This window comes from Nymphaea colorata, chromosome 3 (genome assembly GCF_008831285.2).
Source record: "Nymphaea colorata isolate Beijing-Zhang1983 chromosome 3, ASM883128v2, whole genome shotgun sequence".
Taxonomy (NCBI): Eukaryota; Viridiplantae; Streptophyta; class Magnoliopsida; order Nymphaeales; family Nymphaeaceae; genus Nymphaea; species Nymphaea colorata.
This window is the reverse complement of record NC_045140.1, coordinates 25061762-25116942: the sequence shown is the minus strand read 5'-3', so window position 1 is coordinate 25116942 and position 55181 is coordinate 25061762. Positions and strand designations below refer to the sequence as shown.

At 38.5% G+C, this 55181-nt stretch overlaps 4 protein-coding genes and 1 pseudogene across 5 annotated transcripts in view; 3 read left to right on the top strand and 2 right to left on the bottom strand.

Moving 5' to 3' along the window:
* Positions 1–6429: 6429 nt before the first annotated feature.
* On the top strand, positions 6430–17018 carry LOC116250292 (calmodulin-binding protein 60 D-like). Its single transcript, XM_031623917.2, has 8 exons — positions 6430–6989; positions 8023–8098; positions 10573–10631; positions 13222–13715; positions 13868–14028; positions 14109–14312; positions 15162–15396; positions 16143–17018. Exons 1-8 carry the CDS (start codon positions 6841–6843, stop codon positions 16724–16726), a joined length of 1962 nt encoding a protein of 653 aa, XP_031479777.1. The 5' UTR covers positions 6430–6840; the 3' UTR covers positions 16727–17018.
* A 1537-nt stretch (positions 17019–18555) lies between these two features.
* LOC116250294 (uncharacterized) lies at positions 18556–25497 on the top strand. Its single transcript, XM_031623918.2, has 2 exons — positions 18556–18739; positions 25020–25497. Exon 2 carries the CDS (start codon positions 25022–25024, stop codon positions 25256–25258), a length of 237 nt encoding a protein of 78 aa, XP_031479778.1. The 5' UTR covers positions 18556–18739; positions 25020–25021; the 3' UTR covers positions 25259–25497.
* Positions 25498–27283: 1786 nt separating this feature from the next.
* LOC116250413 (nicotianamine synthase-like) lies at positions 27284–28162 on the bottom strand. The gene has a single exon (XM_031624037.1). It carries the CDS (start codon positions 28160–28162, stop codon positions 27284–27286), a length of 879 nt encoding a protein of 292 aa, XP_031479897.1.
* Positions 28163–31975: 3813 nt separating this feature from the next.
* LOC116250293 (uncharacterized) lies at positions 31976–36041 on the top strand (annotated as a pseudogene).
* An 18244-nt stretch (positions 36042–54285) lies between these two features.
* The window catches only part of LOC116250411 (SNF2 domain-containing protein CLASSY 1-like), a 7549-nt gene continuing 6653 nt past the window's right edge, over positions 54286–55181 (bottom strand). The window contains exons 6-7 of one of the 2 annotated variants that reach the window (XM_050076592.1): positions 55135–55181; positions 54753–54998 (exon numbers count right to left, since the gene is read on the bottom strand). The exon at positions 55135–55181 is cut by the window's right edge and continues 1220 nt beyond it. In XM_050076592.1, the coding sequence (XP_049932549.1) occupies positions 54883–54998; positions 55135–55181 (163 nt within the window). In that variant the 3' untranslated portion in view covers positions 54753–54882. The other variant, XM_031624036.2, reaches the window with a different exon arrangement.

The following is a 55181-nucleotide window of genomic DNA, read 5'->3' as shown; positions in this document are numbered from 1 at the left end:
CCCAGTTTATTTGTGGGACTCGGTCAAGTCTTCAGTCTTTTCCTCGAATTGATGATCCTTACACAAGTCCGATGAACATTAAAAAAACAGGCCACGATGAGCTTGACCTAGACCCAGTTAAAGTCACCTCACGCTGATCTTCCTTATTGAAATCAATAGAAATTGGTGAGAGAGAACTTCGACTTTCTTCACCAGTTCATGACACGATGAAATCTTCTTTAGAGTTGTCATAAACCCGCTTAGGTGAAAGGAAGGGAGGAAGAAGATAACATCTTTTCCAGTAAAACTTTTTTACGTATTGAGTTTGACGGCACCCATGGCCTTAATTTGGAAAATCACGTCCTTGAAATAGCAAAGTTTTGAATTTGAAAGGACAAATCTTCTTAAAATTCATGGTCTTTGAATTTGTTGTTCTTGTTTCAACAAAACATGCATTATGTGATTATGGATCATATTTTCCAAATCCAGCAAATTGGAAGTAACATGCAACGGTACCATCTTTATCGAAACAAGAGCTTATTGCTCTCAAAATATGCATCCTAAGTACATGTACCTTGAATTTGGTAGTGTTTCCGCGACACCATGTGGACTGGACTGCATCTGCCGTAAGTAATAGTTATACAATACTGACGGTTTTTCACTTCTACTGATGTTACCTTCCTGTCAGTAATACTAATATTGTTTTAGTAAATATAGAAAAAAAGTTTTCAAAAGGTGAGCCAATATTAATTTTTATTTAATTCTCAACGTTAATTTTAAAAAAATGAAAATAGTTTTGTATTATTTCCAGGTGGAAGTTGATGACTGATTAGATACGAAAACTTATACGAGTGATGTCATGCTGTGGCCATGTGGGTGACGTCACTTCCGCCTCGCATATATCTTCTGCTTGCACCTGCCAATTCTGTCGAATTAATTAATTAATTGAACTGGAGTTCTTCCTCTACCACATGGCGTTCAAGTTAGTTGTTACCCCTTGTAATATGGAAAAAATGTTGCACTTTTTATTTCTTACTTTTCGTGTAACTTGGCATGTTATTTCTCATATACATATGTATGGTATATTCATTTTTTATGCACTGATATTTACGTGAGAGTTTTTTTTTTTTTTTCTTTTAAAGACCCTATTTCTGAAGATGATTAACAGGTTTTTTGAACCTTTTGGATGTCTAAGCGAGTCTTAACGTAAATATTGGTTTGGGGATCAAAAAGACAAAACTGGTGCTTCAGTGAGTTGGCCAATTCAATCGAATCCGTTGTGAATCAGTAAAAAAATATATATAGCTAAAAAGACAACGAAAAATATATAATCAATTAAAAACAGGAAATTCTTACAATATTTTTAAAAATAATTAAAAACGACACATAACGCTCTTGAAATGAATTGGTTTGCTACTGGTTAACTTTCAATTCTTATACATAGTTAAGATGAACCAAGGCAGGGTTTTTATGGCGTACAACAAAAATTGTTTTGCTATTGGAAAAAATTTATGTCTTTGGATACAAAATTGCTGCACACATTTCCCCGAACGGAACAATAATGTTGTCACATTATAATAATATAAAGAAGTGCCTTTATTGGCTGGTCCACCTTGCTCTTTGTCATTGTTGGAAAAGCATGTTTCTTTCTAAGCCAGGATTATGCAAATGGTTGCGTCTGCGGCCAAATGCATTGAAGGTCGGTCGGAATCACACAAAAAACAAGAACCACATCTTGATTTGAGGCCTCCTTTACAACCTATCCAAAAGCTGTATATGCTGGAAAGTTTAAATTATAATAATGAAATTGTGGAGTTTTGGAATGCATTTATCATTCATAAGTTTTACCACAACATTACAGTTTTGTTTGCTAATGCGGCTCGCATTCAAGAGGTCTGAGGTTTGAATTACATCACCTTCAAGTATCTTACTCATCTCGGCTACAAACAGTGGAAAACATGACAGTTAAGTTGAAGAATGTACCATAAGTTCACCCTAACCTCGAAGGAAGCAAGAAACTTAGAGGCACAATGGTTGCTTTAGGAGTTCTACATCGAAGGTAGTTTCTCCTAAGTAAACATTAAAAAAAAAAAAACTATAAGAATTCAAAACTTTTCCGCCAAATTGGAGAATTGACATGATAGAATGCTCTCTCTTGTCAATGTGGCAGTTCTGCTAATTGCATGGACGGGCTTCTAAAGACGCATTTGATGGTTTGAAATTTTGATTGAATAATAAAAATTCTATGATCATAATTCCTCTTTAAATTGGAATGAAATCAAAATTCCAAGTTTCAGTTTACTAATTCCGTAAACAAAATACCTCGTTTGTTTAATAATCCCAATTTCTTACAAATTGGGCATTGTGATTCTAAAATTTCATGATTTTAGGTATATCAAACACCCCCTAGCTGTGATCACGTCATTAACTCAAAAAACTTGAATGATGGCACCATTGATTTGCTCTTCAAACCGATCGACGAACGTTACTGAAAAATATAATCCAACCAAAGTAGACTGTTCATGATGGTTCCATCACCCGACTAGCCGGGTCAGCTTTAAAACTTACAGGAAGGAAATTTGGAGTTCAATACTGCGAACCTCAAGCTGGCACGAATTGAATTTTAGACCTTTCTTAAAGGAAATGATAATAATAATAATACTTTCAACGATTATTTTGACATAGCATCAGACGAAAATTAATGGCTTTTGCTATTAATGTTTATGTACTTCAGAAACTTTCTATGTAAGAATTTTCAAAAATTTTCCTGGGAGAACCATACAAAAATATGAAATACCTGGTGGCCTTAATTCCACTTGCTACCATCCAATATTTATTTTCCCAGACATGAGAATCGGAGTATTGATGATATCATGATTCTGTCTCTATTCATGAAAACTAGTTGTCGACCAAATTGGATCCAGTATGTGAGATCTGATGGACCTTTCCTGGATCTGGATCGGGCTTTAATCTGGACATGCCAAAGAACATTATATTTTTCTCTCAAATCTCCTGTGCACATGTCTAATTGGTACAAAAAGATAAGTCTCCAACCTAACCACCATGACCAAAAAATATTGGTCCCCTTTGTGAAGTCGCTCCCTTTTTAAGGAAAATCACGAAAGGGCCCATGGTATTTGGTAAGTAATACTAAGGGAGGATTTTGTTGCTGGTGAAGCTTATTTAAGATAACTTCCCCTAGACATGTTATCTCTGTTTTCAGGAGACAGGTTCATTCATAAAAGATTTATCCGAATATGAGCTCTTCAAAAGTTGGGTGAAATTTTATCTGGATAAAAGTTTTTTTCTTTCCCTAGTCACAATTAAGCCTGGGCAATGGGTACGGTTACCCAATGGGTACGGCCCCATCACGCTTGACCCGGAAAAAGCCCACCCGATAATACATCGGGCTGGTCTGGGTCGCCTCGACGAAGCCCGATTCAACCTGGTTAGTTTTTTTTTAAAAAAAAATTTATTATTATTATTATTTAATAATAATGTATTTTATTATTAAAAATGTAATTTATATTTAAAATTTTATTTTGCATTAAAAAATATTTTTTATTTTAATTGGGCAGGGCCAGACCAAACCCTAGCTCAAGTATTAGGTATCGGGGTCAGGTTTCGGGCATAACGATTAGAACAGGCCAATTTTCAACATAATAACAAACAAGGGTGAAATTTTCCAAGATTGTTTTCCAGAACAAGAAGGGGAAAAAAAATGTTGATGCGATAAGCCGTAAGTCATGTCTTTTGTTGGTGTAGATTGGATTTATAGTCATTCCCTCTTAGAGTTTTTCACCAAACAAGAGAAGGCATCCAGAGCTGCAGCAGAAAGAATAAGGAGGAAAAGGAGATGTACAGAATGAACGGGAAATAGAGATAGAAAGAGAAATGTGAGTGGGTTCAGAATTGTTTACGGGTTTGCTTAAAGATCCAGATCTGAGTTCTCTGTTTGTCAATAGTCTATAGGTATTTAATCCAAAAAAATAGAAAATCCATTCTAAGGTGGTCAAAAGATAAAAAAGCATCCAATTTCCCAGCCAATTTATTATAGACCATATAGTGAGGGGCGGAGCCATGATTTTTTTTAGGGGCCGGCCAAAAGGAGCGACGGTTGGGCCAAACCAAAAAAATTGTTTTTTTCAATATAAAAAAATTGTTTTTTCAATATAAAAAAACTTTTTTTCCTGCGCTCACCTGGGCCATGTCCCAGGCGCATTTGGTAATTGCCATGGATATGAAGTATGAATTTGGATCTGAATCTAAATCTGTATCTCTAGGATCCGGTAAAGTTAAGTTAGTGAGAGTGAACTGATAAGTGGACATTTATTACACCACCAACCGAATGGACTTACCTTTCTCCCGAACTAAAGAGACGTGGATATGATGAATTGCTTTTTCGGACAACCAGAAATTTGCATTTAATGTTTCATTCACCCAACCACGGGAAAAACAGCACATCATGCACATGAATATTTATGGTTACTCATCTCACTACAGTTATAAGCGTTATTACCAGTTATTTTTGACACTCCTATTAAATATGCTAGGACTATAACCCATGGTGGTAAATACATCGATGACATAACATACCTTGTAAAAATAACATACAAAACATTACCAATGCAATTGTATATTTTTTCTGGAAAACGTTCTAATGTTAATAAGAAAATTAACGTTGCATGATAATTTTCAATACTAATAAAAAAATAAGTTATTTAGATATATTAATCATGTATCAATACTATTGCATTTAATTGAGAAAGTTAATACAAACTAATAAGTTGTCTTTATTAAAAGATATTTTGAACTTTTTAGCTTATGAGCCCAAGAAAAACATAGGGTCGATAAGCTTATCAGTGTCTTGTTTGATTTTGTAAAGCTTGGCTGTCTTTTTTTGACAATATCAAAAGGTGGCGTGCACTTTTTATCATTACTATTCCTTCAAGTCCATTTTCAAAAAAGTTTCCAATTGATTGAACAGTTAAGCTGGGAATCCGTCCTGCCCCCATCAGATTACACCTATCAAAAAGATCTTTGCATTATTAAAATCTTGACTTCCTTGGGCTAAAAGATTGAAGGTTAAATGCAAGTTGATAGCTAATGGGCATAACTCTTGTAGATAAGCTGGCGATATTTGATTAACCCCCAACTTAAAAAATGCGAGCACCGTTTGGTAATTTGACAAAAAGGTTGATTGAAGAACTGCTTTATGTAACACTGGTTTTTATTTGAATAAATTTTTTCTCCTTGAGTTTGACTGAGTCGAGAAAAAGTATTTCAACCCATCGTCTCAAAAAAAAAAAAAAGCCGAAGCTCCACTTGCTCGATCAGCTACTTTATGCCCTCGCGGTGCTTTAGATTAAAAAAAAAAGAAGAAGCTTACACTATGCTCTTCTTAATTCATGCAACAATAAAGAAACAAACCAGAAGATAAACAAAAGGGAAAATAAGTAAAATAAAACAAACAACCAATTATCCTAATATCACGTGTATTCTAACTTATGTGCCTATTCTTACAGCCTAAGACACCCTTAATACCATAACGCTTTCACTTTAATCATAAAATATAAAAATATAATGAACATACACAGCCAATCGTGTTTGGAGATGTTAGGGAAAACGAGAGGCAACGTATTTCCCCCACCCCCAACTCTCCTCCTCTCTTTTAACGCCGCATGGCCCGATAACGTGGGCCAATAGGGTGCATGGCGTGTTTTTTTTTTTTTTTTTGAGAGTCGGGAAGATGCTGTCTGTTTTTGCTAGCGTTGTTCATGAGTCGAGTTTGAGTTGAGCTGCTTAAGTCATAACAGCCTAAGTTCAAGCTCAAAATTATCATGCTTCAATACCCCATAATTCAAGTCAGTTGAGAGCTAATAATACTGGAAAGACTAAACAAGTAACTGTTGAGCTTGAAATATATATTTTTTTTCAGCACTAAGGATCATGTTGCACACATATCTCAGTCAAACTTAATTGGATTAAGTTTGGCTCATTTATAAGTACATGTGGTGATGGAATTAGGTGGAGCCGAGCTTGATACGAACCGAGTGACACAGGTTTGACTCGAGAACGAGTTCAAACAAAAGCGGCGGCCGCACAAAGTGGCGCGGGATGTCAAATAGCAGCGCGCTTGTTGATTTAATAATTAATCTGCTTTATTCGTAAATGACGAAAGTAGTCTCAAGCTGCGGTTCGCATAGCGTATGATTTCTTTGGTATTTCCGAAACATTTAGGGGGTGAAATAGTCAATTACGTTGGGGGATGTGTAACTCTTTTGTGAGGCGATGACGTAGCCACGTTTTGGATGAGGGAGAATTGTGAGGACAATTTAGTTATATGCGGACGGGAACAGTCTATTTCGGTCTTTTAGTTGACTCGTCGTCCTCCCAGGAGCGGATGGCCAGGATGGTTCGAAGGGGGGAGGAGAGAGAGCGCGATGGACGGTGGATGAGAGGGGAGAGGAAGCGGTAGCCGCCACCCTGCCGGCTGCAGCTGGGCAGAAAACGCCCTTCTTCCTTTCTTATCTCATAGCTTCTCTCTCTCTGTCTGACTGTTCTTTCTCGCTTTCCGAAATAATTTCCGGTTATTCCGGGAGCAGAATCTGATTACATCTTCTTTCCTCACCGAAGTTCGAACCTGGAGTTCTGGTTGAGGTTTTTTCTCCTGCTCTGGGAGAAAGTTCACCGTTTGGATCTTACTCGGCCGGCTGTAGACTTGAAGTTTCTGGGATCCCGATTTTCCCCTTTTCCGGTTTTGGGGGGATTCCTTTTGAGTCTGCTGAGGTTGGGATCTGGATCTCAGGGGTTGGGGATTGGCTGTCTGTTGATTGACTGAGGAAAAGGTGGGGGAGGAAAATGCAGAGACAGCTGCCAACACGTGTGATGGAGAGATCGAGCTCAATGAGGAGGGAAAAGAGGGCGTTGGAGCCCGCGGCGGGGACGGTGGCGGAGGGCGAGGCGCGGCCGCCAGAGGAGAAGCGGCAAAAAGTCCCCGCTCTCGCCAGGTCTGCTCTAATCGCTTGTCATCATTTTAGTCCGGATCATGGTCATCATCGTTGTTGTCGTCGTCTTCTTTTTCGCTTCCTTTTTGTTCTTGCTTCTGGAATTTCTTTGTGTTGAAGATGATTTCTCTCTATTGTGGTTAGGGTTCTTCCCCTCCTGTTTGGAGTTGTTTTGTTAAAGAGTCTTTAGTGAATTGAGAGCTTAGAGTGACTTGAGAGCTTGTTCGGTCGACGAGAATTTGGGTGGCAAATACTCTTTGAGCTACGTTTTCTGGATATGGGAAAGATGCTTTGGGGTTCTAGTTGTGTTTCGACCTTATGGTGTTTTTCTCCTTCTTTTTATTGAAGTGAGGAATAGGTGGTTTCTATTGATGGAGCGGTTTTTTTTTTTTTTTTGTAAATTATTTATTGTTTCTGCGTATGTGGTCGATATGCTGAGCTGGAAATCAGGAAGATGGTTAAGAAAATAATCCATTATATCTTAATGTTCCATCTTTAATCTTTGTTCCCATTTACAAATTTTGGTTCCTTGTGTTGCTAGTTTTGATGCTTCTCCTTCTAGCATTTATTTATTATTTTGTCAAGAAATGAGATCTTATGGTGCATATTTTTCGTTTGTATTGTGTTCTTCTCTTCCACATATAGGACCTCTTTCTCTAAGTCTTGTTTGATTTCATTTTCTCAGTTCTTTTGATTATGCATCCATTGTTTCCTTTGTTGTTTGCATAATCTTTCTACTGCATTCTGTTGTAAGTGTCTTTTTTTTTTTTGGAATCCTTAATTTGTCGCTATTTTCGTCCAGTTTTAATTCATACTTCATAACAAAGGTGACCAGTTTGGAGAACAAGTATCACATCACACATTCCTTGTTTGGTGAACCTGTTTGGAAACCAGTATCACATCTCTCATTCCTTGTTTGGCTATGTAATGCTTTGCATCACAAGGATTTCTTGCCCATTTAAGTGTAGTGGGAATTTCCTTTTCTTAGGCCGCTCTCTTCAGCAGTTGCTTATTGTTCATACATTGCTATTTGCAGCGTTATAGTGGAAGCTCTGAAGGTGGACAGCTTACAGAAACTTTGCTCATCTTTGGAGCCTATTCTTCGTAGAGTTGTAAGTTAAACTTTGTGTTTTAATTTGATCATCCATGCCAAGATAGGAAGCATGTACCTGTTTGAACTTTGATATATTGCTAAATTTGATGGACAGGTCTTCAACTATTTCTTGTGTTAATTGTGAGTGTGGCATGAGGAGATTTTACCATATGTAATCTAATCCCTACACAGTTACCGGCTGTAGCAGATAAGCAATTTTTAGCTTCTTCTGCAAATCCTAGCATACAAAATTCAATCTTGTTATGTCACAGTAGCTGCATCACAATATTTGTTTTTGCTGACTGAATGGTTCTACCTGGCTATAAAATGAGGACTGTTTATTCTGTGAATACGTCTTTGTCAAAAGCCTAGTTCTTTGCATTTTTCCATTGTTTTGAAGGTGTATCGGTGCAAAGATTTTGTAGTCTTTGTCTATTTGATATGTTTGGTGTCACATTGTTTATGATAACGTAGTTTCCCCCCTACCCCACTAACCCAACCTAAAATGTGGTTGTGGATGACATGTGAATAATTTATATATCTATAACAAACATAGGACTACACTGAAATGTAGATAATGCCATTAAAGAGAAGCATTTCAGTATTTCTTGCCATTTGCCTGGCAGAAAGTTAATGCTTTATGGCCTTTTGCTTCATAGCTTGATTACTATCTATTTCTAAATTTTTTTGATTGCACATTTTGTCATATTTGGGCTGGTTTGGATGATACGAGGCTGAAACCTTGCTTTGTTGCCAACTTTTGCACAGAAACAAGGTTTTTGGTAAAGGAGGTATGCCAAAAATCTGGCTGAGAAATGTGGTGCTGCTCTGGTAGGTAGTTTTGAAAACTGCAGGAATGCATAAACCAAAAAAGGAAAAGTAGAAGGTCCAATGAGCCCACTCGTGGCTGCTGTGCAGCAGAGAAGTTGAATGGAGCACAAAACCTTAAGAACTGTTTTTTTTTTTTTTCCATAAAAGGCCAATTTCGTGGATGCTGGTCGGTATGGGAGTGGGGGGTTGGGCTTGGTCGAGCCGCCTAGGGTACCCTGGACTGCTCATTTCTTTGCAGGTAAATGGCTTGAAAGGGATGGCAAATTGTAAAGGGAACACTTTTTTGCATATTTCCTCAAAGCCGTTTCTGGTCAGCAGTTTGCAAGAAAATGGCAGGATTGGCTGTCTGTCCTAGTCTGTGCCAGTCTAACCATGCTACAGCCAATTGTGTGGAATCCCCATTGTGTCCCCACCAATGGTGGCAGGTAATGGGGGCTTCAAAGAGAGGTATCTGAACCCATCTTGATTTGGTTACCAAGTTAGAAGGAAAATCTGGTTAGACACAGGGACATTTTTCTCTTAAACATGGTGTCACACTAAAGTGAGTTCTATACCTGGTTTTTTGTGCGTGTCATCCAAAGAGGAGATAAAGCTGGAATACATTGTTTACATTTTGCTATAAAAGGTTCAATAACCCATTCTGGTTATTCAGCTTTGGAAGGGTACACAGTATGCTTGTTGCTCACTTATTGTACTGGGACAAGCTATTAAGGTTCATTAGGAAAATGAGGATGGCTTATAATGAATTACTCAATTCTTTTGTCTGCTTATTAAATGTTGCAACTTGCAGTAGCTGTCAGATTTTGTCAGTTAAATGTCTGCAGGATTATGGTGTATGAGTTTGCCATGATGCCATTATAGCCAGAAGATATGATGAAGAAAAGTTGTAAAGCTGGATTTTAAACTGATAGTTGTCTTGCTTGTGGGACATATGAAAAAATTGCAGAAAAATAGCTTTACAGTAACAACTTTAAAATAAAAGAAGAATAATATAAACTGGCAGATGGTGGCTTTTGGTCAAAAAGTTAACTGGAGTGGCTGAAAACAACAAGAATATCTATTGTGGATATATTTTTAAAAATAATCTTTGTGGAAACTGTGTAATGAAATGAATGACCACAGTTTAAAAATGTTTTGAGTCACATACTATCTTCTTGAGCAGATTTAGAGCCTCTGGTTTTCTTCTCCTGGTCTTTTTCTCAGGGCCTGAACTTGCACTTGTAAGAACTAATGGTTCTGTAACCAATGGAAGTCCTAGCAGCTTCCCTTGAAAGTCTTTGCTAGGTTAGGTTGACTCGTCGCTTCTGCATTGCTAATTCGTTGTAAAAGCAACGGGATGCAACATTCATCATTTTTAGATATCAACTCCTTGCATTGAGTTGTCTGACAGCTCTAATCAAGGCCCTTTGGTGGGGTTGAATTTTTTATCACATATATTTTCTGACAAACCCTTTTTCTTGTGCAATCTTAATTCTTGAAAGTGATTGATGATGTTTTATTGTGTGCATTTTTCTTCTTTTAGTTTTTACCTTTTTTTTCCTGTCAAACACTCTTTTATTGGTCAAATGACTTGGTCTTAATAGATGACAGTATAGACTATCCTTTAGCATCTGATCGACATGATCATGTTTGTGTGATTATTTTCTCTCTCTGTGGAAGCAGGTTAGTGAAGAAGTGGAACGTGCTTTAGCAAAACTGGGCCCTGCCAGGATCGGTGGAAGGTATACGCCTGTTTTGTTTAGTAAACATCAAGTTAAAAAAATGTGCACCTTTTTCTTATTTCGTGTCATTGATCTTGTGCAGCTTGTATGTTCTTCACTTCTTCTGTTTTGTTGAAGTGTCTGTTTCTTATAAAATAGAAATAATCAGTGTTGCAAAGTCAGTCTGAAGACTCTGAACCACACTGATCAGCCAATCTGAGTCGAATTGGTGGCAAATCAATTTGATTCATTGCCCAATGCAAGGGTGTCACTTGTCATATATTATTCATTTTTTATTATGAAAAAATATTTTTAAAGTCCTTTCTTTTTTAATGATTATATATTTATGTTTTCTTTTGTTTTTATAGTATATAATAATAAAATTTCCATTTATTTTATATTTACAATATCTAATAATAAAATTTCCAGTTTTATAACTGATTGAAGGCTTCAACCAATGCTGTAGAAAGTGGCATCGGCCTTGTATTGGTTTGGTCACTGATATGGCATGTCTGCCAATACATATCACTATGTATTGGTCTGTATCAGCCTATTTTTATTTTATAGTTTTTAAAAATAATTAAAAATAATTTAAATTGAATGAGAAAATGAAAAAATAAAAAAATAAAACCTGTTTCAGCAGGGGGCTGACACTATATATGTCATCTGATACACTCCAATTGACAGCATTATTGATAATGCTGGATTAAATTGAATTACTGTATTGGCCAATTCATTCAATCGGCAGCCTAGCTGACTTGACTCGATTTCTGATTTTCCAGCATCAGGGATAACTACCATTTGGCTATGTCACATGGATGAAAAGGCAGCAGCATTAAGGTAGTAAATTACCCGTATACGGCTTGTTTTGGGATCAACGTGCTATGGCCTGACCCAAGCTTGCTTTGTAACACCAAAAAACAGAATTCACTTATCGATGCAAGAACCAACCTGGACTAATCGGTTGCAGATTCATTCTTTGAGATACATTCTTTGACTTCAGCCTGGGTTTCCCGATTAAGCCTGATTAGTATAAAATTTTTATTAAAAAAATAATGTAATGATAATACGATGTTAACAAATAACAATTATCAACTGGGCCAAGCTGGGCTGAGTCAGGAAACTGACATACTCCTGACCGAGTTGCTGTCAGCCCACTTAGTTTTAGGACTGGGTCGAGCTTGGATCGGGTTCAGTCTGGCAGTCTCAGGGTTGGTAGGTTCTGACAGGCCGGACCAGCCTGAACCCAGCCTGTATGCAGCCCTAAGACTAAGCAAAAGAGGAAGAGGAGGAGGAGGAGAAGAAAGGGGGAGTAAACGATCAAAGGAGGAGGTGAAGAGTAGGAAAGAGAAGGAACTTACATGGCTGCTGCAGGAGGAGAGGCAGTGGCTGGTCATGGGTGGAAGGAGGAAAAAGAAGAAAAGATGCTAGGCTTTTATGTATTGGGGACTTAAAGTTTTTTGTTTTAAACTTTTCTTTTATTATGATTTGAAGGAGAGACTTATTTACAGTTTATGAAAAGTTGCCTTCCAACTTTTTGCATTCTTTTAACATGACAATTTACATAAGAGACTTATTTTACAATTTGCACAAATATATATGTTTTTAGTTTTAACTTTCTCTCTCTCACTCTCACAAAATGCATGCATTACTCACAGATATATATATATATATATATATATATATATATATATATGCACACATATGCATGCACACGTCTGCTTGTTGCACCTGCAAACAAGTTTTTTGGAAAAATGTCGCATACTGCATCCATGTGAGATTGCCATTTGCATTGTGTTGTTCTAATTCTGGTAGTTCAGAACATGATTTGTTCTTTGGACTCTTCGAAGTCTACCAGAGGAAATGATCTAACATGGATGGATCATGACCATTTTGTAAACTGAAGATGGATTGTATGTGCTTGTACAGATGCTTCTTCAAGTCAATGTTTTTTCTGTTCTGATATATTTGAATAGAATGCTATTGGGGTCTTAGACAAGTTATTAGTGTGATACATATTCGTATATGGGAAAGTATATACTGTATGGGCGTGTTTGACAGCCTTGAATTTTGATTCTAGAATTAAAATTCTATAAATAAAATTCCACCTCAAATTGGAATTGGAATGAAAAATTCCGGTTCTAGTTTCTCTTTGTGTTTGATAGTTTGGAATTTTGATTCCAGAACTGAATTTGACATGTTTGATAAAACAATAATTAAAATTCTGAAATAATTGATGATATGTGTCCTAAAGAGATGAAAAAATTCTAAAATGCTGAAATCATAATTTCACCTCTTAGGGTAAAATTACAATTCCGGAATTTTGATTCAAGAATAAACCTATAATCCTTGGATCAATATTCCAAACTATGGCCTGAATTGGCTGTTGTACTCAGCTTAGGCGGGGGTATTATGTTATTATAGCAAAAACCAGTATCTGTTATGCATGTTTCATGCTTTTACCGTTGCACTCTTCTTTCTATCTATTGAAAAAGGCAGGGAAAAAATGATGACACTCAATATTAGGAAAAAAATAATTCCTTTTCTTTATACTGCTCTCTGGGTATGTGTATCACACACCACACTTATGAATAATACTGGGAAAATGCAGGCCCACACCAAAGCAGATAGAAGGACCAAGTGGACAAAACCTGCAGTTACACTTTCGCTCAACGCTATCTCTACCGCTTTTCACTGGGGGAAAGGTCGAAGGGGAGCAAGGCTCAGCAGTCCATGTGGTGTTAATGGATGCAGTAACAGGTCAAGTTGTAACATCAGGCCCAGAATCATCTATCAAGCTAGATATTGTTGTGCTTGAAGGGGACTTCAACAATGAAAATGATGATGACTGGACCGAAGAAGAGTTTGAAAGCCATGTTGTAAAGGAACGTGAAGGTAAGAGGCCACTTCTGACTGGAGATTTGCAGGTGACTTTGAAAGAAGGAGTTGGCACGCTTGGAGAGCTTACATTTACAGATAACTCAAGCTGGATACGTAGTAGGAAATTCAGGCTTGGTCTCAAGGTTGCTTCTGGCTACTGTGAGGGAATTCGTATCCGTGAAGCCAAAACAGAGGCATTTACGGTTAAGGACCATAGAGGGGAATGTATGTATTAGACTTTTAATTTTAGATTATATATATTTGTTTCATTATCTGGATGTGGCTCAGGCAATTTGATTGGTTTGTCCTGTTGCCTAGGTAGAAGATTTAATAATTTCCTTAGTGTTATACTAAAGTTGCACTTTTATTTGTGACAGTGTACAAGAAGCATTATCCACCAGCATTTAACGATGAGGTTTGGAGACTGGAGAAAATAGGAAAGGATGGTTCATTTCATAAGAAATTGACTAAAGCGGGAATTTTTACAGTTGAGGACTTCCTGCGGCTTGTTGCAAGGGATCCACAAAGACTGCGGAATGTATGGTGTGAAGGTTATTTGATCTTACATGAGAATATAATTTTCTTATGCTGATCCATTTTCTTCTTTTGCCCTTATAGATCCTTGGAAGTGGTATGTCCAATAAGATGTGGGAAATTACAGTGGAGCATGCAAAAACTTGTCTGCTTAGTGGAAAGCTTTATGTGTACTATACTGATGATTCACAGAGCATTGGAGTGGTTTTCAACAACATTTATGAATTGTATGGTCTTATTTCTGGTGAACAATACTATTCAGCAGAGTCCCTCTCTGATGAACAGAAGGTCAGCACCTGAAATGTAACTGTTAGATGTCATGAAGCAATTCGTCAGAATTTTTAGATTGCTCAACAGCAAAAAGGAACACATGCTTTTTGTCACGATATCATGCTAAATACCCATGCACCAAAAAAAGAAAAAAAGAAAACCAAAGATATGTTGTCAAAGCTTAATGCATTTTTTCCAGATGAGTCCCTTTTTGAGGTAAAATAGTTATAGATATTTGAAATGCCAAAAAGGCTCCCACTCTCAATCTCCATCATTTTCTGAATTTGTTTGCTAATGAACCAAAACGGCTGAGCAAATCTGTCAACAAATCTTAATTCAATGTCTTAGGTCAATTTTTTGTTCCGCACCCTCCACCTGCACTTGAGGTCATAAACAATGTACATATTTTGCATGGAGCAAGACAAATATGTAGATGCTCTCAAAGCTTATGTTGTGTGATATGAAAAAGATTTATGCTCATGAAGAGAAATCTAAGGGAGGGTTTGGATGTCACCCTCATTTAAACTCGTTTTGTTTTGTGAAAATTTGGTTTTATGAAAGTTTCTTAATGAGTTCTAAAAACTTGGTTTATTTATTTGTGTGACACACCCAAAACTTGGATTTTGGTGAGTAACCTCAAGAGGGTTGGGTCAGGTTTTTCATTCCCTTTTACAAAGCCAAGTTTTGTCAAAACTGAGTCAACCTAATTTTGATGGCACCCAAGACACTCCAAAAAGTTGGTTCTGGAGACGAAACCTGGTTTTGCTGTCAAAACCTTGTTTGGAGTGTTATGCAAATAAGCCCTAAATGTATTAATTGGCTTGAACTTTTAATCATATACTGAGTAGTTTGATTCCTGGATGGCAGGTATATGTGGATACATTGGTGACAAAAGCGTATGATAATTGGACACGTGTAATAGAATATGATGGGAAAGCACTGCTGAACTTTAGACAGAACAAAAAGATGATTACTACTCGGTCAGATAGTCGAACTGCTAATTCTGAATACCTGGTGCTTGATCAGCAAACGTCTATGCAGCAAATGCCCATTACAGCTAATTCTGGACAGAATGTCATGCATCCTGGAACCTGTGTTAGAGGTCTCTCTCTCTCTCTCTCTCTCTCTCTCTCTCTCTCTCGCCCCAAAAGCACATGCAAACTTGGATTTTTTTTATTTGACGTTGTTAGTGAACTTTGGAGTATTAGTTGGACATGCTGTTACTTGATTTTCCTTTCATAAAATGCTCAATGACCTTTGATTTTTGAAGGGAAATCCTTTTTGGAGGTTCCTTGTTCTTTAACTGGCCTCTGCATACAATGCTTCAGAACAGCTTAACTTGCTGATCGTGTTGCTCATCCTGGTAGTTGCTGAAGGATGAATTTTAGATTAAAATCCGTTGTGCATGTGCTCAATGTAAAGTGTGTTGTTTCATTGAGTCATGCGTTTTTCTTTAACTTCATTTGGTGGTTCCTTGTCAAATGGTCGTGATCTTTTGACATGTGAAAGTCATTGAGGAACTGATTCTTTCATTTTTCATGCATTGGCTTTGCATTTAACGCCTTTAGAGTGGCTTCAAGTGTTTGCTCACTTTAGAGATGGCTTTTAGATTTAAATTCATTTTTATACCATTGCGTAGTAGTGTTTGACTGACTCCGGTGCATCTCTCTTCTATTTTGTGATTCAGTTGGATGCTTTGCATATACATATGACCAAACATCCCTACCCTTCTCTCTCTTGCATGCTGCCTTTTGCTCTCAGAAAAAGAAAGACTCACTGTACTTTTCTAGGGGATGATTTCCATGTCAAAAATTTTGATGATTATCGAATTCACTTGTCTTTTTGTAGGAGATGCAAGTACATCTGGGTACAGTGGCAATCCATCAGCTCACTACTCAACCATGTCCCAGCCGCTAATTGCTAATAACTTCCAGATTGACACTGCTGCATATTCTGCTGCAAACCAACTTATGAGTTCTTCCCACCAGGCTGAAGGCGTCCAAACTGGTTCCTTAGTTGGATTGGCCTTGGGACCTCCGCAGTCTGCTATGGGTTTTGAATCTATCGGGACACCCTTACAAGCAGGAACTATGAGCTCACTTGATGAGTGGCCTCGCCAAAGGGACCAGGATTTCTTTCCTGAAGAGGAGATCCGAGTGAGAAGCTCAGAAATGCTTGAGAGTGAAGACATGCAACAACTGCTCCGGCTCTTCAGCATGGGAGGAGGTGGCATGAATATGTCGGATGACCCTTATTCTACATACATTCAAACACCAGCACAGAACTATGGCTTCAGTCAGAACCACACCCGGTCATCAGGCAAAGCTGTAGTAGGGTGGCTGAAGCTCAGAGCAGCTTTGCGTTGGGGTATCTTTATTAGAAAGATTGCAGCCGAGAAGCGAGCAAAAATTGTTGAATTGGATGATTCCTGATGAATCGCGAGGCTTCTCCAGCATGTGGCATTCAGTATCAACTGCAATTCAGTAACGACTGCAATTGCCGTAACATGGAAGTGACTTGGGGCGGTAGCCATGGTTTGGTTGCTTCTGCAAGTTCAGGCGAGCTAGTGTTGACTACTTTCTGGTTGCCTATGCAATCCTATATGTAAATGCATCTGTAAATTTAAGTATTTGTTACTATTTTTTTGCCTAATTTAGACTGGATTTCACTAAAATGCCATGTATCAATCAGCGATTGATCCACTTCCTGATCTTCTCTCTCTTATATGTGGGATATGTGTCTGTGAGCGTGTGCATGCATCTGTGTTCTTTGCACCCCTTTAGCATTTTGCCTAATTTTTTTGCACGTCCTTTCATTGTCTTTTCCTGTTCTGATGTTCGTCTTGGTTTGCCTGCCAATTCTCATAGAATTTTAGAAGATTCTAATAATTTGCTTCATGAGGTTGGGGAGATTTTTGAGTGCTGTCAGGGGGTCACCCTTGCCGGTCGGTGTGGATTTTGACAAGTGTTGGTGAGCATTCTGACATTTCCTGGTAAGCTCCAGCAACAGATCTACGACAGATAATTTACAATTTACTTATTTTGACATATGTTTGTTTAGCTGACGAGGAGACCTTCAAGAAGGACAACCTTGTCAGTGATCCTTGATTTCCAACCTTTCCAGGGACAAGAAGAAGCTCAGGCAGCAGAAGGATAGAGTTAAGACTTGCGCTATTTGCAGTTTTCTCTTACAATCTGTGAAAGACTTTTGAAAAATACTTGTGAACGGGGTCTTGCACCCAGGGACAGAATTAGAGAATTTAGATGGGGGGCTTGGTTATATGTAGCGATTGAATGCTCAGCTTTAGCTGCACTTGACGGTGCTCTTCTTGCTATGCCGATTTTGTCGGCTGTCAGTCCTTGTTCTGTTCTTCCTGTACAGGTTCCTCGACTTTGTTAATAATATTAGGTGCAGTTCCCCAGCAGAGTTGCATCGGAATGCTATTTTCGCCTGCCTGGTGGCTCGCCTAGCCAGCCATCAAACTGGCAGCCTCAGAGAGAGAGAGAGTCCACCTGAGGGCTGACCGGGCTCCTGTTGACGCCTCCAGGCGGTCTGTGTGTGGTTCCGCTTCACCTCGTCAAAAGCGGACGTGGTTATTCATGATGTCAGGGGAACCCCAATTAGTGAAAGCAAAAACAAGCACTAATTACACTTGAATGGTTAAAATTATTTGGGAAAATAATTTGCTTTGAATTCCAGAGTCTTCCTTTTCCATTTTGGTGGAGAGGCTCTTTTCTCCACCTTTGCATTGTCAGTGGTTCATATTTTCGTCATTCGTGGAGTTTAGGGCAGTGACACGACGAGACCATCACTTATTTGAGTCTACCTCACTCCAGTTAGAGCAAAAATCCTTGAGGATGGAGCGGTTATGTAAACCTTAGAGACATAAATTATATGACCTTGAGGATGGTCTTTTTTAAAGTAAACATTATAGAAAAAATAAGCACGATGTTTAGACTCTAATGATCAAGACTTGGTCCAAGCAAATGAATCCAATATGGTACGCGCTGAAGAAACAGGAGTCTGATTTATTTTGGATCCAGTTGAAAGTCTATCACTCCATTATACCCCTCAGTGTTTTGTTATTGCATTTAACTGCCCCAAATTTTTTACATATTTAGGAGGAGCACCACCCGCGACGACGTGATGGTGATGCGGGTGCGGGCGGGCTCCAGATGCGCGCACCCAAGTTAGTCAAACAAGGTGACTCATATTGTCCAATTTTTAGGTTTTTTTTTTTTTTTAATAATTTTAACAGAAACAAAGTCGATCCCGCGTCTCCTCTCCCCTTTGCCCGTTTGCTGCAGCCTGCTGCTTTACCCCTTTCCCTTTGCCGCTGTTTTTCTCGCCTGCGATTTTCTCTTCCACCGGCAGCTTCGGGCTTCCTCTCCAGTCTCCATCCAGCGAACGGCGTCCGTGGCTTCATCTCCGGCCGGCGGCATCAGGTTTCCTTCTTTCCCTGTGTTTTCCTACCGTCCGGCGATGGTCGTTGTCTCGAATGCTTCTCTTCTGTTTTCCTTCATTCTTCATAAAACCCTACCTCGACTCAACTGCTTCTCTTCTGTTTTCCTGCATTATTCATAAAACCCCCTTTCCCTGCATGCTCTGCCGTTGTTCCTGCCGTTTTTCTTATTTGGGTTAATTGATTCGATTTCTTGTGTTAGCATTAACGGGTAACGACATTTTGATGAATGATTCTGGTGTATCATCTGAATTTCAAATCTTAGTGGATACCTCTTTAGGCATCAAGCTCAGTTGTCCCATTTGCTGATGGCCTAGGAACACTGCAAATATGCGCTATTTAGATTTTTTTTCTTCTCATGTAGCCGAACTTGAAGACAGCTCAAGTATGTTCTGTTAACCTAACAGATGATCTCTAATGGCTCCATCGTATGCATGTTTGTGTAGGATAGACTAGTAATCTAGTAATTTCTGTGTGTTTTAGATTATCTATGGGAGATTATAGGACCTCGGTTTTGCTATTTTGCATGTTCAAGTTCATTGAAATGGTAAAATGAAAGCTAAGCAGGCAAAGTAAAATGGCTGCAAAAAGGGCACTCTGTCTCATCTACAAAATCTCACTGCTTACTTGTGTTGAGCAGTGCTGAAGAAGCCTTCATTTATAGATAGCTGTGAACAGCCTTTCACATGAAAGTCTTGGAAATGGGTTGTTAGAAGACTTGACCTTTTATATAATGAAGTTCTTGAAACAATTATCAAATTAAAAATCCTGTAGGCTTTAAAAACGGTGCTATTGTGGTGCAAGGTGACTGGAATACCCCTGATTTGTAAAAATGGTGCAACCGGGCCGCTCTAAATAATACCTATTTTGCCTATCAAGTGTGGTTGTGGTATGTGACGACAACTTTGAGAAGTTTATGGATGGAGACTAAGAACTAAAAGATTTGCCATAAGCACTTGTCCAAGTTCAATTATAGGGTTCTTGGGTGGTTTGAATGGTTATGGTGTGTTTCTCTTATAATGCAAAAAGCAAAGAGAATACTTGCATTTCTTTTTCCTACTTGTAGAAGTAGGGGCATCTCTATGGAGCTAGATCTCGGAGTTCAATGGATGATTAATTGAATTGAAATATTAGGGTAGACCATATCATCCTCTTCAAAAACTGTCATAGCAGCAAGTACAATCCTCAAAATAGGCATCTAGCCAAGGGTCCAGAGATGGGTCTAATAGTGGTAGAAGGCTTCCATCTGTGTTAAGTGTTTCTGTGATATTTGTGCTTCATTATGTCGATGCATCACTATTATTTGTGTTTATTGGGGATAATCTTGTTGAAAGGGATCTAAGGGGGGATGTTTTGTGCAAATAAGTGGGCTGGCACTAATTCGGAATTTATGTTTGAAAGATCATGTGATCATATATTAATTTTATATCTCTCCCCATTTCTTGGATTGAACTTGATACATTTATTTATGGACGTTCATTGCTAGATGTGAACTTCCATTTCACGTCTGAAATCTGACTGAAAGTGATTCAGTGAACTATGCAGATTGCATACTATCTATTCTTAAATTTATTATATTTGAACTTTTTTATTTTGTACTTTGAAGGTAAAACCATAAAAGATGGCAAACAGAATGAAAGGAAAAGAAGTTGTTTCAGCTTCTCATGCAATAGGTTCTTCATCTAGTGTGAATGTAGATGCAATAGGTTCTTCATCTAGTGTGAATGTAGATGAAGGTGATATTTTAAAGTCTTTTACACTACCTGGTGAAGCATTTGCATCTGAAGAACTGATGATTGATAATGATATCATGACTAGCAAATTGTAATTTTGATCTTGTTATTTAATAATTTTGTGGTTTATAGACAATTTTTTGTCATATATACTATATACATATTATTATTATTATTATGAAATAATAATAATAATAATAATAATAATAATACAATATTCTCGCCGCACCGCTGCACCTAAATTTTTTGAGATGTGCCGCGCTGGCATCTGCACCCCGCACTCAGGTGACATAGGGAGCACACTTCGGTCTGAGGTGCCCCATGCCCGGACGTGAAACATACATTTTTTAAAATTTATTTTTGCTTTCCAAGAAAACTAAACTGGAGCCGGTGGGCTAAGCGGTAGACTCTTCTCTCTCTCTCTCGGAATCTCTCGCTCATCGACACCAGAAAGCTTGCCGTCGGGAGGTCTTCACCGATGCCGGCACCCCGAAGGTTAGGTTCTCTCTCTCTGTCTCCCCTCCCCCCTTTTCTATGCTTCCCTCGTTTTTGCGTCCCTTTTTTCTGTTCCCCTCTTCTTTTCTCTTCCTGATGCCATTATGGCTAGCATTTGAAGGATCGGGTGGTTTTCTTTGGGCATTTTCTTTGTTGGGTACACTGTACTCTTAAGGTTATCATATACACGAGGGTAGGAATATCTAGCTTAGGCGCTTTCGTTCTCCCCTTTGCTCTATTTCCCTCTTTTTCTCCATCGTTGGTTCCCTTCATTATAGCAGTGAATTACCCTGAATGAGAAAGCAATACCTTAGTTCAAAGGTTATAAATGGTTGTAATAGTTTCTCTTGAACGTTTTGTGGTTCTATGTTAGCAGATGACTGAGAAATGAGATGAGTAAGAGCCATCAGATGGAGTTTGCTGCACATTGGTTATGCACACTTTACTTATAAATTATATCAATTACATTCTTCTGGTTTTATTTTGTTGTTTTCCTTGGCGCAGTTTGCGTGTATATTTCTCTATAGACGTAATTAGGAGCTGATGTACATCAACTTCTTTGGAAGCATTTAATAAATCTTATGTTAGTGCGTCCAGAATAGATATTGACAAATAAGGCTTCGGGAGAGAATTAGTGAAGTTGGATTTCTTTACATGTTCTATGAGGATTTGTTGCCTACAATTTTTCTGTACTGTTTCCAGTGTGTGTGGCTCTTGCTACAGATTTGGAAAACAAAAAAGGCATTCATGCTTGATTTTTGACATCCTTCACTAAGATCTTTAGAAAAGTTAACGGCCTTATTCTACAGGTTGTTTTGGTGCCCAATCTTCTACCTTTTTGTTGCTTGTTGTGCGTGTCATAATTCTTTAGTTGTCCTACATGAGTTTGCAAGAGAAAACAACTATTTATGGCTAGCAACTTCATTGGGCACTTATGAAAGGATTGCTTAAAAATTAAAATGACTCTTATAAAGTGGTTTATAATCTTTGAGTCATTGTGAGCTTTGAAGAACCTATCTGCTTGAAAATTTTATAAAATGTTTAAACAACTCTTTTTTTTTTTCCATGTGTAAATGACTTTTCTTTTGTTTAAGGAAGAACACTCAACAATTGGCTCTTTAGCCTCTTGTTTTGTTGGCTAAGTTGGCATTCATGTATCAAATCTCTATGGTGACCTTAGGGTGCGTACAATTTTGGCTTTTGTGTTCTCCATGTCTGAGGGTTGAAGCTTGAAGAATTATCCAGCTTTTTTCCTGTCTATGCACATTATTTTGGGCTTGTCTTGAAGATTGTCATCTCTGTTTTATTTGTTATTTTCCTTCTCATTTGTGATAAGCTTATCTCCACTTTTGAATAATATTTTTTTCAAAACATAGAACGCTTTTTACTATGGTTAACTGAATTCTGTTAGGATAATCTTTTTTTTTTTGGGGCCATGTAGAAGGTGTTGTTAGGATAGGACGATTTTGAGGATGATATCATGTTTGTTTGATACTACTTTTAGAAGGTTTTGCTGGAACATGTCGATGTGGGGGATTTGGGGATGCCCCCACATCTGTTTGATTTGCTTTCAAGATGATTTTTTGATTGTGGGTGTAATTGTTTTGTCTTGCATTTTGAATATAATTTGATTGTGGTTTTCATGTGCACATGTAAGTAAGGAAGATGATTAACACAAGTTCATTACAATAAGAAGTAACTATTTTGCATTGTTGTCTAATTGTACTGTTTTTCAATTTTGTCATTATTTTTATTAATATTATATACTTTGCTATTCTGATTCTGAAGCTTACACATCAATGCCTTACCTCATGATAGGCTCAATGGCCCACTTCACTTCATCACCTTTAATAAATTTGTGTTTTTCCTGTTGCCCTTGCTCCAATGCCACCACCTGATTGAGTTGACATCAAGCTGCTGGAGATCGATAGAGATCCCAGGACTTCTCCATGTGGTACTGACCTTACAGCAAGAAAGCAAAGAAAACATGATGAATGCAATCTTCATCTCTAAGATAAGGTTAACCTAAAACTTCTCATTATCATTCCTGTAAGATAGGGATTGCCCATGCCCAATATTGATATGGGTGATTGCAGTTTGGATTCAAACTGCTGAAAAAACCTGAGGTCCAAACCTTGTTAAGCCTCTTGCTTCTTCGCTGAACTATATACAGATTGGTACTTTGGATTCTTCACAACTAGCATGTACTGTTGTTTTCTCCTCTTTCACTCCTTCTTTTTCCATGTGTGTCTGCACTTTCTCTTCCTCCCCAACCAGTAACACTCTCTCTCTCTCACTTTCACACACACACACACACATAGAGTGACAAGAGATTTGGCTTTTGGAAAATGGTTCACCACCTCAGGCCTTTCACCTTTGTTTCCCTTCAATCTGTCTTTGTTCTCTTACCTGCATTGATTTCCTTCCGCCATCTTCTTATCCATTTTTTGTTGTTTCTCTTTTTCTTTATCCAATGTAAGAGAGGTTAGTAGTGATCTGGTATGGACACTTTTCTTCACTCCGGTTATGCCCAAGTTCCAATGGTCTTTCCTTTTGTGTTAAGATTGCTTATTTTCTTTTCCTTTTCACTGAAATATAAGTGGATGATATTTGGTTTTCCCTTCTTTTCTCTCACTTATGGCTCCTAAATGGTGGTTAATTGTTGTTGTTGGGCATTATTCTACCTATGTGAACACTGGAAGGCATTGCGATGATTCTGGACAAGATTCCCGATTACTAAAATAAACCACAACGTGAGCACATTCTGATGATAAAGGAAGCAATGCATGAAGCACAAACAGTTTTTTAGAGTTACTTTATCAGTATAGATGGATATGGGAAAATGGGATGAAGCCAGAATTAAATTAAAATCTGAGAAGCAAATTTTGAAAAGAGAAGTGGTAAGTATAAGTTAATCAACAGAGTGAATAGACATTCACTAAGGCATCTCAAGGACTATGGCTTGTGCAAGGGGGTGTCTTCACTTGCTTGTCCACTTGAAATAGAACTGATGCTGATCCATGAAGCTGCTTGACCCTTCATAGATTGCCTCCCCATGTTGATTTTGTATACGTTTGCACTTTGCAGTTTTGCATGTAAGAGCAACAAATTTGTCATATTTTGTGGACATGCAGAAAAGTTGTACCAGAGGGGAATATTGTATGTGGCATCTATTACTAATTGTTATGGAAGCTAGAATCAGTAATTGCCTCAAACCTCGGCAGAATGGTTTCCATCTTGCCCTTTCAGGGTTCCCAATCCTTTGCTTATCTTAGTCCCTGCAAGACGGAAGCCATTGATGCACTTCCCATCCGGGAAAGTATGCCAAGTATGTGACTTTGATAAGAGACTTGTTTCATGTCAGTACGGTAGTCTCAAGTTTTTGCTTGTAGCTTTCCTGTGCAGCTGTTAATTAGATCTTCTATTTTTTATTGTTCAAACTTTGACGTACTTGATTCACCCTTTATGGCTCCATTCTTGCCATTCCGTTCCCCAGGCTTGACCGTGGCCTTGTCATTGTAATGCTTGGACTCATCCTCATCCTCTTCATAAAGGAAAAAAATTGTATAGAAGTATAAAACCAAATATCTAATTTAGTGATGGTAAGCAGTTGGATGCTTTAAAAGAAAAGAGTGGCATGTCTGTTCATTCGGAGGCGTTTTGAGATGAATGCAGAGTTGACCGGAGCATGTGGTTTTCCAGTTTGTTTTCTTTTCATTTATCCAATCTTCTGGATTTCTGTCAGGTTCTTGTTGCTCTTCTATTCATATTTGTCAGTATCATTTTTGGCTCGTCTCACGTGTAAAAATATGCTAGTGGAAGTGCTTCATTATTATTACTTACTATCGTGACCTTCGTAGGACTCTTTTTCCAGCATGTGGCATGTAGCTACTGTGTTATGCTTGAACTAATAACTTGTGCATTTGAATGATATGCTAGGAAAACAAGTTATAGGGAAAACAAGTTAGATACCTTTTATTTGGAATTTAAGAACGATAAAAGTTAAGAAAAAAACGTGTCCTTGCTCCAATGCAGTGATGGGTTTGTGGACATTATTTGAAGGCTTTCTTCTTCTTGCAAATGCATTTGCTATACTAAATGAAGAGCGTTTCCTTGCACCTCGAGGATGGAGCTTCGCAGAGGTTTCGGCAGCAGGGAGGACAAAGTCACTTAAAGGCCAACTTGTGGGCCTTATCTATGCAGTTCAATACATGAGGGTGCCTCTTATAGCGCTCAATGCAATTACCATTATTGTAAAGGTTGTGTCCGGTTAGGGTTTAGTGGGCCAAGTGAAACATATTGTGTTTGTCAATGGAATCTTAAATGGTTGATAGCGGGCATCTTGTGGCAACAATTCGTTGTTCCATAAACTTTCGCACTTCTGTTAGTGGAAAATTTGTGGTGGACCTAATGCCTTGACCTGCACATGGTATTGGGGCTTGTAGCTTTATTGACGTTCTGAATATCTTTAGTTCACGGCGTACTAAATTCTCTCAATCAGTTTATTTCTGTTTTAATCACCGGTATGTATTAACTATGTGCAGCGATACTGGAAAACTTGGTTATTAAGTGGTGTATGGTCCTTAATTTCAGACGACAAGTAGAATCACTGATCCTGCTTGAGACCCATATGATCATTGTCTGCATACCTCAGGAAAAAGGGCTTGATCTTCATCCATCTAGGTTTTTCAGTTTGGGATTGGTGCAGAAAGCATCATAACTCGGTTTGAACTTTGAAGAGGTACATTGAAGGGGTTTTAGTACTGCTTACAAGAGGGTTCAAGCTGGAATTCTATCAAAACTAAGTGAAAGGAGATAAAAAGGACCCATAAATGCCTATTAGTGAATGGTGCGGCGCTGAAGAGTGAAGACTGCTCTCTTAACAGGGCCTTAGTGTATCCGTTTACTGCTTTCTGAACCAACCCTTGGTATAGCATGGTGTCATATAAATTTCGCATTACTATTTGTGTTTGTCGCGACGTTTTAGCAGGATGAAATGAAAATATATGAAAACTATGCTTAGAGCGAAAGGAGATAAAAAAGGACACAAATGCCTAGCACTAAGTTGTTAAACTGACTTCAACTTGTACTTTTCCGATGTGTACTGCCGGCAGAACTTGTGCGTTTCCTCTTTTCCCACTGGAAAGTAACAAAAGATAACAGGGAAAGTTTGTAGGGGAAATAACTATTCCTCGCTTGGCAGTTGTTTGCAGCTCTACGTCTCAAAAGCCATTCACCCCAATTTGATGAAATATCATCCGCACGAAAGCTTTGTCATTGACCTGCACGCAGTTCCTTCTTTTCCCCCCTTTTCCGGTTTAAAGAGAACATTTTTTCTAATCGGAACCGTAAAAGTAGATTTTTCAAAAAATAAAAAAATAAAAATAAAAATATCTGAGAAGATTCATAAAGATGCCATTTTGTTGGAAAAAGAACAATTAATAAGTAGTGTACAATATAACCCAATCGTGAATGCATCATTTTTCTGTTCATTCAACCCAAATTAGCAAATCCAAATTGATTTTGATGGCACTAATTTCCCCCTACAGCGAATAATCGGAACATAATGCAACCAGTAGGAACAGAAAAACCTAAAAAAACGCATCCAGTTTATCCATATGTAGTATATATATTTTTCTATTTCTGGTCTGATAATGCAATTATAGGTCACTGCAATATGCACTTCTAGTCTTATTCGATGCGGAATCATCATACTGGAGAAATAACTAAAGCCCAACAACTTGATCGTAGAGCAACCCTGTCAACCCCTCTTTTTACCAAGCATTACTATTTTGGCCATGTGGAGGGGCGCCCTCTTTCTCAAAAACTTGTTCAAACCAGGAGCCTTCCTTCCTGTCTCAATGGATCGAAGTCATGATTACAACCTTTTGAAACCAATATTTCAACTTACTTCTTTTATATTCTTATGCACCAGGAACTTGGACTGTAGTGAATGCGACTTTTCTTGTGAAACATTCTTCTCGCACTAAACAAATACCAATTCCACAGGTTGTTCACTTGTCTGTACTCTGAAACTTGAATTTCTGTAGAGAAGGTTAATATATAATACATAAAGTCCTTCAGCCAATGCATTAAATTCACAAAAGGAGTAATATTGTCCCTTGCACATTTTCTGGCATTATTTTTGCTCTTTCTATTCCTATATGGTGATCATCGATCTGAAAGTTCATCAAATTACATTGTATATAGTACACTCTGCTCCAAGTGTATAAAACAGAGAACATTATTAAATCTTTCGTTACTCATGAGCTTGGTCTACTAGACTACTACAGGAAATCTCACTGGCCATCACATAATTGATCTGAACTAAGGGGCTTTTGGGCAACAATTATTGAATTAATAACATCATTGGTAGGATGGAAAACCTGAAGAATTCGAAAGGAGGACAAGTCTGCGTCCTCAACCACCGGATACAGGAAGGCTCTAGCTCCATTTGCACTCCTCACGAGTAGGAATCCACCAGCCTTCATGTACTTGCCTATGTGCCTCAGAATCTTCACCTTCTCATCCTTGGTCATTCCCACCAATGCAGCTAAAAATATGCAGTCGAATTCTGCAAGCTCTTCCCTGGCATTCCTTATATCACAGCTCCTGAATGCCATCCTCCTTGCCAGATCTTGGTCTGTCGAGACCAGGAGCTGCGCCATATCATTTGCAGATGCATCAAGATCATAGTTAGCAAAATAAGTTGACAGCATATGTTGGGTAGCCAGAACTATGGATGTCAGAGGCATGGGACCAGAGCCTACGAAGGCGACGCGCTTGGGCTGCAACAGGCCATGGTCGGTCAGGAGCTTGTATTCCAGGCCGGCGAGTTCGATGTAGTTGGAGTAGTAAGGGAACAGATGGAGACAGTTCAACGGCCGGGGGATCTTCGATAGCAGTGTGGAGAACTCGAGCTCGAGAAGGCCTTCTGCGCGTGCACATATGCCTATCAGATCCTGCCGGATTTGCTGCAGCTCAATGGACAAGAGTTTGATGTCTATGGAAGATGGAAGGGTGCACAACTTCACCAATTGAGTGAACAGGCCATTGACATGCATGGAAGGCTTGAGGCACTCAAGCTCGCAGAGGCTTTTATATATTCGGACAATGTTGGCTATCAAATAATCATCAGAGACGCGACAGTCATTGATTAGTTGTGGGGAGGCAGCCATTTTTTGTTGCTGGTATATGATGAAGAAGGGCTCGGCTGGTGGTACCAGATGGTTGTGCGCGGATCTATTTATATGATATGCACTTGTTCATTAATTTCATGAATTCAACCATCCCGCGCGCTATGATTGCATGCAAATGATCTCGACCATGAAGATATTATTAATAAAAACGGTGACATATAGATAAAGTAAAATAATCCATGGCATAAGCATGCTATCCTTTTTATAACCTGCAGGCAGCTTTCTTGGATACCATAGACAATTTCTATTCACACTTTGAGATGAATAGATAGGTCACCTTCTGTCGGGTAATGGAACCAAAGACACCATTGACAATCAAGTGAATCTTAATTTATTGAATTTGCACCTCCTGCACTTGGAGAAGCCTGGTTAGTTAATCTCTATTCCATCTCAGGTGCAAATCAAATTACTTCTCCAATTTATCGTCTTTCCTTTTCCGAGTTTTGCTCGGAGAATCTCTCAACCAGGTGATGCTATAGTTCGACTTTAAACTCTTCGATTCAGAATTCCCACTGCAGATGCATATTTTCCTCTAGAATATAGGGAACTTAGTTCCTGATCAGGGTCTTAGACCCTTTCTTGGGGAGCATGCATCATTATGTTGGGCATGAATCTTGGTCTGCTTTAGACAAACTTTGAAGCTCATAAAACATTAAAACAAAGGGAAATTAAAGCAATTAATGGTTATCCAACAAACTTTTATACTATAGAAGGTTCCTTGTTACATTTGATTCAAGATAGTGCTGGCGGGTCCTCTGGACCATGGCTTATACCATCCTTATTTTGCAGGTCAATTCCCATGTTTTTTAAAAAATTCTGGTTGCCAAGTATATATGTATATAAAGAAAATAAAGAAGCATTTGAACTGATCGTTAGCTATATAATCATTATGTCTAAAAGTTTACAAAATGGCACATGTAAACTTAAAAGCCAATGCATATTATCATTTATTTCTTTTGAAACAAATAATTTACATGTATCAATTTGACAACCATCAATCAAAGTGATTGTACAAGTTATAATCAATTTACATAAAAAAAGTTTCCGGCACATTTAATGCCTGCATAGGATGACCACCATGCTTATGTAACCGACCATCCTTTTTAATTGAAGCCGGTCGCATGCATTACCATTGGTGATGTCAACTATTATTAATTTTCTGTGCCATATATGTGAGGGCAGTTGGCAACTAAAAGCCTACACGATTTATTGTGAATCTGAACTTTGTCAAAGTAATGAAGTCCTTTTAGGTTAATGTTTAAGAATGGTTCTCATACTCTTCATCTTTCTTACATGATCACAAGTTTTATGGGAACCATCGAATAAAGATATGAGGAAAATGTCCACCATCTTGGGGAATAAAAGGCTTAATTTAGGAACGCGGTCATAAAAATACTTTGTTTGGCAGTAGATACCCCACTTCAGACTATTCAGAAATTTTCTGGATTGAAGGCAAACTTTTTCCCCTAAATGAGATTGCCTCTTTCAATGATTTTCTTTATGAATGTGTTTGATTGTCTGGGATTTCAAATCTGAGGCTGATCTTATAACCTTTCTCTTTGGGCCCCATTTAGTAAACAAACATTGGACTTCAAACTTATCGAAAAATGAAGATTTAAGATCCGCAGTGTGTAGCCAAAACCTTATATATTAAGTCCGATGGGAGGAGGAAGGGGTCTGACCTCAATTTATCCTGGGATCTAAAATCCTCACTGATCTCAATTAGCAATACCAGTCTTTGTCCGCCGCCACTTTTGAGAACTTTCAATTTTAAGCCTTCACCTTTTGCTGGATCTCCTGAACAACCAATATTAGCTGAAAAACTTAAGGGGGTGTTTGATTGCTCATGACATAGAAATCCTTACGATTTGACAAACCTTGGTTTTAAACTTAGGGCCCTCCTCTTTTTTGATCTTAAATCCGGTATTTTCTCAATGTAAAAACACAAAACAAGAATTTCAAATGCGGATTTCAGTTTCGACATGCCATATAAGATCTACATGAAAAAAAATCATGCCATATCAGATCCACATCATATTGATGAATTTTAAATATGAAATTGATGAATGTTAAATATGGAGTAGACATAAACCCCTCTTGAAGGACCCAAATTTGGACAGAAAATGCGTGTTTTCACTTTTGAACTTTGAGCTTTTTTTTGGAATATATGGTAGTTGTAAATTTTAAGAGCAAGTTTTTTTTTTTTTTGGTTAAGAAGATTGACGCGACTTCGAACCCTTTCGTTCTCTTAAAAAACGAAGCGAGGAAAAAGAAATTGCCGTGTCCTTTTGGTTGGGCCCCAGCACATGCTGCATGCTGCATGCTGCTGTGCCCCAAAATAAGGGAAAATAAAAATTCTCGTAGTCATTCTTTATGTTTCATTGACGTGAATTAGTCCCAATTCTAAATTAACTTCTGAGGTTTAGGTTTAGAGATGCGTGTCAATGTATCAAATTCGAAAGAGATATTCGCTTTGAATTGCTTCTAAAACAAAGTCTACTTTCTCATTAAAAAAATAGAATTAGATTTTGATTTAAGAAATGACATCTAATCTAATTTGGATTCAATTTTAATTAAATATAGGATCGAATTTATCATTAATTTTTCAATTAAATATCGTATAGCTAAAGCACATATATTTTGAAAGTCAATTTTTAACGTGTCATGCAGTTAGAATGTATTTAAAAGTCGGACTGTGTTGAAAATCAATTTGGGTATGATATAGAGTTTTCTTCTTGCATATTTAAATATGAATGTATGAACATCCAATAACTGCAAAGCAAGGAAGCACCAATGAAATGGTGTGAGTACGGCAATGCATGAGCTGAGTTGAGCTCAAGCTCGATCAGCTCAACTCTACTTGACTCATATCTTGCTTGGTCCGAGCTCGAGTCGTTGAACCGTCGCAGTTTACAATTTCTATGGGCCATCCCTCTTAACGAAGAATTTAACTTTCAGAAAAAAAAGTATTTTTTTTTTTTATATTGAGAAAGTGGAAACGAAAAGTCAGACACTGATTTTGGATCACTTGGCACGTTAAAAATTAAGAATGAAAGAATGAAAGGAGAAAAGCTTTTTCTCAATAATCATATCAAGACTTGGACGAGTTTTGCCTCTGGCTAAGATGCGTGGACAATTGGCTAAACATATCTCAAAAAATTTCTTATTTTTATATTTGAGGTTTTAGGGTATTTTTTCACATTGATATATTGACATCGCTTTACGAAAGCTTATTATTTCCTTGCCATCAAAATCACGGGTTCATGAAGATATGAAAAAGGAGTGCAGAAAGTGCACTGTTGAATATTGTTAACTATGTTTATGCGAGTGTGAAAGAAGAATTTCAACTCTCTAAAAAAAAGAAGCATGAAGAGGTTCTAGTAATCCCGTGTTCTTCGACGGCAAGTAAGTCTCGATTTTGTTAAATGCAGTTCGAGCGTTTCCTTGGGCATGTTTTGATCCGACGGGATCTGAAATCCTTGTTTTGTTCGAGGGTGCAGCTAGAAAATTTTGATTTAAAAACACTAGTTATAAAATATTTAATTTTTAGGTGGTACTTATATAAATCAGAAAAACTGCAATGAAATTTTAATATTAAAATAAATAATTTTTTTCCCTTGTGTGGGTAACTGTCCGGCCTCCGCCCCTGGTCAGACCCATTAAACAAAAAATGGATCCTGATAGGATCTGGGGGTATCCCCTCGTTGTAGTTCTAGTAGGTCCAGGAACCGTATCCATGAATTGCTCCACCTCAGAATTTTGAACCGAACCGTCTGGTTGCGGACTGCGGTTCCTACTGACGCAGACGCCCACCGGGAAGCACTAGCCAGAACAAGAATCGGTTCCCCGCTGACAGCCCTAGGGACCTTCTGCACGCAGAGCTGAGGGTGAGTGCCTGGAGGTGGAGGCATTCACAGATCTTGGCCTCTTCGTTCACTTCCATCTTCGTCGAAGGAAAAGAAAGTGGGGAGGGGGAAAGAGAGAGATGGCGTTTAGATCGAGGGAGTTGTTCAACAAGCTCATCAAGAAGGTGGGTCGGGATAATCTGGCGCCGGGCGTCGAGGAGTCGCTCAAGAAGTGCCTCCCGGACAAGAAATGCGTGATGGGTAGAGCCAAGAGGGGCCTCTAGGCTGGCCGCCACATCCAATTCGGCAACCAAGTCAGCGAAGATGGTGGAAATAAGTAATACCCACTTCTCGTTTTGTTTTGTTTTCCCCTTATGTTGTAAGAGTTTAGTGCTTCTGGATAGAAGTCTACGACAGGTCGCAATCTCGATTTCTGTCTCTTTTGTTCTATGCGTTTTAGTATTTGTCTTCCCTTTTGTAACTGTTACATAGAGAAAGTCTAGGTTCGCATTGGTTCTGTTTCCCCTCTGATAACTGATTCTTGCTACTTCTTGTTCACCCTCTTTTCTCACTGAGTGGAAGGGGTTGGTCTTCGGGTGGAGATTTTCAGGGTTTACGTTAACTGAGATGGCATGGGATGTGGAGTAAGATTGTGGCGTTTCAAACTCGGTATATGAGTTACTGTGTAATTACGCGGTTGGTTTACAAAAAACAATGAGAGTTGTTATAGGATGTATTCTAGGTTTTGAGAATACTAAGTGTTAAGACAAACCATACATTTCTGCGTGTTGGGAATACGTCGATGTGTTGGTAACTTACGAAATAACTTGGTGGTGCTTGTGGTTCATGTTCTATTGCGTATGTCTTGATTGTTTTCTTCACCTTTCATTTTAATAGTAGAATGTTCAATCCAAGCTTTATCTTTATGGCTCCCGGATTTGCTGATGAGTATGGGAAGTTGGTTATGTGGATTGTGGGTGATGGCCGTCGAGTTACAGTTAATATGTTTTATTTCAAGAAAGTGCAAATAATGCATTCAGTTAATATCTGATACTGACTTCTGGTTGCAGTTGAGGACTTCAGGTTTTTGTTTTTGCTTCTATTGCGATGGTCAAGTCTAGTATATGCATGACTTGGATGACTTACAATTTTAATAATTGGCTCTTCTTCTTGCAATGTCGAAGAACTACAATCCTTATAGTTCCATATATGGATATGAACATGTCTCGGATACAGTTAGCTGATTGCATTTTCCAAGCAGAGCTCAGGTGGGGGAGCAAAAAAGTTAATATATCTGAAAACTATTGGAATGAGAATTGGTGGGCTGAGGATAATGGGGTTGCCAGCATTGATTGGGAAAGGCCCGCCCTTGAAGTCAGATAAATGGCAAAGCAAGAGTTGATTGTAATGGTGCGTTTGAAATGGCCAGAGTACCTTGTGATGGCTATTTTTGGTACACTAATGCGAATGTTTGTCTTGCTGTGAAGAGACAATGATTGCTGAAGGAGGGAATAAAAGATGGAAGGTTGATCAATGTTGTAAAGCGTAAACTGTCCATGAAATCAGTATGACTTAGACTGATAATTAGATACATAACATGACATATAGTAATGTACAAAACATGAAGTCAAGTTTTGGAGTTTTACGCCAATTGTTTTGTTAGCTGATCGCAGTTTCCAAGCATAGTTCAGGTGGAGGAGCAGAAAAGCAAATATATCTGAAAACTATTGGGAGGAGAATTGGTGGGCTTGCCACCATTGATGGGAAAGGCCAGTGAGCCCTTAACAAAGCAAGAGTTGGTTGTAATGGTACAGTTGAAATGGCCAGAGTTTTGTGTGATGGCTATTTTTAGCACACTAATGTGAATGTTAGCCTTGCTGTGAAGAGACGATGATGGTAAAAGATGGGGAATAAAAGACAGAAAGTTGATCGATGTTGTAAAGTGCGTAAGGTAACCATGTAACCAATAAGGCTCAGACTCATAGCTACATTATATTGCATAAGGTAGTGTTAGAAAACATGAATTCATTTTTTTAAAATATTAAAAACATGAAAACAATCAGAAAAGTCCAACAAATCTTTGTTAGCCCTGAGTCAAAGAGAGTTGGACCGTGAAAGAACTCTGTCGAAAACATGAAAGTTTGAAACAAAATTCCAACTGCAAAAGAACTCTGTCCAATTTCAAATGGTGGGCATTATATTTAGATCGATGAATATATATCTGAGTGTCTTTCCTTGTTTGAAAACTAAGTCACACGGACGCTGCAAAGTGACTGCCGCACCCGTGTCGACATGACTCGGGTGCGGGTGCGGCTTGGATTCACACCTCACTCTAGTCAACAAGAGTCGAGGGCAGTTGACCGCACCCCGATCATTTCTTGTCTATTTTGGACGCGCACCCGACTCGCGTTTAACTCGAGTCGGTGCGGTCAAACGACATCAAGCCTATTTTTGTCCTTTTTTGATATTTTTTATTTTAAAAATTTTTAATGTTAAAAAGATGGTTTAGCATTGGTTTTCCATTTCTGTGGTCTGTCCTGGTTTTATTGTTTTTTGTTTAGTTGTTTAATGTTTGTACTTTGTAAGCATGTTAATGCTTAATATGTTACATTCATATACACAATACATTATAAATTTATAACTTATAAGTTTGTAATATATATTATTCATATATAATTTATCCATAAAACGTGTAGTGTAGAGTGTATAGACTATAGTGTATACTTTAAATTTCTTAATTCTTACGCGTGTGCATGTGTGTGTATATATATATTATAATAAATTAATAATAACAAATAAAGATTTTCGCCATGCCGCTGTACCTAAATTTTTGAGAATGTGATGCTCAAGCACCCACACCCTGCACCTATGTGACATAGTTTGAAAGCATGTCATGTGAGCCACAATGTTTTGTGTTTTGTGTAGATCCTAAAAAAGAAAACATTTTATTCAATTTTTTATCCCTCATCAGTATATTGGTAGAAATGTCCATATAAAGTTAACCTTCACATTAGTTGTGGCCCTAAAATATCTTGTTTTTATTAATTGAAGACAAACATAATCTAGTCATGGTCATTATTTCAAAATTGAAAAATTTTGTTATCATTTGTAGTTAGTATTTAGGTTCTTGTAATGGTGAATATTGCTTCTCTGCTTTGCTTCATTACAGGACAAGGCGAACCTGGAAACCAAATGTGCAAGAGAAACGGCTTTTCAGTTACATCCTTGACCGTCATATTCGTGTCAAGGTCACAACACATGCGCTTCGCTGCATTGACAAGGCTGGTGGCATTGATGAGTATTTACTGAATATACCTTACAAAAAGCTTGACAATGAGATGGCTTTGTTCTGGAAGGCTAGGATAGAAAAGATGTATGAAGAATTGGGAGCAATGGAAGTTGGTTTTTTCTCGCCTGAAGAGGAACAGAAACTGGAAGAAGGCTTTGAACAGCTAAAAATTGCAAAAAGAGAGGCAAGAAGAGAAGCTCGGAGGATGGCGAGCCAAGGGACAAAGAAGGGGACTTTAATTGAGGAAGGACAGAAAGACCGAGCCATTAGTGATGGTGAAACTCATCCAGCTCAGCAAGAGTCAGCTTCATGATTTTTGTCAAAGCTGCTCTGGGTTCTTGAGGTACATTTTTGAACCTTGAAGATGTTCTGTGCTTGAAATTTTTTCAGAGAGAGTTCTTTCTACAATTGATATGATGATGCCTTAGGAGATGTTCAGGATAAGAGGAAATGCTCCCTGCACAAATGAGCAGCTTTTAGTTAATCCTGAGATTTTAAATGGACTTTTTCATGTTTTCTTGAGTTAACTTCTATAAATGAGCTCAATTCCAGGAAGATGCCATTGTAACTTTGCCAAATTGCAAGACCTGATGGGTCTATGTCTTTAAATGAATGAAAATTTTATGGCTTTTACAGTTGTGATGTAAATACCTGCTACATGCGCCAAATATCTCCCCTGCTTATCCATGTAAACATTGATCATTTTTAAACATGGACCGTGAAGTATTTCACATGCAGGGGGTGTTCTGAGAGGCATGCACATCAAAGACACGAGGTGGTTGTTTGAAAGATTTCAAGTTCTTGCCTGTGCATATCTAGTTTATCCGTGCACGGATGTTTCCCATTCCTTGGGTTAATTCCTGAAACTGTTGTTTCTTGCTGCCCTTGACTGCTTAATTTTCGTAAGGTCGAGGATGAAGGTCGTCATCTGAAAAATAGGAAAAAAAAGGAAAAGAAAAGAAAAGAGTTAGCGGAAGGAGACGGCTAACCAAGGATTAAAGCGAGAGTAGAATCCTTCATCCCACTCACAATTCAACATCCCTCGCATATCAAGTCGAGTTCAAGTGTGGATGGCTTGAATTTAAGCACTTCACTGAAAAAACTTTGGAGGATAAAAATTGTTTTTATTTGTCTGACTTTCCGACCAGCTCTCTTTTCTTCTTTGGATTTTTTCAAAGCGATACTTTGAGATTTAGGAATAATAGAAAAAAGTTCACCTTGCTAATCTAGATGTTGACAAAAAAGAAGATAGATTACGTTTGAACATGTACTGATATTGATTGTATAATTAAATGGGCCAATGTAAAGTATAAACATGATGTTCATTTATATTGAAGGTACTTCAGTCATGTTATCTCATAAAGCCAGCTTAAGGTCAATGGTAGCCTAAGGTTTAATTGACAGAATGTTATTTTTTTGCTAACAACCCAAAACTTCGTTCTTCGTTTAATAATATCATTAAAGTATGTCCCTTACCATTGCCGAGTCTTCAGGTGTTTTTTCTTTTTCTATTTTTTCCTTGTTTTTTCATTTGATAGGTAAAGCTAAAGTTAGCTAGACTAGCTAGACACAGCAGCTTGCGCTAAGAGGCTGACACACCCTTTTGGTTCTGAATTTTGACCTCCATCAACTTGGATGACTTGAGTCCAACCCCTCACACTGGGTGGGTGCAGTTCCTCTTGGTGATAAAACTTGGAAACCTTGCATGAAACATTAAGCAGAAAACTATTTGTAAGCATTTCCCTGCATGATCAAACACCAGTGTTAAGTTCCTTTTGCAATTTTTTTTTTCTCAAAAAAAAAAAAAGAAAACATGTTGATCAGGATGTGTACTCTAAACAAGGGCCAAGATCATTTAATGCGGTATTAGAATCAGGCTGTTCAGAACAAAAACTTGTTTTACTGGACGGCCCTGTATCTTTTGCCACAAACCAAGTCAAGAAAGGGATTAGCATAGTCATCGGTATGGTGGCAGTCCCCGCCTGAAACGCTTTGATATGCATTCGTTGGATTCAGATAGGCCCAACTCACAAGTGACTATTCGCAGTTCAGGCCATTGGGCCAAATCATTTGAATCATTCCCATCAAGTTCTCGATGCTCCAAAGGGCATAGTATTAACTGGTTGGGCTGGCAGAGTGTAAATGGCACATCATTAATTCAATTTTTATTGGTGTTACTCATCTAAACTGCAAACGACTACAATGGGAAGCAATTCATAGAGGTGGAGCAATTCAATGGATACGGTTCCTGGTCCAACTAGAACTAGAACTAGAACGAGGGGATACCCCAGATCCTATATGGGTCTGACCAGGGGCAAAGGCCGGACAGTTGCCCACACAAGGGAAAAAAAATATTTATTTCAATACCAAAATTTCATTGCAGTTTTTCTCATTAATATAAGTACTAAGTAAAATTTTTAAATTTTATAACGTGCCTTTAAATCAAAATTTTCTAGCTGGACTTGAATTTGACTATTTTATTGGGTTTAACTGAAAACTCAAGCTTATAAACTAGTCGAGTCCAAGTTACATGAACTTGATTTGATTAAACTCAAGTAAGTCTATGTTTTTCTTATAATTTTTAAATTTAAATTCAACGAAGATCAAGCCAAATAGAAAGTTGGTATACAAGTTTAGATGACTCAAGCTCAAGCCAAAACTATGTCGATTGAGTAAGCTCGAGCTAATCTTGAACAGCCCGACTCGAGCTCAGACCGAGCAAGATATGAGTCAAGTCGAGTTGAGCTGATCGAGCTTGAGCTCAACTCAACTCGTGCATTGCCCTACTCACACCATTTCATGGGTGCTTCCTTGCAGTTATTGGATGTTCATATACATTCAAATTATAATATGTAAGAAGAAAACTCTATATCATACCCAAATTGATTTTCAACCCAATCCGACTTTTTAATACATTCTAACTGCATGATACATTAAAAATTGACTTTCAAATATACGTGCTTGAGCTATACAATATTTAATTGAAAAAGGAATAACAAATTTGATCGTATATTTATTTGAAAGTGAATCCAAATTAGATTAGATGTCATTTGTTAAACTAAAATCTAATTCTATTTTTCAATCAGAAAGTAGATTTTTTTTTAGAAGCAATTCAAAGAGATATCTCATTCAAATCTGATACATTGACATGACATGCATGTCTAAACCTAAATCTCAGAAGTTAATTTAGAATTGGGACTAATTAGCAAATGTTGAACAATACGTCAATGAAACATAAAGAATGACTAGGAGAAAACCTTCCTTGTTTTTTTTTTTTCCCTTATTTTAGGGCGGAGCAGCATGCAGCATGGAGCATGCAGCGTGTGGTGGGTCCCACCAAAAAGGGCACGGCAAGTTCTTTTTCCTCGCTTCGTTTTTTAAATTTTAAGAGAACGAAGTCTGCGTCAATAGTTCTCAATAAATTCAACGGAAAAAAACTTGCTCTTAAAATCCACAAACTACCATATATTCCCACAAAGAGCTCACAAGTCAAGGTGAAAAGGACAAAGCCGATTACACTGATACAACCTTGCTCCAGAGTAGGGCTGAACGTTTTCCTACAGCCGATCCTATGCCCAAGATCTCTTGAGGGAGACTAAGACGAACCTACTACAACAAGGTTTAATAACGGAAGTGAGGCTAAACGAGCACAAGAGGAACAATCTACTCTAACTCAATTGGAATAACAAAGCAATAATTCAAGCACTAAGAACAAAGCTAATAAAGGAACTAGTGTCTTGCAGCCGGGTCTTAGGCCAATGGCCACCGAAAAACTACAAGAACACTCAAATGAAAATGCAATCACTAAACTAAGATGAACAATCTCCCCGCTTAGATCGTGTCTAGAGAGCTTTAAAGAACACGTACCCTACCAAGGCTAGCTTGGTGACCCAGCACAGAGACCACGGGAAGAAGACCAATTCTCGGGTATTTCAGCTACAGAAGATGATAAGACCAATGCTGGTGAAGGCTGAATGGTGCAACTGTAAGAATCGTCTGCCGGGCCAACCAAGAGTCAAGCTCGGTCTAGAGCTTGGGTGGAACCTAGCTATAGTAGAGATGTTGAGCTCGGATTGAACCTATGGGTGGTTGGCTAGGGTAGGTCTAAATAGTTGTGGGCTTGGTAGGTTTGACTAGGGTACGGGGTTTAGTCTTAGTCAACTAGGTTTAGGTCAAGATGGGTAGGCTAGATAAATTGAGATGTGGCTTAGGGGTAAAGTAAGGACAGAGAGTTTAGGTCTAGGAAATGATGTTTCAGGCGTGGAAATGGGTAAGGATTAGGATCAAATGTGGCTGTTCTGCACTCTTATTGAGTGTTGATCTAATGTGGGAGCTAAGGGGACCCGCTAGGGTAAGGTGGAGTCCAAATGTGGACCTCCTCACACGCGACTTAGGTGGCTTCTAGATGGAATGGGGTTAGGAGCAAATGTAGGAGGGATTAGGGCACATGTAGAGTCTTAAAGTTAGTGGTAGAGAGTGAACAAAAGTCGGCTCCACCAAATGTGGAGGTGATAAGGACGAGCAGCCCTCTCCTTGCCCAAATGTAGTGAGGTGGCGCTTTCTGATGCACCCCAACCAGATGTGGGAGACTCTCTCTCTTTCTTGGACTTGGCCCACCAGCTAGGAAGTTGCCACGTGTTAGGGTAGAGGATGAAGGTTGGCCTAGGAAGAGATCCCGCTCCTCAAATGTTGGCTTAAGGCTGAAGAAGACTAAATGTGCACCGACTCCCTTGAGGAAGAATCCTTACACGCAATTCCCAAATGTGCCACACGATCTCCCAAGATTGCCCATGCCAAATGTTGCTGCTTCTTAACCAGACGAAGGGTGAATGTGTCCTCGGATTGAATATGGCCGGAAGCCCCAAATGTATGCCGGAATTATAGCAGCGGTGGCCGAAAAATTTCAAAATTTTCGACCAGCACTAAAACAAGCCAAAATGAAACTCAATTCTCTCTCGATTTCTTTCTTTCATGGGCTTTTCTTTTCTTTTCTTTTTCTACCCTTTTTCACTGTTTTCTCAATATTTTCTTTCTGTTTTTCCGGTGATATTGTAGGCTGAAACCAAGAATGGATTCTACACTCTTTTGCTCAGATTTGACCGGTGAAACATAACCAAACTTAAGGAATTCATGCCAGAAACTAAGGGTAATCCTTGTGACTCGTAAGACTTGGTTTAAATCAAGTTTCCACCGTGGGAAATGACTGAAACTCTCGGCTGTGACTTGAGGGAATCAGGCCACTCTTTTGGCTGAATCTTAATTCAAAACAAGCCAATGTCGTTACACAATTCAAATCCCAAAATCTAAAGCACTAATCTTTAGTTTGTGGTTGTAGTCATTTGCTGCCCACCGTGAGGTAATGCAGCCTTCCCGGGAGCAATGCTGGCATCTATTCTTCCTTCGTGTCCAAGGGAGAACGCACATTTGATCGCTGAAATTTGGATGGGGAAAACTTACGCTGTGGATGCAGCAAGGGCCGAGGCACACCTTGGGGATCTTCAGCCAATATGCCGCCGGTCGAGGGGTTGAGGAAGAGACCAAGAAAGGGGAGGAGAAGGAGGAAGAAACCATCGGGTTTAGAGAGGCTTGCGTGAGGGGGAAAGGGACCAGCCACCGCCGGCAATTTGGAGGGGATGAGAAGAGAGAGAGAGGGGCACGAGAGAGAGAGGAGACCTGAGGAGAGAGAGTGCTAGAACTCAAATGAAATCTTATTTCTCAAATTGCATGTGAAATCCAAATTATACAAAGTTTAAATACTAACCTAAGTGACTCGATTCATAGATGGATCGAACCGGTTCACTTTAACTCAAAGCAAATGACTCGAGATACAAACCAACTCGGTCCATACAACTTGAAGTAAAATGCATAAGCAAATGAATATGGAATTGGGCGTATTGCCCCTATCTAATGAAATGAACCCTTGCGCTTGGTGGGCGCAAGGTGGGGGGCTCGTCTGGGTTGCCACCCAGACTTTAGATTTTCTCAATAAGCCAGCTCGGCCTACTTGAGCTAAGACCATACTCAGCCGAGACTCCCTACCTAGGTTCATTCTAGACCACCACTAAGGTCTTAGATCAAGACCGACACTAGGATGGACTAGTCCTAAACCAGAGCTAAGACTTTCAATTTGGCCGTTCTTGGTTGAATCTGCTCCCAAGTGCTGGTCTTCTCTGGATGTATCCGGACCTAGAGCCTTTGCATCTCCGCCCTCGCCACCCACTGCTTCTGCACTAAGTCCTGGTTTAGTCTCATCTGCTATCATAGTGCCTTGCTCATCCTGTAGTTCCAATCCTTCAGCCCTGGCTCGACTGCTCTCGCCGTGTTCAAACATGCTTCTAGGAGGAGGTCTAGGTAGACCCGTATCAGATCTATCCTCCTTGGATCGAGCATGCCCCCAAGCTCGTGTCTCTGGAAAAGGTAAGACAATTTGATCAAAAGGCTCCCACGAAGTACCACTATCCACTCCTTCCCGGCAGGATCTGCCCTCTCTCGTGACCCATCTATGGTTCAAGATCTTGGAGGGTCGTTGTGCCAAATCTGGTAGTGGCTCTTCATGCTCAGGAACTGGGCCATGGTGAGGTTTAAGCCATGAAACATGAAAACAGGGTGCACTCTTGCGGTAAGTGGTAATGCTATGTGATAGACTGCCTACCTTCTGCAACACATGATAAGGCCCGTAATACCGTGTAAAAGCTTAGAATATGATTGTCCGAGTAGTGATTTTTGTCTCATAGGTAACCTTTTCAACCATACCATATTTCCCACTTCAAATCATTTGTTCTTTCTGCCCTTGTCATGTGCTTTCTTCGTCCTTTCTTGTGCCCTCTTGATTTTGTGTTTCAGTGCTGCTAATACCTCATCACGGTTGTGCAAGGCGCAATCCACCTCATCATCTCTAACGGTATTGCCTTCGTAGCAGGGAATAGCTGGAGGTGGATATCCATAAAGTGTTTCATATGTTGTCATGCCGGTTCCGGAATGTAGGCTGGCGTTGTAGGACCACTCAGCCCAAGACAAGTATCGAACCCATGTATTGGGCCTTTTCTCTGCGTAACACCTCAAATAAGTCTCCAAAAGCTCGATTCACCACCTCACTCTGTGACACTATTATTTCACGAAGTACATTGTTTAGCAGGGGTGAAGGCAAGCCAACAAGATTTAAGAGATCGGAGCCAAAGAATAAGAGGGGCTACAAAACTGGTTGGTCGGGTTAAGACATACTCAGAGGGCTCTAACTTGACACGTTTATAACTGCCCACTTTTGCATTCGGATCTTCTCATCACCACTTCTCTCATGGGGCTTCAAAATGGACGTAATCGAGGATTTAGAACGATCGAATATCAAAGGAGTTGAGCTTAGGTTCTCATCCAAATCCGGTTCTTTCACGCATCCTGAACGTTCGTGCGAACCAGATAGATGGACGGACGACAGAAGAGCTTCAGATGATTTTTATTCTCCGTTATTTGCCGGAAGGGGCTACTCTTTGCTGTACGTTTTCTCCACGAGCAGTTATGGAATCCTTTTCCGATTCCGGGACCCATAAATTTCAATATCAAATTTTTTTCCAGGTGCTCATCTTTAAAACGTTAATCTCAAAATGTAAAAAAGGCCAAGTCGGTGCTCAAATATTTATCGACAATTACAACTTTATTGTACTGCAATTGGAGCATTGATCTTTGCAGCGTTAATGCTTTTTGCCGGTTGGTTCCATTATCACACAGCTGCTCCAAAATTGGCTTGGTTCCAAGATGTAGAATCCATGTTGAACCACCACTTAGCAGGGTTACTAGGACTTGGGTCTCTTTCTTGGAAAGTTCTTACGCAAGTATCATACTTTAATTAACGGGCACAACTTAGTTGCTCATTTATCATTAAAATTGTAAGAAGTTCTTACGTGAGTATCATACTTAATGGGCACAACTTAGATGCTCATTTATCATTAAAATTGTAAGAAGTTCTTACGCAAGTATCATACTTAATGGGCACAACTTAGATGCTCATTTATCATTAAAATTGTAAGAAGTTCTTACGCAAGTATCATACTTAATGGGCACAACTTAGATGCTCATTTATCATTAAAATTGTATTGTAAGAAGTTCTTACGCAAGTATCATACTTAATGGGCACAACTTAGATGCTCATTTATCATTAAAATTGTAAGAAGTTCTTACGCACGTATCATACTTAATGGGCACAACTTAGATGCTCATTTATCATTAAAATTGTAAAGTTCTTACGCAAGTATCATACTTTAATTTATTCTATTTATAAACAAAGAGAAAAACATCATTCACTATTATAATGAGGGGAACCAACAATGGAGAAAAAGAGGGAAATAGAGCAAAAGGGAGAACCAAAGCGTCTAAAGTAGATAATCCTACCCTCGTGTATATGACAATCTTAAGATTACAGTGTACCCAACAAAGGAAGTGAAAACCACCCGATCCTTCAAATGCCAGCCACAATGGAATCAGGAACAGAAGGGAAGAGCGAAACAGAAAAAAGGGACGCAAGAACGAGGGAAGCAGAGAAAAGGGGGGAGGGGAGACAGAGAGAGAGACCGACCTCCGGTGTGCTGCGTCCATGAAGACCTCCCGACGGCAAGCTTTCTGCAATAGTAAGTGCCCCATTGTAGATTTTATAATTTGTCCGATTCTTCAACTATGGTTTTTTGTGTTTCGATCTGCTCTCATTTTCATGTTTGAATCAGGATCACATCGTAATACCAAATAGCTTCAAACATGAAAATGAGAGCAAATCGAAACACAAAAAACCATAGTTGAAGAATTGAGAGAGAAGTCGGACAAATTATAAAATCTACAATGGGGCACTTATTATTGCAGAAAGCTTGCCGTCGGGAGGTCTTCACGGACGCTCTGTGTCGGAGTCTCTCGCTCATCGACACCAGAAAGCTTGCCGTCGGGAGGTCTTCACGGACGCGGCACACCGGAGGTCGGTCTCTCTCTCTGTCTCCCCTCCCCCCTTTTCTCTGCCCGTTAATTAAAGTATGATACTTGCGTAAGAACTTCCCATTTAAGTGTAGTGGGAATTTCCTTTTTTTAGGCCGGTCTCTTCAGCAGTTGCTTATTCTTCGTGATAGTGGAGGCTCTGAAGGTGGATAGCTTACAGAAACTTTGCTCATCTTTGGAGCCTATTCTTGGTAGAGTATAAGAATATCCAGTTCCTCTCCAGAAAGATAGCTAGCATGGTTCATGGCTTGCCATGAGGAGCAATAGAGGTTTCTTTGTTGAATAAGACTGCATGCGACAAAAAAGATTCTAAAAAACATTATTCCATTAAAATCCGGTTCTACTTTTCTTTCTACTTTTAATTAAACAGGATAAGCCAATTCAAATTGTTGGTTGAACCTTATGGAGCAATAGCATACAACAAAACAGCTTTGGCTCCACAATAAAAATGGTGAAGCATAAGTTGACAGGACTTACCATTTACTTCTCAAATAGATTTCCAAGATTGAAACCATCTGACACTGAAATAAGTTGAAACTGCATTCATTGGTTCAGGTGGAAGATCTTCAGATCCGTCCAAATTGATTAGTCGCCGATTCAAATTATAATGAACCAATTTTGACAACAAAGAAGGAAGAGTAGGAAAAACCTCCAATTTGTATCTTTTGGCATTAAATCTGTCCTCCTCAATTAACAAGTCTTAATCAAGGCCTCAGAGAGGTCCAGAAAACCTAAGCTTGTTTAGAAAGCTTAAAAGGTTGAACAATGGCAAACCGTGAACTAGCTACGCCAACGCATTCAATGTTTTTGCTTACAGTTGCACAGTTCATCAAAAGAACAATTAATAAATAGTGTACAATATAACCCAATCGTGAATGCATCATTTTTCTGCTCGTTCAACCCAAATTAGCAGATTCAAATTGATTTTGTTGGCGCTAGTTTCCCCTTACAGCGAACAATCTGAACATAATCCAACCATTTGGAAGAGAAAAACCTAAAACAGCGCATCCAGTTTATCCATATGTAGTATATATTTTTCTATTTCTGGTCTGATAATGTAATTGTAGGTCACTGCAATATGCACTTCTACTCTTATCAACCTGCACACAATTAAAAAAATTTCACATCTGGTAGCTGAGGTATATATATATATATACCTCAGTAAATTCAAGTATATGTATAAGCACTTTAATTGCTGTTATATCTCAAAGCTGGACCAGCATTTGTGTACCAGTGTCGTTTCAATCGGCCCGATTCAAATACAGTTCATGCCAAAATTTTTGAATTCATTATACAGAGAGTACTAAGATTCCCCCACTTTTCAAACATCTTGAATAGGATTTGTAGGTTTCTCCATCGAAAATTTGGAAGGAAAAATCCTCCAGCCTCTTACAGTATACTGTCTAATGCATTGCATCGATAGTGTATTTAATCTCACCCGCCCAATGTAATGTATCGAGTTACTATGATTGGATGAAGCTCAAGTTGGCTGAAAGATTTCAGCTCCTCATGTTATATAAGGTGCGTTTGAGGGGATATGAAGTTCTTGTGTGTAGAACCAGTTGTTTAAACAAACAGTGGATCCCCACAATAACTGAAAAGGTAACCACAAAAAAACCCTGATTCATGAATATGAAATCCCGGTGCTAGATCTTTGACCCATGGATTTGAGATCCTGGAGTAACAAACACACCCTTAATTTTTGCGTAAAAATAAATGAAATATTTTGCATCTAAGAAGCTGCTAACTCTGACTTTGTTCACAATTCATCCAACTACATTTCTGAATTAGCCAACCCTTTTTGTTTTCTCTATTTTATAACAGTACTGCAATTCTTTATCTGCGCCATGGGAGTGTTGAACTGACCCATCATGCAGATTTCGAAACATCTGATTTGGACTGAACCAAAATTCTTTCATTTTCTTGAGATTTTATTGGGATTTGATTTCGTCTATATGGGAGGTCCAACCAAGGAACTGCAGATGATTATGAACTTTTTATTTCAGAACTAGATCTGACTCGCATTGTTATTAAGATAAACAAACCTTTGATGCAAAAGAGAGAAAATACAACTCCAGATATGAAGCATGTTTATAACACGATCTGAATCCAAATTCTGGATTTTCTACCATTACCTCAAGTTGGGCATGGATCCAGTTAGATCTGGCAAAGAATTTTGGATTTGGTATCAACATGTCTGGGTCTAATTCAGCTGGCAAAATTACAAGATTTTATCCTATTTTTTAGATAAATATTTTTTTTCCCACATCGATGTAGGACTGGGAATAGGCCCAACCCTACCTCGCCCGATAAAAAGTCAGGCTCTGAACCGCAACCAAAGCCCAACCTAAGAATTGGCCCGACCAATTAAAATAAAAATATATTTGGTAGTATGGTATAATATATAAATATAATTAATTACAATAATACATATAATTACATTTATATTTAATTAAAAAATTTAAAAATAAGTTATTAGACTGAGTGTCGCCGACCTGATCCAGCCCGACTAATAACTTATTTAGCCGTCTCGGTGCCCAATTTTAAGCCCGCTCTTGGGTTGGGCCAGTACTCAATGCTTATCGAATACCCAACCCAATGCCCATCATGAATTACCATGACTATGAGAAGAGAAGGGAATGGCGAAGAAAACCACAAAAATTTTGATCTACTATCGTTTTTCTTTTACAATTTTCACAAAAAAAAAATCCCACCAAGACAAAATCAAAAACTCAAAAATTTATATTAAAAAAAAAACCTTTTGCGCAAAATATATTTATATTTTGCAATAATCAAAATGTCCTTAATCTGTCAAATAGAAAAGCCAGGCCTATGAGGACAAAAAATTGAAAATTGAAAAATATAAATTTTCAAAAGTATCTATTTCTTTTCCAAAAATGCTTAAGATGACCTAAGATTCTACCCTTCACTGTTCTAAACTCCGGAGGATTATGTTTATTTCAACTTATCAAATTACACGTGAATTGCGGGTTAATACTTGAAATTGACTAGTCTATCTTTTAAACCACTGTTTTTTAACTATAACTCCTAAATACGAGGATTAATTTGCTTATTATTTTCTTTTTATGCTTTTTTTTTTTTTTTGGGAGAATGTTTCACCAAAAATCGGGAAGATCTTACGGGTTGCTTTCAGCATCAGGTTATAACAATATGATAGTGATATCGCATTAAAAAAAAAAAAAGAGCAATCTTTTTAACTTAGTAAGACAGTTAAAATTTTATGAGTATCTAAACATTGATTAAGGCCTTTGGGTTTTCAGTGATCGGCAGCAGAGTGATATGAGCAGGCTGACGGAAAAGTTTATGGGCATCTCTGGTGTCATTTTCTTAAAAGGAAAGATGGTCGCTATCCTGAGCTCAAGATAAAACTCTCTTTGAATCCGTACTCCATCTCTGATACCAAGCTTACTGTCTTCTTTTTGTTCTTTTTTTCTTGGAATCTTTCATTTCACAGCTTTCCTATTCCAGGAGTCGGGCACAGAATTCTTGGATATTGTAAGGGAGGGTTCAATACCAGCTTGTAAAGACAAATATGTTCTAGATAAAGAAATTGGGATCATATGTGAACTTTGCAAGTTTGTAAACCTGGAGATTGGCTATACTTTACCACCTTTTGTAAGTAACTCAATCTGATGAAACTAACTCCTCCTAATCTTGTTCTCGATTTGATTTAAACTAAACTGCTTTAATGTCCTTTGCTGCAGAACTCATGTTTAAATCTGTGCGATGACTTAACTGGTAAAGATGGAATATGAACAGGCTTTCTGAATTAGATGAAGATCTGCCCGGGAAGTTTAACTTAAAAAACATGACTAATAATTCAGTCAGATCTATAGTTTTTTGTTCCCTGATACCAGACATGAGAAGCAAGCTTCTTGTCCATCAAAAGAAAGCTTTTGAGTTTATATGGAAAAATATTGCTGGATCGGTTGAGATAGGAGAGATGGATCATACATCTGGCAGGGCAGGTGATTGTATAATCTCACACTCTCCAGGGACTGGGAAGACACTTCCTGTTATAGCGTTTCCAAAAAGCTACCTCAGTTTGTTTCCAGGGAACAATACCCTGGTATTAGTTCCAAAGGTTACACTCTATAGTTGGACAAGGGAGTTTGGAAGTTGCTCACTCTATCGGTGGCATCAAGGAAACCACAATTACCAAGACTGATTCTATACAAATATTGAAATTTATTAATTAACTGCCTATTCTTGGTCTCATGTGATTGTCGATGTTTTGTCTTAAGCATGGTGTGGCCATATTTAAGGAAAACGACTACTTTCAATGGGGTTTGTCATATCGGAAAAGCCTAAGCTTCCCACAAGGTTCAAGGTCGCTACGGGACCTGGGTGGGAGCATCGTTGTTGTTTGCAGTTCAGAAAAGTAACACCTATAAAAATTGAATTAATTATGTGCCATTTACACTCTGTCAGCTCAACCAGCTATGTGAATATGGAAAAATTTGAGTGGCTAGACTTGCTTCTACTACGTGCTTTGACATTTCTACTTTATTTGATTCTTGGCATGCATGAAAATTCTTACATTGTTGACTTGATAAATTGATAGACTTTCCATTTGTTTTCTGGTTAAGCTCATAGCTGCTATTTACAGTCTCTTTATCATCAACAAATCCAGTGGATTAATCTTTTATAAGGTAGTTATCTATTTCTCTTTCTTATTTCCTAGAGAACAGTTTTCCATGATTTTGGATAGTTGAGGTTTGTAGGAAATCAGCAATGTACTTGTTATGTTTTTGTATAAAGAGACATTAGGTTTCCAAACTACAGTTTTTATTTCTTAACTATTTCATAATCATTGATCTACTCATCTTCCAAGATTATGGATCAGTAAGACGCATGGTCACAAATGATGGCTTGTGAATAGCAAGTCTGTGACTTTCAATGCATGCAATTTCCGAACAGCGGTCTCAAATGGTGGGTTGTACATGTGGGTTTAATGTCTTTTCATTAAACGTGCATGGTTTTTCACCATGGAAGGTCACCATGAGCCTTGGTTACACAATGCATAGAACACACTTAAATGGTTGAAGTTCCTATAATCTTAGCAACGAGAAACATGGGAAACCAAATCTTATTTTTGCGGAAAGAAAAATTTTTTTTCTTTATCATTAATTTTGAGTGATCTTGTTGGGGTTCTTTCCTTGAATCTCTCTAGAATTATTGCCTTTCAGCCTTATCATTAACATCTTCCTTCAAACTGGACGACGAATCTAAAAGTCCAAGTTTGCTGCAGAACTTTGTAAAAGGTGATCATGCCATATCTTTGACAGTGATTCGATGAGCCCAAATGTGCTTCATAAAGTTTTTTGTGAAGGTAGATCATGCTTTGGCAGCAATTCAAAAAACCAAGTTTGATTCCTCAAGATTTTCTTCACAAGATTGAGTATTCGCTTTGGTGAAAAAAAAACAGCGATGTATTTGGTTGTCTGAAGGCCACCTATGGGCTTCATTCTTTTTTGTTAAGCATCATGCTCTGATACCAAGTTAAAAAAACAAAGAAGGAACAAAACAAATAAAAAACCAGTAATGAAAAGATTCTTTTCATTAAACGTGCATGGTTTTTCACCATGAAAGACCACCATGAGTCTTGGTAACACAATGCATAAAATGAGTTTAAATAGTTGAAGTTCCTAAAATTTTGGCAATGATAAACATGAGAAACTAAATCTGATTTTTGTGGAAAGATTTTCTTTTTCTTTTATCATTAATTTTGATTGATCTTGCCGTGATTCTTTCCTTGAATGTCTTTAGAAAATTGTCTTTTAATCTTATCATTAACACTATAATCTTGGCAATGATAAACATGAAAAACTAAATCTGATTTTTGTGGAAAGATTTTCTTTTTCCTTTATCATTAATTTAAATTGATCTTGTTGTGATTCTTTCCTTAAATATTTCTAAAATGATGGTCTTTCAACCTTATCGTTAACATAACGAGGCAAAGGTAGTGGAGGAGCAAGCACGACAACACATAAGGAACTTGCTAAGGGATGCATGGAGGAGGTTGAACAAGGTTGCTCTCGGCTCAGCAGCAGCAGCAGCAACAGACCGCCTTCTCTCGTTCTTTCATGAACGTGGCTTTCAACATTGCGAGGGTCTCCCAATGCATGTACAACTATGTAGATGGGGTTGGAGTCTTGGAGCATGAGTCCATGAACCGAGTCTACTCTTTCATTGTCGAGCTCATCTAGACTGCCTAAGCAAACCACCAATTACTACTTCTCACTATGTCAACCATGTTCGTGCCCATTAACCGAATCCTACTTATGATGCTATGTATCATCATGTAATAAATTGAGCATAATAATACATTAAATTTAGTTCTATGTCTCTCTCTCTCTCTCACATGTGCACGCACACACACATGCACATGTACGCACACAGTATATGTAGTGTGTTTAATTTCATTGGCTTGCTTCCAATCTCAGCTTTAGTATACCTAGAACCGTTTGACTTAGTGTGAGTGCTCTTATTTGGTAACTTGAACAAAACACTATTTCAATAAACTTACAGATCTTACACAAAATGGGTCTTGGTCAGTATCAATATGAAAAGGAAATAAAGTTAGTAAAGTAAATATATATATATATATATATATATATATATATATATATATAATATAAAAGAACCTGTCATTATTTTTCCTCAAACTTTATTAATCTTCATGTTTTACACAACAACACAAAAATGAGTTTTATAAGCTTAAAAGGATGATATTGATTATTAAGATCTTATTTCTGTATTGTAACACCATTTTAGTAGAGTTCTATTGTTTTGAAGACCAAGAGTTACGTCTACATTTTGCAAGAAAAATGTATGGAATGTTAAATGCGGGTGTGACAAATTCAGCACACTTTTTCTATTCCAATTTTTGTAAGAGATCTTCTCAATCCCAAAAAACAATAAATTTCAGATCATAATAAATAACAATTTAACATTAATTTCAAACTTAAGCACATTTGAAAGTGATTATGTGAGCCGATGCATATAAGTGACACGAGGCAGTGTTTCGTTTCTGATACACATGAATGATACATATGAGCTCCACCGGTCTGTGAAAATCAATTGAAGTAGGTAGGATCCGAAGGGTGGAGCCAGTTTGACTAATAGCATTTCCTGAGAGAAACTTCACACCCAAAGTTTTGTCTCCTCGATTCCCTCTATTTACTCAATTGCCGTCGGCAACCCGGACCACCGACGGCCGCCTGCAATGTCTGTGATAGGTGACATCTCCCTCTCGCCTTCTCTGGTTTCTCTTCCCGACTCACTCCCTCTCGATCTCTCGTTCCCCCAACTATTTTCTCCTTGCCCGCCACCTACAGTCCAAATGCACCAACGGCCTCCTATTCTGACTATTTATCCCTAATTAAACATGACATCAAACACAAGGGACCCATGTAAAAACAAAATAGAGAAGTGGTTGTTATGAGTAGCTACATTATGCCGCCATACTTTCAAAAACATGTGAAACATCTCTTTGCCATAATTTGATTTTCAGCCCATTGAATAGACAGGAGAGGGGCACAAGAAATTGAGCAGAAAACATGTGTGTACTTGTTATGTGTGTGTAGAAAGAGGCATTTGGTTTCTAAATCTACAGTTTTTGTTTCTTACATAATCCTTGATCCACTCATCCAGGATTATTATGGACCAGCAGGACGCATGGACACAAATGGTAGCTTGCCTATAGGAAGTTTCTAGCATTCAATGCATGCAATCTTCCAACAGTTGCCTCCAAGATGACTTTGTTCTGGAAGGCTAGGATAGAAAAGATGTATGAAAAATTGGAGCAACGGAAGCTGGTTTTTTCTCGCCTGAAGAGGAACAAAAACTGAAGGAAGGCTTTGAACAACTAAAAATTGCAAAAAGAGTGGCAAGAAGAGAAGCTCGGAGGTTGGCGAGCCAAGGGTCAAAGAAGGGGACTTTAATTGAAGAAGGACAGAAAGACCGAGCCATCAGTGATAGTGGAACTCATCCAGCTCAACAAGAGTCAGCTTCATCATTTTTGTCAAAGTTGCTATGGGTTCTTGAGGTACATTTTTGAACCTTGAAGATGTTCTATGCTTGAAAATTTTTCAGGGAGTTCTTTCTACAATTGATATGATGATGATTTAGGAGATGTTCAGGATAAGAGGAAATGTTGCCTGCCCAATTGAGCAGCTTCTAGTTAATCGTGATTTTACATGGATTTTTTCATGTTTTCTTGAGTTAACTTCTATGAATGAGCTCAATTCCAGGAAGATGCCATTGTGATGCTGCCAAATTGCAAGACTTGATGGTATATGTCTTTAAATGAATGAAAATTTTATGGCTTTTACAGTTGTGATGTAAATACCTGCTACATGCGCCAAATATCTCCCTTGTTTATCCATGTAAACGTTGATCATTCTTAAACATGAACCGTGAAGTATTTCACATGCACGGGGTGTTCTGAGAGGCGTGCACATCAGAGACACGAGGTGGTTGTTTGAAAGACTTCAAGTTCTTACCTTGTGCATATCTAGTTTGTCCGTGCACGCATGTTTCCGTTCCTTAGGTTAATTCCTGAAACTGTTCTTGCTGCTCGTGTTTGCTTAATTTTTGTAAGGTCGAGGATGAAGGTTGTCATCTGAAAAATAGGAAAAAAAAAAAAACGAAAAAGAGTTCGCGGAAGGAGACGGCTAACCAAATATTAAATCGAGAGTACCATCCTTCATCCCAATCACAATTCAACATCCCTCGCATATCCGTTTATTCAGACCAGCTCTCTTTCTCTTCTTTGGAGTTTTTCAAAGCGATACTTTCAGATTTAGGAATAATAGAAAAAAGTTCACCTAGCTAATCTAGATGTTGACAGAAAAGCTGACTGATTTAGATTACGTTTGAACATGTATTGATATTAATTGTATAATTAAATGGGTCAATGTAAAGTATAAACATGATGTTCATTTTTATTGAAGGTACTTTAGTCATGCTATCTCATTAAGCCAGCTTAAGGTCAATGATAACCTAAGGTTTAATTGACAGAATGTTATTTTTTGCTAACAACCCAAAACTTCGTTCGTCGTTTAATAATATCATTAAAGTGTGTCCCTTACCATTGCCGATTCTTCAGGAGTTTTTTCTTTTTCTATTTTTTCCGCGCTTTCTCATGTGATAGGTAAAGCTAAAGTTAGCTAGACACAGCAGCTTGCGCTAAGAGGCTGACACACCCTTTTGGTTCTGAATTTTGACCTCCATCAACTTGGACAAGTTGAGTCCAACCCCTCAGACTGGGTGGGTGGAGCTCCTCATGGTGATAAAACATGGAAACCTTGCATGAAATAGAAGTTTTAAGCAGAAAATTATTTGTAAGCAGCTCTCTGCATGATCAAACACCAGTGTTAAATTCCTTTTGCATTTTTTTTTCTCAAAAAAAAAAGAAAGAAAACATGTTGATCAGGATGTGTACTCTAAACAAGGGCAAGATCATTTAATGCGTTATTGGAATTAAGTTGTTCATAACAACAACTTGTTTTACTGACGGCCCTGTATCTTTTGCAACAAACCAAGTCAAGAAAGGGATTAGCATAGTCATCGGTATGGTGGCAGTCCCCGCCTCAAATGCTTTGATATGCATTCGTTGGATTCATTTAGGCCCGACTCTCAAGAGACTATTCGCAGTCCAGGCCATTGGGCAGATCCGATAGCTAAATCATTCCCATCCATCAAGTTGTTGATGCTTTAAGGAAAGAATAAATAGTATAGCTGGTTGAGCTGGCAGAATGTAAATGACACATCATTAATTCAATTTTTGTAGGGGTTACTATTCTAAACTGCAGAGGACGACGATGCTGCCACCCAGATCCCCAAGCAGACCGCGAAGGCTTAGGCTTCTTCGGAATGACGAACCCTAAGGAAAGTAGTCCGTTTCCTTAAATATGCCCATACCATGCTTAAGAGCAAAATATTGACAATCACATGAGACCAAAAATAGGCAGTTAATTAAGAAATTTCAATATTTATATAGAATCGGTCTTGGTAATTGTGGTTTCCTTGATGCCACCAAGAGAGTGAGCATCTTCCAAGTTGTCCCTCTGATACCGCAGATAAAATATGGTATACCAAGGCAGAAAAATAAAAAAGCAAAAATTTATACGGGGATGATCAGAATGCGACGTGATCAGTATTTTCAACCAAGTTGTCATGCTTCATTATAGAATGGAACATCTTGGCGTGATCATGCTCCACCAGCTCTCTTAGCATATCATCTTCAATGTGCTTAGTTTGCTTGTAAGAAGATCCGCTGATATCTTCACAACGAAAAACCATTCTCGACAGCAGCTCTTTCCAGGCAGTTCTTTCATGCTTCTCTTCTTCAAGTGTTCCTGCTGCAAGCAGGCGGTAGACATACACGATCTTCTCTTGGCCCAATCGAAATGCTCTTGCAATAGCTTGCTTCGTTTTAGAAGGATTCCATTCTGAATCCAATAGAACAAGCCGCGACGCAGCAGTCAGATTGATGCCTTCAGAGCATGCAGTTGTGGATGCAAGCAATACGTGGCAACAACCCTCACGGTCACTGAACTTATCCATTATTATGGAACGTTCGACGGTGTCCTGATTGCCTTGAAGCACCAGTACCTCTTTACCGATTTCCCATCGGAAAATCTTCGAAAAAATCTCAACGAGAAGGTATATTGGAGGAATGTACCTGCAAAATATCAAGGCCTTCTCTTTCTCATGAACGCATAGCTTAAGAAGATCAACGATAAATCTTATTTTCGATCCGTGGTTGATATCAGTCTTATATTTGTCAATGTCAAGGTCTCTCCTACTGAAAAACTTACCGGAGTTGGATATTGTTTTGACCAGCCAAACATGTATTGCCGCACTT

What these genes read in the sequence shown, in the direction of transcription:
- LOC116250292 (XM_031623917.2), top strand. Translation starts at nt 6,841, where the DNA reads ATGCAGAGACAGCTGCCAACACGTGTGATGGAGAGATCGAGCTCAATG. An exon ending in CCCTCTCTGATGAACAGAAG is followed by an intron (nt 14,313 to 15,161) that starts GTCAGCACCTGA and finishes CCTGGATGGCAG; the next exon opens with GTATATGTGGATACATTGGT. An exon ending in TCCTGGAACCTGTGTTAGAG is followed by an intron (nt 15,397 to 16,142) that starts GTCTCTCTCTCT and finishes GTCTTTTTGTAG; the next exon opens with GAGATGCAAGTACATCTGGG.
- LOC116250294 (XM_031623918.2), top strand. Translation starts at nt 25,022, where the DNA reads ATGGGTTTGTGGACATTATTTGAAGGCTTTCTTCTTCTTGCAAATGCA.
- LOC116250413 (XM_031624037.1), bottom strand. Translation starts at nt 28,162, where the DNA reads ATGGCTGCCTCCCCACAACTAATCAATGACTGTCGCGTCTCTGATGAT.